Source organism: Aegilops tauschii, chromosome 7, assembly GCF_002575655.3.
Source record: "Aegilops tauschii subsp. strangulata cultivar AL8/78 chromosome 7, Aet v6.0, whole genome shotgun sequence".
NCBI classification, from domain to species: domain Eukaryota; kingdom Viridiplantae; phylum Streptophyta; class Magnoliopsida; order Poales; family Poaceae; genus Aegilops; species Aegilops tauschii.
Genome location: NC_053041.3, coordinates 468,742,047 through 468,812,687, shown reverse-complemented (window position 1 = coordinate 468,812,687; position 70,641 = coordinate 468,742,047). Strand labels below are relative to the sequence as shown.

General features: G+C 48.0%; 5 protein-coding genes and 1 long non-coding RNA gene across 8 annotated transcripts; 3 read left to right on the top strand and 3 right to left on the bottom strand.

Annotated features, from left to right (window-relative positions):
- Positions 1–12,238: 12,238 nt before the first annotated feature.
- On the top strand, positions 12,239–15,387 carry LOC109771018 (uncharacterized). The gene has a single exon (XM_045231767.2). The coding sequence runs from the start codon at positions 13,697–13,699 to the stop codon at positions 14,837–14,839; it is 1,143 nt and encodes a 380-aa protein (XP_045087702.1). The 5' UTR covers positions 12,239–13,696; the 3' UTR covers positions 14,840–15,387.
- A 2,229-nt stretch (positions 15,388–17,616) lies between these two features.
- Positions 17,617–21,110, top strand: LOC109771017 ((S)-coclaurine N-methyltransferase). Its single transcript, XM_020329733.3, has 8 exons — positions 17,617–17,974; positions 18,298–18,406; positions 18,588–18,812; positions 19,138–19,237; positions 19,328–19,438; positions 19,779–19,862; positions 20,215–20,273; positions 20,581–21,110. The coding sequence occupies exons 1-8, from the start codon at positions 17,782–17,784 to the stop codon at positions 20,771–20,773; spliced, it is 1,074 nt and encodes a 357-aa protein (XP_020185322.1). The 5' UTR covers positions 17,617–17,781; the 3' UTR covers positions 20,774–21,110.
- Positions 21,111–25,837, bottom strand: LOC109771016 (U-box domain-containing protein 34). Its single transcript, XM_020329732.4, has 9 exons — positions 25,411–25,837; positions 25,197–25,318; positions 24,949–25,064; positions 23,958–24,079; positions 23,531–23,859; positions 23,303–23,404; positions 22,556–22,984; positions 21,640–22,392; positions 21,111–21,567 (listed from the first exon to the last, which is right to left on the bottom strand). Exons 1-9 carry the CDS (start codon positions 25,559–25,561, stop codon positions 21,385–21,387), a joined length of 2,307 nt encoding a protein of 768 aa, XP_020185321.1. The 5' UTR covers positions 25,562–25,837; the 3' UTR covers positions 21,111–21,384.
- A 1,247-nt stretch (positions 25,838–27,084) lies between these two features.
- LOC141027640 (uncharacterized) lies at positions 27,085–32,243 on the bottom strand. 3 transcript variants are annotated; one of them, XR_012189284.1, is made up of 10 exons: positions 31,554–32,243; positions 31,237–31,382; positions 30,824–30,890; positions 30,662–30,713; positions 30,421–30,455; positions 30,292–30,347; positions 30,080–30,217; positions 29,781–29,939; positions 27,543–27,682; positions 27,085–27,405 (listed from the first exon to the last, which is right to left on the bottom strand). It is a non-coding gene; the product is annotated as an uncharacterized lncRNA (long non-coding RNA). The 3 variants fall into 3 exon arrangements; XR_012189283.1 differs by having other exon boundaries at positions 27,560–27,682; XR_012189285.1 differs by having other exon boundaries at positions 27,560–27,682; positions 30,692–30,713; positions 31,554–32,205.
- A 9,680-nt stretch (positions 32,244–41,923) lies between these two features.
- On the top strand, positions 41,924–44,838 carry LOC120961834 (protein FAR1-RELATED SEQUENCE 5-like). Its single transcript, XM_073504781.1, has 3 exons — positions 41,924–42,036; positions 42,222–44,424; positions 44,523–44,838. The coding sequence occupies exon 2, from the start codon at positions 42,231–42,233 to the stop codon at positions 44,397–44,399; it is 2,169 nt and encodes a 722-aa protein (XP_073360882.1). The 5' UTR covers positions 41,924–42,036; positions 42,222–42,230; the 3' UTR covers positions 44,400–44,424; positions 44,523–44,838.
- A 6,114-nt stretch (positions 44,839–50,952) lies between these two features.
- LOC120967882 (uncharacterized) lies at positions 50,953–52,966 on the bottom strand. The gene is made up of 2 exons (XM_040394152.3): positions 52,388–52,966; positions 50,953–52,310 (listed from the first exon to the last, which is right to left on the bottom strand). Exon 2 carries the CDS (start codon positions 52,269–52,271, stop codon positions 51,489–51,491), a length of 783 nt encoding a protein of 260 aa, XP_040250086.1. The 5' UTR covers positions 52,272–52,310; positions 52,388–52,966; the 3' UTR covers positions 50,953–51,488.
- Between the last annotated feature and the right edge of the window lie 17,675 nt (positions 52,967–70,641).

Here is a 70,641-nt window from a genome sequence, read left to right as displayed (position 1 = left end):
TGGCACAACAGCAACAGCATCATAGCGGCAGTAGCATGAGCAAGCAACATAGCGGCAGTAGCATCAGCAAAGCAGCAGCATGAGCGCGTACGCGGACGCCGAGATTCGGCCATGATGGAGGGTGGCGTGCACGGGTACAAATCGAAGCGGAGACATGGGGGAATCGAAGGGGATGCTCACCCTGGTGTTTGTGGTTGAGGTCAGCGAGCGCGGGGTGACCGGGATGCGTCGAATTTGACGACGAGAGATGGCGGTCGTGGCGAGGAGACGACGGCGATGCAGAGCGTATGGGCCGCCCCGACTCGGTTTGGTGCTCAGGACGGATAAAGCAGGCCACACCGGACCTCCTTGATGTGCTGCCGAGCAACGGAAACGACGGTGGCCGCGATGATGACGGCGACGGCGAGGTGGGGCGGAGGAGGCCGACGAGGCCGAGCGTGAGGGAGGGAGATGGGGGCGAGAAGAGGAGGGTGCTAGGGTTTCGAGGGGGCGCCCGGGGGGGCTTTGTAGGAAGGGGCAGGGGACGGATGGCCGCCACGCATGGCCATCGCCGGCGGATGGCCGCCACGGCCCCCCTTGTCCCCTGTAGCGAGAGGAACAGGACAAGCGGGGTGGGCTGGGTCTTTTGTGTAGCTAGTTGGCCAAATGCCCAGCAGCACCCCTCTCTCTTTTCTGCTTCCTATTTTTTATAACTCTGTTTTGCATATTAATTTGTTAGCAAAAGAGTTTTGTAAAAAGTGTAGATGGCCACATAATTAGTATTGCAATATTTTGAGACCACACACAATGTTTCGCATCATTTGGAAAATTATAAATATTTGCTTATTTTGAAAAAGCCAATTTAAATGCTTTGGGCCACTTATTAATTTCCTAGGAATTTATTTGTGAGTCAAACCATGTTGGTTTCAACATGGCATTCATCAGGGAAATTGTATAGAACTATTCGAACATTTTAGTTTTATAGCTTGAGGAGAAATAATTTTGACTTTTTTTAATTTTGAATTTGAGGTAGGTTTGGGACAAAGTGATGATTAGCAAAATTTAATTATGATGATGTGGCACCATTAATAGGAGTTTACTGTAGCATGACACTTGAGGTGTTAAAAAATAGATCTGAAAATAAATGCAAAAGAAAAGTAGATCGCAAAGGCAAATATATGAGAAAGAGACCCGGGGGCCGTATGTTTCACTAGTGGCTTCTCTCGAGAAAAATAGCAAACGTTGGGTGAACAAATTACTGTTGGGCAATTGATAGAACTTCAAATAATCATGACGATATCCAGGCAATGATCATTACATAGGCATCACGTCCAAGATTAGTAGACCGACTCCTACCTGCATCTACTACTATTACTCCACACATCGACCGCTATCCAGCATGCATCTACTGTATTAAGTTCGTGGAAAACGGAGTAATGCAATAAGAATGATGACATGATGTAGACAAGATCTATCTATGTAGAGATAGACCCCATCGTTTTATCTTTAGTAGCAACGATACATACGTGTCGGATCCCCTTCTGTCACTGGGATCAAGCACCGTAAGATCGAACCCACTACAAAGCACCTCTTCCCATTGCAAGATAAGTAGATCAAGTTGTCCAAACAAAACCCAAATGTCAAAGAATAAATACGAGGCTATAAGCAATCGTGCATATAAGAGATCAAAGAAACTCAAATAACTTTCATGGATCTAAAAAGATAGATCTGATCATAAACTCAAAGTTCATTCGATCCCAACACACACACCGCAAAAAGAGTTACATCATATGGAAATCCAAGAGATCATTGTATTGAGAATGCAGCGAGAGAGAGGAACCATCTAGCTACTAACTATGGACCCGAAGGTCTACAAAGAACTACTCATGCATCATCGGAGAGGCACCAATGGTGGTGGTGAACCCCATCCGAGATGGTGTCTAGATTGGATCTGGTGGTTCTGGACTCTGCGACGGCTGGATGAATATTTCATCGACTCCCCCAGGGTTTTGGGAATATTGGGGTATCTATAGAGCAAAGAGGCGGTCCGGGGGCACCCGAGGTGGGCACAACCCACCAGGGCGCGCCTGGGCCTCCTGGCGCGCCCTGGTGGGTTGTGCCCTCCTCGGGGCACCTCCCCGGCGCAACCAGGGCCCATTATGTTCCTTCTGGTCCAAAAAAATCTTTGTGAAGTGTCGTTGCATTTGGACTCCTTCTGATATTGATTTCCTGCGATGTAAAAAACATGCAGAAAACAACAACTGGCACTTGGCACTATGTCAATAGGTTAGTACAAAAAAATGATATAAAATGACTATAAAATGATTATAAAACATCCAAGATTGATAATATAATAGCATGGAACAATCAAAAATTATAGATACATTGGAGACGTATCAGCATCCCCAAGCTTAACTCCTACTCGTCCTCGAGTAGGTAAGTGATAAAAACAGAATTTTTGATGTGGAATGCTGCCTAACATGTCATATCATATTCTTTTCTTTATAGCATGGACATTTGGACTTTTATGTGATTCAAAGCAATAGTCTAGTTTTGACATGATAATTTAGATACTCAAGGATATCAACAAGCAACCATGTCTTTCAAAATATCAACGCTAAATAAGTTATCCCTAGACCATCATGCTCAACCATTGATCCATTCACAAAACACACTCGCATATTAGCTACACCCAATACTCAACTACGATCATATTGCCTCCCAGTTGGTGCTTTTATAAGAGAAGGTGGAGACTCAAATTCAAAAATAAAAATTGCCTAAAGTAAAAAGAAAGGTACTTCGCAGAGGGAAGTAGGGATTTGTAGAGGTACCAGAGCTCAAAGCGAACAATTTAGAGATAAAAACATTTTGGGAGGTGTATCCATCCCACCAACGAAAATGACTTAGAGTTCCCAACACTTTCCATGCTAGATATATCATAGGCGGTTCCCAAATAGAAAATAAAGTTTATTCCTGTTTTCACCATACTTTCACTTTCCATGGCTAGCCGTATCCGCGGTTGCCCCCCATACCAACACTTTCCAAGGAATTTATTATTTGACAACATAAAGTAAATTCATTTTTTCATTTCAGGTCTGGGCATCCCTAAAACCTTTGCCTTACTCTTGTGCAATGACAAGTGAATAAAAACTCATCGTGAGAATAACACATCCAGCATGGAAAATATTAGCCACCCCTCACCGCTCCGCGAGCGAAACGAACACACAAAAGAGAAGTTTATTTTGAAAATTATAGATGGCACATGCAAATTTGCTTAGAACGGCAAAAGAATACCGCATATAGGTAGATATAGTGGACTCATATGGCAAAACTGGTTTAAAGAATTTTGGATGCACAAGTAGAGATCATACTTAGTGCAAAATGAAGGCTAGCAAAAGATTGAGAAGCTACCAACCAAGAAATTCGCTGGCTCTCTTCTGCCGCCTCCGACCACTGTCCTCTGCTCTTAGACTGCTCCATGCGCGCCCCGGGCACGCGCCGCTTTCAGTTCGAGCGTTTCTGGCCGCAGCTAGAGGGCTTCCAGGATGTCGTTTCTCAAGCCTGGCACTCCTCTCTGCCCGATCCTGATCCCTTTCGTCGGATCGTCGCGCGTATGCAAGCCACTGCCCGTCGGCTCCAAAGCTGGAGTGCGCGCAAGGTGGGCCACATTGCGCTGCAGCTTCAGGTGGCCCGCGAGCTGATCGCCCGCCTTGACGTGGCCCAGGATCTGCGCCCCTTGTCTGCGCCCGAGACTTGGCTTCGCCGCAAGCTGAAGGCGGCTTATCTTGGCCTCGCTAGCCTCGACCGCTCCATCGCTCGCCAGTGCACGCGGTTCTCCTGGCTCAAGAATGGCGAGGCCAGCTCCGCATCCACGCCTCCCACAGGAAGCAACGAAACCACATCTTCTCTCTGCAAGTGGAGGGCAGCACCATCTCCGACCCCGATGCCATGGCTTCGCCCGCTTTCGAGCACTTCTCCCGCATCCTTGGCACCGCTGACGCGCGCACCACCTCGATCAAGGGCGACTTCTACGCCGCCTTTGACAAGCTCTACCTGCTCAACGACTGCGGTTTTTAGAAGCTCAACGAGGCCTTCATCACTCTCCTTTCGAAGAGACCCGACGCTGCCACGCTCAACGATTTCCATCCGATCAGCTTGATCCACCTCTTCGCCAAGCTGTTCGCCAAGGTGCTCTCCCTTCGGCTCGCGCCGAAGCTCTGCACGATGGTCTCCACCAACCAAAGCGCCTTCATCGCCGGACGATGCATCCACGACAACTTTCTGCTCATTCAGCAGACCGCCCGGCTCCTGCACAACTTGAAGATGCCGCGCCTTCTCCTCAAGCTCGACATTGTGTGTGCCTTCGACTCGGTCTCGTGGGCCTTCTTGCTTGACACCCTCTCCAACCTTGGCTTCAGGTGGCGGTGGCGTGAATGGATCTCGATCCTCCTCTCCACGATGTCGACCCGTGTGTTCATCAACGGGAGGCCCGGTAATCCTATCGGCCACGTGTGCGGACTCCGCCAAGGTGACCCTGTCTCTCCGATCCTCTTCGTCCTCGTCATCAACGTGCTCAACTCGCTGATCACCCAGGCCGCGGCTCGCGACGTTCTCCAGAGGCTCACCATACGGTATGCGGCCTCCAGCATCTCGCTCTACGCGGATGACGTGGTGGTCTTTTGCCGTCCGGACAGCACCGACCTCAGCGCCATTCGCGAGATTCTGCGGGTCTTTGGCGAAGCCTCCGGGATGCATACCAACTTCTCCAAGTGCGCCGCACTCCCGATTTGTAGCTCCCCCGAGCAACTGGCCGCCACCTCGCAGACTTTACGCTGCCCGGTATTGCAATTCCCTACCACCTACCTCAGCATTCCACTCTCGGTGAGGAAGATCCCCACTTCTGCGCTTCTGCCCCTGATCGACAAGATGGCGCGCAAGCTTTCCACTTGGCGTGGCTCCATGCTCTCGCGTGGTGAGCGGCTTGCCTTGGTTAGACACGTCCTCTGCGCCATGCCCATGCACCTCCTCATGGCCATGGCCTTGAACAAGAGCATCCTTGGCCAGGCCAACAAGATCATCCGCAGCTTTCTATGGATTGGCCGCAAGGATGCCCGTGGTGGACACTGCCTCGTCGCCTGGCCAAGGGTGTGCCGGTCGCTCTCTTATGGCGGCTTGGGCGTCCGTGACCTTCACCGTGTCGGCATCGCGCTTCGCATCCGCTGGCTCTGGCTCCAGCGCACGGACGAGGCGAGGCCCTGGCAGCACCTTCACCTCCCCTCCGATCCCGAGGTGGCCGCCGTGTTCCGGGCCTCCACCGTTTGGGCCGTGGGGGACGGTTCGTCCTGCAGATTCTGGCTGGACCACTAGATCAATGGGCGCACGGCGGCGGAGATCGCCCCCTCGTCTTCGACCTTGTCCCGCGCGGACGCCGCAAGAACCGCTTGGTGCGTGATGGCCTTCACCAGAGGACCTGGGTCCAGGACATCCAGGGCGCTCTTGGCCCTTTGGCGCTGCTGCAGTATGTGGAGCTGTGGAGTCAAGTGCGGCTCGTCCAGCTCTCTGACGCTCCCAATGCGATCCGCTGGCGCTGGACGGAGTCTGGCCATTACTCGGCCAAGTCATGCTATGAGTAGCTGTTTGTCGGCTCCATCCGCGACCCCCACTGGCGCCCCATCTGGAGGTCTTGGGCGCCCACCTGCGTGAAGATTTTTCTCTGGCTCGCCGCCCTCGATCGCTGCTGGATGGCTGCTAAGCTGGCACGCCACAACCTCCCGCACGCCGACTCATGCCTTTTCTGTGATCAGGGCACCGAATGCATCCAGCACATCCTCGCTCGCTGCCCCTTCTCGCGACAAGTTTGGTTCGATACCCTCTCCTGGTGCCGACTACCCATCCCCCCACCGGACCCTGGAGCAGATTTTCTCTCTTGGTGGGAGCACTCCCGCAATTCCCTTCCCACGAGCGCGCATAAAGGCTTCAACTCCCTTGTGATGCTCACGTCTTGGGAGCTATGGAAGCATAGGAACGGTTGCGTCTTCGACGGTCTTCGTCCCTCCACCACCAGCCTTTTCGAGACGATTCGCCAGGAGGCATTGCTTCGGGCTACCGCCGGAGCCAACGGTTTGCACAAGATTGTAGGCATAGGCTAATTCCTTTTGTTTTGGGTCGAGCAGCCCCGGCTCCTGCTGCTCTGGCATTGCGCTTAGCGCCGTTCTCTCATGTACGCCTCATAGTGTAATGCCCTACCTTGTGTTCTATCATATCTATCAATGAAAGATACGCAAGCTTTGCGTATTCACGAAAAGAAACGAATAATCTCATAAGCAAGCATTAAGCATAATTAACACCGAATAATGCACCACAAGTAGGATGTAATTTCATTGCATGACTATTGACTTTCGTGCTTGCATAGGGAATCACAAACCTTAACACCGATATTCTTACTAAAGCATAATGACTCATCAACATAACTCACATATCACATCATCATATCTCAAAACTATTACTAAGAATCAAGTTCATTTTGTCCAATGATCTTCATGAAAGTTTTTATTATATCCTTCTTGGATATCTATCACTTTGGGACTAATTTTCATGTGTTGCTTTTTACAAGCTCAAACAAATATAAGTGAAGATCATGAGCATAAATTTTTTTATTTCTCTCAAAATAATTTAAGTGAAGCAAGAGAGAATTTCTTGAAATTTTTACTAACTCTCAAATAAATCTAAGTGAATCAGGAGAGCATTTCTTCAAAAATACTAAAGCACAACGTGCTCAAAAAGATATAAGTGAAGCACTAGAGTAAGTCCATAGCTCATAAAAATTGAAGTGAAGCATAGAGAGCAATTCTAACAAGTCATGACATAAATTTTGGCTCTCTCAAATAGGTGTGTCCAAAAAGGGGTCAAGATTTAAAACACAAAATAAAACAAGCAAAGACTCATATCATACAAGACGCTCCAAGCAAAACACATAGTATGTGACGAATAAAAATGTAGCTTCGAGTAAAATACCGATGGTCGTTAGAAGAAAGAGGGGATGCCACTCGGGGCATCCTCAAGCTTAGTTGGTTGCTCATTTTTGGATTATAGCTTGGGATGCCGGGGCATCCCCAAGCTTAGGCTCTTCTATCCTTCCTTCATCCGTCGTAAGATAACCCAAAACTTGAAAACTTCAATCACACAAAACTCAACAAAACCTTCGTGAGATCCGTTAGTATAAGAAAGCAAACCACTACTATAAGTACTGTATCAAACCAATTCATGTTTTGTTTTGCATTATATCTACTGTATTCCAACTTTTCTATGGCAAAAACTCATCAAAGAAAACCATAGAGCCATTAAAATAAGCACACAACACAAAGAAAACAGAATCTGTCAAAACAGAACAGTCTGTAGCAATCTGACTATTTCGAATACTTCTGTAACTCCAAAAATTCTGAAAAATTAGGACGACCAGGGTAATTTGTATATTAATCTTCTGGAAAAAGAATTGGCATTTTATCACGTTCTGGTGATTTTTAACAATTGTTTTCGTGAGCGCGTAAGTTTATGCTTTTCAGCAAGATCAAACAACTATCACCCAAGAAGATCCTAAAGGCTTTACTTGGCACAAACACTAATTAAAACACAATCATAACAGTAGAATAATTGTGCAAACACACAAGAACAGAAAGCAAAAATAAATTTTATTCATTGGGTTGCCTCCCAACAAGCGCTATAGTTTTACGCCCTTAGCTAGGCATAAAGCAAGGATCTAAGTTTTGTCATCCTTGGTTCGAGATCCATAAGATGCCCTCATGATTGATTCATATGGTGGCCTAATTCTTGTTCTAGGAAAATGTTCCATACCTTTCCTCAAAGGAAATTGGAACTTGAAATTGCCTTCTTTCATATCAATCACGGTACCGATAGTGCGTAAAAACGGTCTACCAAGAATAATTGGACAAGACGGATTGCAATCAATATCTAGAACAATAAAATCTATGGGCATATAATTCCTATTTGCAAGAATAAGAACATCATTAATTCTTCCCATAGGCTTTTTAATAGTAGAATCCGCCAAGTGCAAATTCAAAGAACACGATTCAATGTCGGTAAGACCAAGCACATCACATAAAGATTTCGGAATTGTTGAAACACTAGCACCCAAGTCACACAAAGCAAAACACTCATAATTTTTAATCTTGACTTTGATAGTAGGTTCCCATTCATCATGCAATTTTCTAGGAATTGAAACTTCCAATTCCAATTTTTCTTCAAAAGCTTTCATCATGGCATCAACAATATGTTTAGTAAAAGCTTTATTTTGTTCATAAGCATGGGGTGAATTTATCATGGATTGCAACAAAGAAATACAATCAATCAAAGAGAAACTATCATAATTAAAGTCTTTGTAATCCAAAAGAGCGGGCACATCACTAGTTAAAGTTTTGACCTCTCCAAACCCACTTTTATCAATTTTCTCAACAAGATTTTCACCGCCGAATCATCGGGACGCCTTCTAGCTAAAGTTGACTCTTCTCCAGTCCCTTTATCATCAATATTAACTTTACTAAACAAGGAATCAATAGAAGAAACACCAGTCATTTTAAGATCTTCACCACTTTTGCGAAAGTAATCACTAGAAAACGCTTTTTCTAAAAATTCTCTTTTAGCTCTAAGCATAGCGGTTCTTTTCTTACTTTCATCCATAGAAACATAAAGAGCTTTAATTGATTCATCAACCTTAGGCGCAAAAATTTTCATCTTGAGATTTTCCACATCATGAGCAATTCTATCAACACTTCTAGACAAATCATCAATCTTACTCAACTTTTCTTCTACGGAAGTGTTGAAAACTTTTTGCGTGTTGATAAATTATTTAATATTATTCTCAAGATCAGAGGTGTTCCTATTATTATTATAAGATTGATTTCCATAGGAATTACCATAATTATTAGAGGAATTACTAGGAAAAGGCCTAGGATTAAAATTACCTCTATAAGCATTGTTGTTGAAATTATTTCGAGAGATAAAATTCACATCTATGGCATCATTATTTTGCTCAATCAAAGTAGACAAAGGCATATCATTAAAATCAATAGGAGCACTTTTACTAGCAACCAATTTCGTAAGGGCATCAACTTTTTCACTCAAAGAAGAAATTTCTTCAACAGAATTAACTTTTTTACTAGTAGGAGCTCTTTCGGTATGCCATTGTTAATAATTTGCCATGATATTATCAAGAAATTTGGTGGCTTCACCCAAAGTAATTTCCATAAAAGTACCACCCACGGCGGAATCAAAAAGATTACGAGAAACAAAATTCAACCGCGCATAAATTTTTTGTATGATCATCCAAAGATTTAACCCATGAGTTGGGCAATTCCTTAGCATCATTTTCATCCTTTCCCAAGATTGTGCAACATGCTCATGTTCAGGTTGCTTGAAATTCATGATCTGGGTTCTAAGGGAAATAATTTTTGCGGCCGGAAAATACTTAGTGATAAAAGCATCTTTGCACTTATTCCAAGAATCGATACTATTGCGAGGCAAAGAAGAGAACCAAATTTTTGCAGAATCATGCACAGAAAACCGAAATAATTTCATCTTCACAACATCATTGTCCACATATTTTTTCTTTTGCATATCGCATAAATCCACGAAGGTATTAAGATGGGACGCGGCATCCTCATTAGGATTACCGGAAAATTGATCTTTCATATGAAGATTCAGCAAAGCAGTATTAATAGGTGGGAGGGAGGGAGGAGCAGCCAAAGGGGGCACCCAAGTAGGAGGAATCCTACTTGGGGTCTCTCCCAAGCCGCGCCCTCCCCCTGCCTTGTATAAGTGCGAGGGAAAGGCAGGGGAGGGTGGCGCCCCCCCCCCCTTTCCTTTCTCACTTGAGGAGGGGGGAAAAGGAGGGGCCATCCTCCCCTTTCCTTCCCCTAGGGCCTGCTGTCCATGGAAGGGGCACACCAGGGGCTGGTATGTCCCCCCTTTGTCCCATTAGGCCCATACACTTACCGGGGGTGTCCGGAACCCCTTCCGATGACCCGATGTCTACCCGGTGCACTCCGAAACTCTCCCGGTGTCTGAATACCATCGTACTATATATCAATCTTTACCTCTCGACCATTTCAAGACTCCTCATCATGTCCATGATCTCATCCGGGACTCCGAACAACATTCGGTCACCAAATCATATAACTCATATAACACTATCGTCAACGAACATTAAGCGTGCGGACCCTACAAGTTTGAGAACTATGTAGACATGACCGATACGCCTCTCCGGTCAATAACCAATAGCGAAACCTGGATGCCCATATTGGCTCCTACATATTCTACGAAGATCTTTATCGGTCAAACTGTTAAGACAACATACGTAATTCCCTTTGTCCATCGGTATGTTACTTGTCCGAGATTCGATCGTCGGTATCTTCATACCTAGTTCAATCTCGTTACCGGCAAGTATCTTTACTCGTTTCATAATACATCACCTCGTGACTAAACTCCTTAGTCATTTGCTTGCAAGCTTATGATGTGTATTACCGAGAGGGCCCAGAGATACCTCTCCGATACTCGGAGTGACAAATCCTAATCTTAATCTATGCCAACTCAACAAACACCTTCGGAGATACCTGTAGAGCATCTTTATGATCACCCAGTTATGTTGTGATGTTTGATAGCACACAGGGTATTCTTCCGATATCCGGGAGTTGCATAATCTCATAGTCGAAGGAATATGTATTTGACATGAAGAAAGCAATAGCAATAAACTGAACGATCAATATGCTAAGCTAACAGATGGGTCTTGTCCATCACATCATTCTCCTAATGATGTGATCCCGTTATCAAATGACAACACATGTCTATGGTTAGGAAACCTTAACCATCTTTGATCAACGAGCTAGTCTAGTAGAGGCTTACTAGGGACATGATCACACATGTATTTAAGTTTTCGATCAATACAATTCTAGCATGAATAATAAACCTTTATCATGATTTAGGAAATATAATAATAACCATTTTATTATTGCCTCTAGGGCATATTTCCATCACATATCACTCTCATCGCCCGAGTGATCACTATCATATTCAACCATATTCATCTTAGGACGATCGGTTTTATACCTATGCACCCTTGAGATCTTTGCTTCGGCTTTCTCGAGCGAAAGATTTGTGCAAGACCTCGTTGACACTTAAAAACTCATAGCCTTCTAGTTTTTCTTTAATGTGAGTTCTCAAACCATTAAGCACAAGGTCTGCAAAGTCCCTCTTGGTTATCACCAAGCTATAATGCCGATATTTTGTATATCTAAATCCCTTGACTCAATCGGAGACGGATTCATCATTTTTCTGCTTAACCGATGTAAGATGTGACAATTTAAGTTCATGTCGCCGCTATAAAAGAGATCACGAAATTTCTGCTCTAGCTGCGCCCATACACGAATAGAATCATGCGGTAACGAAGCAAACCATGCAAAAGCACTACCAGTAAAAGATAAAGAAAGAGTGTGTTGACACACGAACACGTCACGTGTACCTTTGACGCTGGGGGTTATGCACCGCAGCTCACGTCGAAGGAGACCCGACCGACAACGCGATACGCAACACAGTCGGCAGATGCTTTTGAAGACCCGAAACCCCGCACGCCCGGGAGGGACCCCGTCAGGGAGTGCGGCGGCTATGGGCTACCCTCGGTCGATTCGGTCGCCCTAGAGCCTCGGGATTTGCAGCTCTCAAACACGAAGAGCGAGAGAGAAAACGGTGGAGAGATAAAACATAGATGAAAAAGTAGTATATTGATATGTCGACTGTGTTGTTTCAATTGACTGTCACCCCCAACATATATAAGGGGCGGTTGGACTCCCCGTACAAGAAAAGGACTCCAAATCCCGTCCATATCTTTCCAAAATTACCCGAACTCGGATTTAGGTAAGTCTGAGACAACAGTTCGGTTTTGAGTCTCACAAGTCACAAACGACCTTGGATGAAGATGGGCCCAAAATAAAATTTAACCGTTTCTAGGAGTAGAACAACTTTTATGTTGAACATTTTTCGAATAGAGGCCATCTTCAATACCCTACGGGGCCATCTTTAACTTCTAGTTGGACTCGGTCATGTAGTTTTCTTAGTTGTCCGAGTTTTGTAGCAATCTTACAGGGCATATATAGAACACTTTTTCGACGATGGCTCCAAAAGCAAAGTTGACCATTTCGACCATATGCACAACTTCCATGTAGAACACTTTTTCATCCGAGGCCATCTAGATAATTCTTTGAGCCCTTATTGAACTTCTGGTCGGATTAGCCTTGACAGTTTCCACTTGGCCGGCAAGGTTTTCACGTCTGCAAGCTTTTCACGCCGGTAAGCTTTCCACGTCGGCAAGCTTTTCACTTGGACGGCAAGCTTCCACGCCGGCAAGTTTTTCATGCCGGCAAACTTTCCACTTCAGCAAACTTTCCACGCCGGCAAGTTTTTCACTCGACCGACAACTTTTTTGCCGACAAGCTTCATTCAGCCGACAAAGGCCGAATAACTCATGCGACCCATCAGACACCACCTAGGTGGGTGTCTGGTCCCTCGCGTCATTTTTTCACTCAAGACAGGTCCGCAGAGTGTTGTCTCTAACTTTTGCATACGAACTCGGATTGAGATGTTTTTATATCAAAATCAACCGATTCGACGGGACGAAGACAATTGATGTAGAATATTTTTCATATGAGGCCGTCTTGGGGGTGTAATCAACCAAAAGGTGATCTGAAAATAAAATTTGAAAAACTTTGAACACAGTTTTGGCTCCTAAGATGAGGTCGGATGGTGATGACGCGAACATCAAAGTTGCTCAATTTGATGATATGAAACTTTTCATGTTGAAACACTTTTATTTGAGGCCATCTTAACTGCATCTCGTACCATGCCAAAATCTGGTGTCAACACATCCTCCCTGTTTTTGGGCAAAGCTTGAATGCCGAAAAACAATTTGCACCGTGTTTATTCTAAGGATGATGTCAACACTCCATCAACCATTTGTATTTCTCAGGGCGATAATTATGTATCGGCCATGTGTTATACTAAGGGTGATAATCATATATCGGCCATTGCCTATCCAGGCTTCTTGCCATACACTCATGTTGAAAATACACATAAAGAAAAAAACTCAACTAAAAAATTAAAAAATGAAAGCATACACATGCGGAAAATAAAAACAAACACATGAAAATAAGCATGCACACACCAAAATCCAGTCTAAGGAAATCGAATGACCCAAAACAAGGGTCGGTCGAATCCAAACAGCCCAATACGACCAGCAAAACTTGACAGAAAAAAGAAAAACTACACAAATCTTAAAGCACAATCTAAGGGCCAGAAAATCGACTGACTACAGAACTAAATTCAGCTGACTGAAATATAGCTAAAGTGATTAAATATGAATAGAAGGGGAGTTTTCTCGGAAAAAAAAAACAAATGGACATGGTGAACCACTAAGCCGCCACGAATTAGGAGGAGTAGCGTGCATGCACCAGAGCATGCCGCCCCTAAGCCACTTCATGCTCTCCACTACGACGATACCAAGCGCGCACCACCCAAAGTCAAATACTAGTTGATTCATTCCCCTTTCTTTTAAGCGTCCCGCGCGTATGTATTGCGCCAGCTCGCCAGTTCAGTTCGTGCAGGCACCGCAGCCGGAGTAGTTAGCCCATCCTAGGAGCGCACAACAACGCCCACCATGCAGTCCGCCGACGAGCCCGTGTCCGGTCCGGCCGTGAGCAGTACGGCGGCAACACGACCGGGAGAGGCCGCAGCTGAGGACGGCGGCAAGAGCCCGGTGTCGCCGTCGATGGAGGACGAGCGCCAGATCCCCGTGGACCCAGTCTCGCTGCGGCACCTGGGCATGGTGGCCGACCCGGACTCGCCGCTCTCCGCGCCGTCCGTGCTCACAGAGGTGGTCGCGCAGTCGTCCCCGCTCCTGCCGCCGCTGCGCCGGCCCACGTTCGTCGGCGCCAGCCTGCCGTGCTCCGCGACCTCCTCCCCCGTCCACAGCGCCACGGCCAAGCGGGACGAGCCCGCCGCGCCCAGCCTCGCCACGGTCATCGCCCTGCGCTCCCTCGCGCGGCAGCACTCCGCCGCGCTGGCCAGCTACGCCGGCTCGCCGTCCGCGGCTCCCACCACGCTCTCGAGGAGCGCGTCCCGCGCCGAGGGGAGGTCCATGGCGCCGCACGACGACGAGGTCCCCTACGTCGAGGCCGCCGACGAGGCCGAGCAAAGCTTCACGTGCGGCGTGCTGTGCATGTTCATCCCGGGCTTCGCCAAGAAGAAGCCTGGATCGCCCTCCGCGGCGGCCGTCGTGTCGAGCATACAGAGGCAGCATTCGGGGGCGAGGCGGCGGAGCAGCGTGTCGCGGATGGCGGAGCTGGAGAGGTTCGAGTGCGGGTCGTGGAGCCCGCCACCGCCGCCGCATCCGGTGAGGGTCGTGCCGACGCACGTCGACATGGACTTCGCGATGGAGGTGCCCAAGATCAGCTGCGCGGACGACACGGACCTGCCGGTCAAGATGGCGTTCGTGTTCGAGGGCGAGGCGAGGGGGGTCCTGAAGAAGTCGGCATCGGAGTCGCGCCGGCAGGAGCCAGCTACGCCCACCAAGACGGCGTCCGCGTTCGACGGCGAGCCGAGGGGGATCCTGAAGAAGTCGGCGTCGGCGTCGCAGCGGCAGGACTCGGCCCCCAGGACGTCGTCCGCGTCGCAGCGGCACGTGAGGTTCTCGACGGCCGCGGCGCCTCCGGCGTCGTGCCCGACGTCGCCGTGCATCACGCCGCGGCTGGCGATGGCCAGGGCCGAGTTCAACGCCTTCTTGGAGGCGCAGAGCGCGTAGATAATTCGTCATGCACGGTGCATGCCTGTTCTTTTTTCTTGGATTTGCTTCGTGCTTGTTCGCGAGTGGCAGCGCTGCCGCTGCGCGCGCGGGATTGCTAGATGCCTAGGTTTTGTTTTTCGGGCGTGTTCGATTGTCCGTATCTCTGGGGTTTTACGATGGATTGAGGAGACCAATTCCCGAACCGGGGGCTAGACGAGGAGAACCTTATTTTATCTTTTAGGAGCCCCGCCGCATCGCCTTCCTAAGCAGGACAAAAACATTGATCATACTAGAAAAACACCTAAAATTGAAGCATGAGTCCATGCACCAAAATTGCTTTTCTCAAATGTCAAAAAATCCGGAATCTTTTTAGATTTGTTCATGGTCACATTCAAATCTACTTCCAAATTTTTAGGTGAAAAGCTTTTACCATTTTCATCTGTGCAAAAAATACAAGTTGAACTCCAAATGTCACACCTAAATTGTTGTTTTACCGGTGAAGGAGTGTTATCCTGTTTCACATGAAAATTATCAAGCACACTTGTTACACTAAGGAGAACATCTACAAAAACATTCGCTTTTTAGTATTTATTTTGAATTTACTGTTCATTCAGGAGCACATGCCTCCGAGAGCCAAAACGTCCCTCCCCAAACCGCAGACTGTATCTTACTGTCATATCATCTACAATCAATTTAATAGCCAACATATAAAGTAGTTAGCTATAAATATATACTACTTTAGAATAAGTATAATAAGATAACATAAGAGAGTTATAAGAGTTGTCACATCGGATTTGTGATGAATTGGAGGAGAGAGGAGAAGAGAGAGAAGAGGAGTGGATGCAAACTTACAACCAGCTGCAACACGTGCTCTCACACACACTTTGTGAAATGACAAGGTGAGTCAGACAATGATGATGTAGTATGTAAAGCAACCATCCTTTACATGGATGAGATTTTCTGTTGACTATAAATGATGTGACACTGAGATAGAGCTAGTAGCATGCTCTCTTAGGGAATGAGCTATGGTGGAGCACCTAGTGCTGCCCCAAGACCTCCACATTAGCACAATAAAAACGAGACTATCATTTTGTTTTTTCATTCAATCTACACAGTGGCCTTGTGACATGAGCCAGTTGGTACTCTTGATGGCGCGTAGCTGAATAGAGCTAGGGTTAGGGAAAGCACACTAAGGATCCCACATTTTACCACCGCTCGAGATGGTGGCTACATGCGTCTTCCCAAAAAAGGACGACTTCCATCAAGATAGAGATCAACCAAGACGGCGTGGCGACCAAGCACACACAAGGGGAAGACGGGCGAAGCATTGTAGGGAATAAGGAGGGAAAGAATGTCAAATGGGCGGAGGACTTTCATTGGATGGACCTAGCTAGCCTTGCGAGGGAGGGGTGTGAAGAAGGGTAGACCGCCTTCACGGAGCGGCAATAAAATGGATGAGTGGGGGGAGGGGAGGGGGGGTTGGCGGTGGCAAGTTGGTTGCACAAATAGACGAGGTCAGCAATATTGAGGGTGTGTGAAAACCTCTTACGTTGATTTTTCTATATATTTTTGCCATTACCTTTTCTGTCTTTTAATGCTTACTACTGTTTTGAAGTGTTTATGTCTTACTTCCAAGAGACTAGTAGTTTCCGCTATACAGTGAATTGCTAGGTTATATTCATAATATTGTGTTTGGTTTGAACTATTGAGTGTTTGTGATACCGGCCACAAATGATTCTCTTGTTGTGTATGTGGTCTCTGAGTTTGTTATCTCTAAAGCTTCCGTGATATACCGTGTAGAAAGAGTGCAACGTTTTGTGATCGGGCTATATGGAGCCCTTTATTTAAAACATTAAAAAACATATTACAAAGTTTCAAGAAATTCTGAAAAATAATCCACATTGGTAGTTGGATGTATAATACATAAGTGTAAAATTTCATGAGAAAATACATTGATTTGCGAGCTACATGTTGGTTTTGTATAGTGAACAATGTATATACTGTTTACCGAGTTCAAAAGACACCAAGTTGCCTTTTTCTTGTATAGATCGCGTGTTAATGTATTTCATCCTGAAAATTTGCACAAATGAAGTATACATATGTATGACCGTATGGGTTTATTTTTCAGAATTTTTGAATCATTTAAACATTTTATTTAATGTTTTTTATATAAAAAAGCTTCAGTAACCCGAGCACCAAAAGGCATTTATGGAAGGATAAAATTGCATGGCAAGCCCGATTTTCCTTGGAATCTGATAATGCCAGAACGTCAGATACAAGCACATGACAAATCGAACATTTGCCTTATGTGTAATTACTTCGGAACTTGAGTCTGATTCTATTTTTCTAACTAATTGGTGTACTTGAGATGCATTTCCTCTGGCTCCTGAAAAAGACGCGAGAATGACGGCTTTAGTTAGCAGACATGACAAATTTGTGCTTCAGTTTATTTTCTGACAGATATGAATTACCGTGTGTGTCAACTAACTTGCCATCATTGCGTCTCTAGAATTTTTTTTTTTTGAGAACATTTGATTTGTCATGTGCTCATACCTGACTTATCATTTCTGTTTTCCTTCCCGTCCAAGGCGTATTTTCGGATAGAACAACTCTTTTCTTGAAAAATCAGAACACCCCTCTCTGATTTGAATTTGCATCTCGTTTGGACATCACCGTGGTCTTCTTGTTTCGCGAACGTCGCCACCGTGGTCTGAACCTCGAAGATGCCGCACCCATCCGCTGTCACGTTTTTTTTTATCTGAGACAAATCCACGGTCACGTGCCCCTTTGCCTCGTTATCGAGGCGACGTGTCCGTTTCACGTTCACTCGAGCCGCGCCACTGACCACCCCCAGCCGATTAGGCTGCCACCAACCCAAGCACGTCAATCACGGGAAGCAAACGGCAGCCCAGCCCAAATTCCTAGCGGCAGCCGGCAGCCGGGCGCCGGGAGCGGGCAAGATGGCGGCGGCGGCTGTGGCAGCGCGGGCGTACGAGGCGGCGTCGCGGTCCGCGCTGGCGGCGCTGGAGCGCAACCTCCTGCCCGACGCGGTCACCCGGCGGCTCACGCGCCTCCTGCTCGCGCAGCGCCTCCGCCTCGGCTACCTCCCCTCCGCGCCGCTCCAGCTGCAGGACCTCCTCCTCTTCGCCCACTGTACGCACCGCCCCGCCCAAATGCAGTCTCCTTCACCCTCGCCGGTCGCTGCGCTGCCATTCTAATCTCCGCAAATAGTGTCCGAATGTCTGGGCGAACACCCGGTAGCAGCATTTTTTCCTTTTTATCTCATTTTTGCGAGGGAAACGCCTGGTAGCAGTCTAGCAGTTGCCTGTAGATCTGGCCAGTTCGCGCGCGTACAGATTTCAGTCGTCTGTTCATAACCGCTACTTTCCGTGATTTCCCTGAGAATTCGTATTCAAAATTTCGTCAAAACTGTTCTGTCCGACTTAACCGCGCGCTACGTTTGGTTTGTGATGCAGCACTTGAAGGCATGCCCATTGCCATTGAAACGGACACAGCTAAAACCCAGCACTACGAGCTGCCGACCACATTCTTCAAGCTAGTGCTCGGAAAAAACCTCAAATACAGGTTTGTGCTTCATGATGCACACCAGTATCAGGAATGGTTACATGCCTAGTTTTTGAGTGGTAGAAAAGATGTTAGCCGAGATATTTGAATCTATAATGTTATACACGAGTAAAAGCTACTGGTTTAACATGCATCTTGTGCTTCGTTTGTTAACTCACATACACGCTCCGTAATTTTCCAGCTCATGTTACTTCCCCGATGATTCAAGCACCCTAGAAGATGCCGAGGTTGCAATGTTGGAGTTGTACTGTGAGAGGGCGCAGCTGCAAGATGGCCAAAGCATTCTCGATGTTGGATGTGGATGGGGATCCCTCTCTGTATACATAGCAAAGAAATATAGGAACTGCAATATCACAGGGATATGCAACTCAACAACTCAAAAGGCTTTTATAGAAGAGCAGTGTAGGTAAGTGCAACAGTTTTATTGCTGAGAGGACCTGATGAGTGCATTCTTTTGCCATGTAGTGGCCATTTTATATTCCTCGTGGTCATTTTTGAAGTTTGCAACAGAGCATATTGATGACAGCTCAGTTTGATTTCATTTTGATCATGTTCATATGTCAGTTACTAGTTTCATAATTTTCTAGTTATTTCAAATACTAATGGAAATGATCTTTCACATGCATCAACCATTCAACCTTCAATTTGCTAGACATGCTGACAGAATTGTTACCACCATTTGGCCCCATGATTTCGATGGTCCTGCAGTAAAGAATTCGTTTCTGTTACAGGGAAAATGAGCTATCCAATGTTGAGATAATTGTAGCAGACATCAGCAAGTTTGAGATGGAGCGTTCTTTTGACAGGATCATATCCATAGAGATGTTTGAGGTATAACTTAACTTGGAATTTTTCTGTGGTTTCGACCCCTTCTGTAGTTCCTCATGGTAAAGGAGTGTTTATAATGGGCCTGTCATGCAGCACATGAAAAACTACAAGGCACTTCTTAAGAAGATATCTAGATGGATGAAAGAGGATTCCTTATTGTTTGTTCACTACTTCTGCCACAAGACATTTGCGTATCACTTCGAGGTACTTTAACAATCCTGCATTTCACAAGTCGTTTGGTCTTGGCTACATCTGAAATAGCTTTCCCATCACACGGATCATGGTGCTACCTCTTATATTTGTAGCTCTATTTGTAATCGTTGACATATATGCGAAGTTCACTACTTAACAATCTCATTCCTAGTGATAGTGATACAAGTTCCTTGCGGTAAAAATAAAATCATTCATTACTAAGACTCACGAGTGAAATAAGTTTGCCTCTGGTACTGAAGTAGACTCATTAAGTTATTGTTGAGAACTGTATTACTGTAAGTATATCTGTAGTGTAATTCTCATGTGAACTGAGACATCACATTTTCAACAGGACAAGAATGACGATGATTGGATCACAAGGTATTTCTTCACTGGAGGAACAATGCCATCAGCAAACCTCCTTCTCTACTTTCAGGTTAGTACCTAACGGATTGTTCCTCTTCAGTAGGTTACTTGTCCCTGCCCTAGCCACATATGAATGTTACTCCCTCCGTTCGTAAATATAAGTCTTTTTAGAGATTCCACTACAAACTACATACGGATGTATATAGACCTATTTTTTTTTGAAACGGAGGCAAAAGCTTGGTGGGGCCCTTGCGGCAACGATGACGCGAGGCATACACGCTCTCTAATTTTCCAGCTCATTTTTCTCTGTATGTAGTCCATCGTGGAATCTTTAAAAAGACTTATATTTAGGAACGGAGGGAGTAGTTGGTTTGCCATTGATCAAACATGAATATTGATATTCACTTATTGTAATTTTGCAGGAAGATGTATCTGTGGTCAATCATTGGCTTGTCAGTGGCACACATTATGCTAGAACCAGGTATGCCTTTCCTAAGTTCCAAGATATCATACCCCTTTTACTCAGTGTGCTTCGACATGATTCCAGATGAGCTTAATTGATTAGGTAGGAAATGCAAAATAACATTGCAAACCTTGATATCAAAGTAAAAATGATATGCGATGAACTGTGAATTAATTGTTGGAGAATTTCCTGCTTTGCATTTCGCTACTGATGCAAAGCAAAACTTCATTGGTTTCTAGAGTTTTTTTTAAATGACATTGGTGTCTAGAGTTTATACAATACAATGACACGGCATGCTAATTTTGTATGCGATGTCTGCCTGTAGCGAGGAGTGGCTGAAATCCATGGACAAGAACATCGCTACCATAAGGCCAATCTTTGAGAAGACTTATGGGAGGGAATCAGCTACCAAATGGATAGCTTATTGGAGGACATTCTTCATCTCAGTAGCTGAACTTTTTGGATATAACAATGGTGATGAATGGATGGTTGCACATCACCTGTTCCGAAAGAATTAGGAGGTACCGCTGGACATTTCTGGAGCAAAGTAGAATTGTATGTTGAGAATCATCCATCACACAGGCTGTACCTAGTATTATACTCCCTCTGTTTGTTTCTATAAGACGTTTCAGACAGCCTGCTCTATACTGTTTTGAACAGTGTCTGAATGTCTAAAACGTCTTGTAAAAATGAGCAGAGGTAGTATATTTTTTCTGCGTTGAGCGGTTATCCTCCTTGAATAAAATTGTACCTCGGTGTTCTGGTACTTCAGCATTGACGCTGGCAATGTAAAATGTTTTCTTATCTAAATGGTTTATAAAAGATTTGCAGTTTCCAAGCGCGAGAAACAACAAATTTGTATCCTGAAAGATTTATGTGATCTTGGAGAGTATTCAAGGTCAAGAGTTCAGGTAGTCAGCAGCAACGTCCAAACCATACAGACACACACTAGCACTTGGGTGCATTGGATTCAGTAGTTATTTCAGGAAGCCATTTAGGCTGTACCTGCTCTGAATGAAAGACAAGATGAATCACTTAAGGACCAAATCTTCTTGCTACTATGATATACAACTATCTCCTAATTACAAAGTGGAACCAAAAATCATCTAGATTTGACAGGAAACAACAGTCATCTAGATGACTGCTTCCATTGCTGGATCGCTTCGTGCAAGGAATGGCTGGGAATTATGGTCAGACTCGGAAGCATGTGCTTCGTAATTGGGGAGATCTTGTGTTCCTCGAGCCAAGCTTCGATCGCCCTGCGCTCGTAGGTATGACCGTCAGCAGCAACACAAGGATCGTCCATTACTTCCTGCATCGAGAAATTATCTCTTAAGCCAGAGTGACAGTTGAACTGACAGCTATCTTACGTAGAGAATTTTACCTGCGATATAGGGCAGATGAAGTGGCTTGGCACAACTGCTTTTGGACTTTCAAACTTCCAGGAACTGGTAACCCTGCTTAGAACATTTTCGAGCTCTGGAAGCACCTCTTGCTCGAGATCAGGCCGGTCCCTGCATCTTAGCGCCGTACAATGAAGCCCCAGTTTTGCCAGCATCTCCGCCTCAGCGATTGGCCAATCATTCAGAGATACGTCGAGGATCTCAGGAAATGTGCCCTTTCGGATGGCCTCTTCTGTGCTAAGTATTAGCCCCTGCGGACGCTTGCCAGTTAGCAGCTGGAGAATGATAATCCCCAGAGCGAAAAGATCTGATTTCGGACGAACTGTCCCAGTTAACTGGTACTCAGGGTCCATGTAATACATTGTGCCGGCAATGACGGTGTCGTCTCTGTATTCCGTGAAACCATCTGGCGCTAGATCTGATATGAGCTTCGCAAAACCTACGTCGCCTATTTTGCTTACATAGTTCTTGTCCAGCAAGATATTCCCAGGCTTCAGATCACGATGCACAATGGGCTCTGGCTTCGTTCCATGCAAGAATGCAAGCCCACGAGCTACCTCAAAAATAATTTGGAAGCGCAGAAACCAATGGAGTGGTTGGCGCCCTTCGTTGTCAATAAGTTGATCTTCCAGACTTCCATTCTCCATGTATTCATATACAAGACATCCAATTTCAGGACAAAACCCAAGCAACAAAACCAGGTGGGGATGGTGAAGTCGGCTGAGAATATCAATCTGCATCATGTGGAAAAAATCATAGCATTTAATAAATACCCCATCGATGATAAAATATGTTAAATCAAATTACGTTCACCTCCTGTTTACGGGTATTAACAACACAGTAGAAATGTTATGAGATTTACAAGGAGACACATAAAAGAAATATAAATCAGAGTACCTCTTTAAAGAACTCATCAATCTTGCCACGGGAATCTTGTTGGATAACCTTGACAGCTACTTCAGTGTGATCAAGGATGCACCTGTATACAATCCCATAGCCTCCCTCACCGATCTTTTTTGCATCAGAGAAGTTCTCGGTGGCGAGCTCTATTTCATGTCTCGAGTAGCGCCTGCAACTTTTGCCTGTCGACAGAAGAGCATCCAGAACCTTTGCCTTCTCGGTGGTCGCCATGTTGGTTACAGTTTCAGCATTGTGCTTGGAATAAGCCTCACGAGTGAATGCCTCTTTCACCATCTCAGCTTCTTCAATAGCTCTGAAATGTTTGTTATTCTCCGGTGCAGCTTTCTGTTTGAAAAAATTCTCCCACTGTAGTGCATCTTGCACTTTATGCAAATCTTCACTACACCCATTAGAAAGCACCTGGATCTGAAACATCATAATGTAATGGATAAGGACTGAGTAAAACCTTCCCTCGGAATGGAAAATGACCAAATGCAAAGCGTAGTGTATGCACAGTAGCAACTAACTTAGGGGATTAGTGTCAACCTTCTAAGTAGGAGATGGGGCAAATGTGAATAAAATGTCACTCGATGAAGCACATGGCAGCCAACTTTATTTATTAATTAGCCAAATAACATTTTAAGGCACTAGATAGTAACAGTAACTAAGATATACAACAACCATCACAAGAATTTAACCTTGGCTTGGAATGAGATATTTGCAGGTTTATCATATATCACTAACCTTTTTCTTAGCTTGAACGTGATTTTCACAAGCTTTGACACACATCATCGGTTTATCCTGCAACTCCTTCCTCGGTTTTGCTACTTCATCTATACGTTGAGACTGTAAATCATGACAGCAACAAAAATCAGGCATTCTCAAAAATACATGCCAACTCACAATTACCGATATCAATGTCAGAAAATCTGGAAGCCAACATCAATCATAGTAATTGGAAACAGCTCTGACCTCTTCAGTAGAACTTAAGGAGACATAAGGAAATTCCTTCAACTGGCCAGTGGCGTCAAAATCTGTGTCCCCTGTTCGCCCTGGTGTCTTTCGACATAAGCTTCCAAACAGACGTCTTCTATGACTTTCTGAACTTTGAGCAGCACTCGTAGAATTGCTAAGAGAACTACGGGCTTGAGAGCACGAATCAGAACTAGAAACTCCAGAAGATTTTGGTGTGTTGACATCAGGAAGGTCGTGCAATGATTGCTTGTCTTGCAACTGGCTCCTCAGTTGTAGGGCAAATGCTCTATGACTAACTGACTGGATCTTTGAGCAAGTATTTGAGTCTGTAAAAACGCATGTGTTTAAGAACAGAATGCCATTCCATTGGTAAAAATGAACAGATTGAGACGTAACGAAGAAAGAGAAATAGAGCAAAACATACTGTCTGTTTGAGTCTGATTCGCAAGTTTTATAGTTAATCTGTGCCGGGACACGATAAATACATTGCAAGAACATGGCATGGCTTTTAAGACAGCATGGGGCAAATCTTGGAGCCATAATATCCTGAAAAGATAACAGTGCTAGCATTTATAACATCTTGGAGATTTGGCACAACTGGCTTAAACGTGCTAAAAAAATTCCATATATAAACAGAGATGCTCATAAGTGTTGGTAATGCATCTGAAGTTGATAAAATGATAATTTATGGAACTAAGAAATATGTACTAACTTTGATCCACCCCTGAAATAATAATATACTAGTGTAGTTATGGAACTGCATGCAGGAATTCTAGACTCAGGAAACACTGCGCATAGCATGGCAGGTATGACCTTTTTAAATGGAGGAGTCTAGAGAGCTATAAGCCCTTTTATAAATATTTCATGAGAGCAGAGGTAGAGAGTAAGAATGTATGAGTTATCATTTTGAGCTACTCACAACCTTGTAAAAGAGAATAATTAAGGATGGCCCTTTCAGTTAGCTAGACTCCCCCCACCAACTCTTCCTAAGAGACGAGACCATTGGGACTAAATAGGGCAAAAAATTCAATTTAAAACAAAACCAGATGCATATGCTGACAATCAACACATGAACAGGACTGTCGTTGCTGCTACAAATCTTAAAAACACACACTTTGCAAGCTATCCTACAGTATTTTCTTCCGAACATAGTTCAGTCTCTAAACAGAAACTAATTTTGTATGTACGTGGATCAGTGGATGCATCTATCTACCTTTCTGATGCCAAATGCGTAACATGAGATAGTGAGAAAAGTCACGATCCACAAAAGGGACTCACCCCTTTCTGCTCCCTACACTATCTTACATTCCTGGTTCCTCTTTTGGGGAAAAGCGAAGCAAGTAACAACAACTATCCAGATTCGTTGGGTCCTCAAAAGCGAAACTCCGACCTTTTCTGAAGTCGAAAATATATACCTCCGGAAGCAGCTCAAGGTTGCGGATCCGAGCACCATGTTGTGGACACCGGACTCCGCCGCGTACCTGGCCAGCGCCTCCGCCACGCTGTGCCCCTCCAGAACCACCGTCTCCACCTGCACGCACGCACGCACGCACGCACGCTCGAATTCAGAGTTTCAGACACGAGCAGATCGATCGATCAAAGCCACTGATCTAGGCGGCTAGCAGGTGGTGCCCCGAAGAAGGGAAGACGGTCGAGGACTGACGGTTTTGCTGCCGAAGAGGCGGCGGAAGGGGAGGAAGACGTCCTGCGCGCGCGCCCTCCGGTCCTGCGAGAATATCTCCACCACCCCCGCCGCCATCCTCTCCACCGGCACCTGCTCCCCCGCTGCACCGCACGGCCACAACAAGAAGGACCTCAGCTCGCCGTTGACGTCCCGAACCGAACCGAGGGCGAGAGGGGCGGCGAGATCAACTTACTGGGGGTGGGGACGAAGGCGAGGGGCGGGATGACGTGGACGAGCGCGACGCGGCCGGGGGCGGCGGCGGCCCACCTGGCGGCCCGGCGGCTGGCGCGGCCGTCCCCGCGCACGGCCACCGCCACCGCCAGGGGGTCACCGGAGGACGCCATGCCGCGCGGGGGGCGACGGCGGCGATGATTGACTAACCTTCTTCAAGAGCGACGTCGGCGGAGGAGGAGTCGAGGTCTTGTGGCGGCTGCGGCCGGGTCAACTAACCAATCAAGTCAGCAACAACCACTCGGCAGCGGTGGCATCGGCGGGGAAGCGTGATGACCAGCAGCTTTCTCTGTCCTGTGAGAGGTGAGAGGCGAGAGCGAGCACGGGGGCGACTTCGCTTCGGTTGAACGCTGCCGAATGAAAATGATTTGAGAATCAAAGCTGTGCTTACGTTCCATGGCTCCGATTATTTGGATGCGTTGGCGCGACGACGAGGCAACCTGCGCGACCGCGACGTGGAGGTAGGGCCCGACTGCTACCCAAGAAGAATGCTCTGCGTCTATTATTTTTTTGTTTTTTTGACGAGAATGTTCTGTATTTACGTTGTACTCCCTCCGTTCCAAAATATTTGTCTTTCTAGAGATTTCAACAAGTGACTACATACAGAGCAAAATGAGTGAATCTACACTTTAAAATATGTCTATATACATCCGTATGTGGTAGTCCATTTGAAATCTCAAAAAACAAATATTTAGGAACGGAGGGAGTACTATATAGGGTATAGTCTACTACAGTACTAGGTTGTTGTCCTGTCTTCGTTATGTACTACCGAGTCAAGAAGATTCAAACTTCTTCCTTTTTGCGACCTAGAAAATTTAAACTTCAGAGCAAATGCGAGGAGGCATCTTGGATGCCACGGCCCGCGCTTATATGAATATCTCGCTATGATTGCTGTCGAAGCAGTTCCAGAAACCTGTTTACTACCGTCGGATGAATTTGCAATATCTTGTTTGAGAAATGGAAATCAAGTTATACTTGTACCATATATTCACATGAGCATGGGGTATTTGTAGCTAGGTGAAAAATCATGTCTACAAGTTTAAATAATAAAATACAAAAGAAATCATGTAGAGGACAGTAGAAAGACCTACATGTCAAATTTGGAAAGAATGATCTTTTTGCTATGCAAATTAAAGAGCTGTTTTACATCAAGTTACCTTAACTTGGTATATCGAGTACTAACTTAATATGTGATTTTCCTCTGGCTTGTAGATTATCATATTATTTATTTATTTATTTTTCAAACCATGCGGAAGGGTTGCATTGAATAAATAGATAGAAATAAAGGGAAGGAGACAGCATACAAAATATGAAACAACTCAAACAAAAACAACCACATGAAACTAACTACTACTACTACTACTACTACTACTAGATGACCAGTTGCGCCAAATGGCGCAGAGACCCGTTTAAAACCATGTTCGTGTTGAAAATATTTGCATTTTTTCAATAACCATATAGTTAAAAGTACATTTGGTAAGAACTTATATCCTCTATATACAAAGGAAATTAAATGCAAATATTTTCTTAAGGTAATAATGCCACAAATTAGATTATTGGTAGGTCAAGATAGTTGAGTCTGCAATTAGGAACTCCGAGTAGCTGTAAACATGCATTAAAAAATAATAAACACAAGTGACACAATAAAATGTACTTAATACATGAACTCACGAACATTGTGGACAGGAGAAGTTAATAGAAATAGTGGTCAATTACATCATATAATTTGGTTCTACTCTTTTGTGTATATATCCTGAATGCTACCCCGTCGTGATCAACTCTTTGTCCTTCGAATCGAATGGCACAGCTACTGCCCCTTGTGGAAAAAGAAAGCACTCTGTAATACCCATAAATGTAAGAGGAAAATATCATGTGATGCATCTCAACCTGCACAAAACAATGTAAAAACCATACATTCTATCTACATACTCTCATTGTGTAGCAAAGCATAAGGACCCTGTACAAAAGAATTGACAATTAGCAAGAAAGAAGCATGACATCAGCTGTCTAGGCAACCATAAAACAATAAGTGGCAAAAGCCCCATCAGAATTAGCATTTGCCATCCAGTTTATGAGCTAAAGTTGAGCATTCACCTATATCACAACTGTACCTTGAAGCACGATCAACATGCAGGACCTAGCTCGTACTTCTATTTAGGAATCATCATCTTCATAAAGTAATCAGTAAACTTGGTCATCCATGGACCGACTGTAGCTTGCTTGCTAATTTCCACCTGTCACAAATAAGACAATCATGTTCAAACTGAAGGTGAAAGCATTACACATTCAGTCTCTTATGTAATTTAGTATACTGATAAAATCTCTATGAAGAAGCAGACGAACTGCTGGAAATAAACTGGCATGGAACGAAATCAGTGCCACAAAACCATATAGACATGCATGCTCATCAAGCATGTCATACATTTTACCCTTAGCTAGTGCTGGTGCCCTACCTCAAGAACCTCCAGCCCACACAATAGAAATTTGTCCATCTCAACCATGAATTCACTTAAATAGGAAACAAAATAAATGTTTTCCTCAGACATAGTACACTGAAGAAACAAAACTATGCAGGCTGAACCGATAAAGCTCTTATGACTGAACAACGCCCATCTGCAAACATCATCATTCTAGTCAAGAAAATAACTGAATAAAGCCCATCTGCAGCAGTACACTGTTGGAAGATTAAAAGATAGTTCAGATGTATTTTCCAGAATTTTCTCTAGGATGAACACAGGAGCTTGAAAGGAGGGCCAATACTGGGTTTACCATGCAATAGACCTGTGCACCATCAACAATGGCAAAATTCGGCCTTGCAGATGATCACTGGGATATGAAAAAAAAGATAGAAAAATGCATTTAAAGCTTGGACCTGAAATGTAGAAGATTACCCCCTTGATCTACCGATGGGAAATACACCTAAGGGTCAACCAAATGCAATCACAGTCAAGTATGATTTCTTTAATCTATTTAGGGTGTTTTTCACGTACTGTGCAAGTACCAAGGGGTTGTTCTTCAGTAACAACATCTTATTAGCTTCAGATGACGGCCTTTGACACTATACTGCTAATTTAAGTTAAGTTGTGATCCTAATATTTGGGTAAAAAATCACATGGAAGAAACATGAGACGGGTGCCATTGAACCCCTAAGATGCAAGAAACATATATCGATAACTATACATACAGTTCTTTTTCAATAGCTATATATACAGTTCTTACTCCATACAAATAATTGTTTAAAGACACGCATAATTGTTTAAAGACCCACACGATAATTCAAACACATTTTTCTTTCCTTCATCTGATCATTCTACTATAACGAAGGAAAAAGGGGACAGGTCCCCAGGGAAATAGCAATACAGCTACAGGAAATAAAGTAACACATGTACACATGACTATGGAGAAAGCAAGCTTTGTGAGAGAATTTACCCTAACATCTTAATACTTCAAGGTTTTAACCAAAGAAAAACATATAGTCTAGGAATAAATGGACTAAAGGAGTATAGGAGGGGAGTGAAGTGATCATATCAATTAACCGCTTCAGAATCACCGGTATAAGAAAATATTGATGCCCATTACTACATACTGATCGCGGACAGCTCCTTGCCTTCTCTTATCAGATCGACAACATGTAGATTTATGTAGATTTGAGCTGCAACATCATATACAGGGCGCGGGCAGAAGCAAAAAAAAGGGGATATGCTTCTTCTTCTGATCTTTTCTAACACTTTCAAGCCCTCGGTAAAAAGAGGGCGCAATCTTGCAGACCCGGCTAGGATATTTTACGATAGTAAAGCAGTATTGCAAGGATTCACTTACATATTATTATCATTCACGGATAGTTTTTGTATAACCCTATTTCACCGACAGGCTTTATGCGATAATCTTTGCCAAACTAATTGCAAAACTAATTGATCACCCGGTGCGGAGTAAAAAAACACATAGTAAGCAAGTGATCACACATACAAACATTCCCAGGGAAAATGCGTAAACCCACAACTCAAAAAACTACTAATAAGACCATATATGACTTCACAGCTAATTAGGCATCTATACAAAACAGAACAATGTAGGTAATCTCCTCACGGAACCATGTATGCCTATGAAACCAACAAAGTATCTATAGCAAACAGCGACTGAAAACATCTGTGTAGAACAGATCATAAAAATTAGTTTCGTCTTTGTAGTCTGCATTGGAATCTCTAAAAAGGCTTATATTTAGGAACGGAGGGAGTACATGACAGTCATTGTCAAACAATCAGTCCATAGAGATCATCGATACTGAAGCAGGAGCAAGAGACATTAGATAGAACAAAAATATACACTCCTCACCTTAATGTCAAAGGCCGAACCCACGAGGAAAGCACTATGACCTTGATGTTGCTGGAAGCCATCGAACCTGAGAAGCACCTGCCAGGCTAAAGTTGCTCCTCCTGTTCCCCTAACCACTTCCATAAATTTATCTTCATTAGGAACAAGTTTCATAGCCACCTGCAGTATCCCCACATATGGGTAATTCATCAAAGATGCTTTCAAAAAAATCATCAAAGAAAAACAAAAATGAAAGGCAAGCTTACCAAAATGTTGTCCCAGTTCCGTCAAGCAATCTAACAATAAGATAGCAAGCTTACCTGAATGGGGATGGCCAGTGACCTGGACCTCAGCAAGATTTTTCAGCTAATTCTCGCGGCGCCCAGGATGGCCACAGCTAAGTGATGCTGACCTCCACTGCAACCGGACGGTGGTCGAGCCCTTCAGAGGGACTCGCGCTTACATCAACACAAATCATATTATCAAATTGAAGTGCAAACTTGATTGGGTTTGCAAGACGGTTAAAATTCACCTTGGTCTTCTTCAACTCTTCAGCTAACATTGTTCTTCATCTCTTCGTTCTCCGATCTGCACACATCATGTTTAGAAAATCCACATGTTAGGGAACTAAAATGTGAATGAGAGGGAGATAGAGGAGCACCTAATTTTCTTGGCCCTATTTCTTCTTTCTTAGATCTGCACACGTTAAGTCAACAATCCAATTAGATATGCATATATATGCAGCTATGTATATTTAGTAATCAATAATTTCCTTTCATCATATACACATTTGCTAGATAGTACATTAAACTCTGGTAACGTTGAAGTATGAACAGCAAGCGGATCTCTACAAAAAGAAATCAAAGGAAAAAGGAGTTGGGACATCGAACAGTTCTTGGTACCTGACACCTGTGTAGGTTTCAGGAGGGTACCATTCAATCCATATGTCCATCCCTGCAAAATTGTACCCAAAAAAAAGATCCAAATTAAGCAACTATATCTCATTGGCTAATCTCCAGATCTGCACCTCTCCTCAAAGAGAGGGGGAGAAGGAGCTATCATACCTGTAGATAGCCTGGTGATGGCAAGGTCGCCGGCAAGGAGACTCAGCTCCAATGGAGTGAACATCAGCTACATACACCATAGGTAAATGTTAGCAACAAAACATATGACATATCCTCCGTTACTTCTTAAATATGAAAACTGAAAATAAAACTTCTCATTGGCTCAGACCCTTCTTGTCAATCCTTGCCTCTCACAGGAGTTTTCAGTTTCACAAATAAACGGATATTAAATCAACCAGCACAGGTAGTAGTAGAACCAGCAGCACCCAACAACATTGAACACATATACAACCAACATCACACATCTAGCAGCAGCACAAGTAGTAGCCGTACCCCTCAAACAAACAACACAAGCACACAGTACAGTAGTAGTACTAAATCAAGGGAAGATCGAGGAGGAAGCAGAAGCTCACCAGCCTGACGGAGACGAGAGCGAGCGGAGGAGGGGCGTGGGCGAGCTTCCTCGTGCGCCGCGCCACGCGCAACACCTTCTTCTGGCTCGCCGTGCCGGTCACCGTCACCTTGTCCCGCGCTCCGTCCACGTCCACGTAGTGCACGCCTGCACAAGACGAATGACAAAATTATCTAGACATGTCTCCATGCGTGCTGTATGGCAAGTAAGTCTAGTAGTACCACAATCACGATGAGAAAATCCTTTGGTGGTGCTGTATGGCAAGTAAGTCTGATAGTACCACAATCACGATGAGAAAAATCCTTTGGTGGTGCGTACCTTGAAGCCTGAGCACCACGAGCCTCGCCTAACCTAAGCCCGATCTGCTGCTGCTCCTCTCCTCCTGCCGAGTCCAGGCCGCGCTCTTCCTTCCCCCCACCGCCGTCCTCCTCTGCTCCTGGATCTGCGGCCGGTCAAGAACCATGGCGCACCACAGCGGCTGATGGAGGATGGGGATGCGTCGTCCTGCAGGAGCTGCGTGAAGAAAGAGACGAGCGGCGGCAGCGACGGCGGCCATGCGGTGGCGGAGAGAAGTGGAGAGGGGGAGGCGGCGCAGAGGAGACGAGGCTGAGGCGGCGCGGCGGCAGGAGAGGAGGCGGCTGCGGGGGTGACGCGGAGAGGGGGGCGGAGGCCATGGCAGAGGCAAGGACGCTGGGGAGGGGCAAGGAAAAGGGGGGCGCGAGAGAGGCGGCGGGGGGCGAGCCACGACCTCCGTTGCGCCACCATGACCACGGCCTCCTCCTCCTCACGCATCTGCCCCCTGCCACCACGACTCTCTCTGTACCCGGATCTCGGGGGGGACGCATCTGGAGAGCAGCTAGTGGGCGTCGCTCGGGGGAGCGGCCGGCGAGGCTCTGGCCCTGGTCGGAGAGGGAAGCAGACAGGGGAGCGAGGAGCCAGCGTCGAGGGAAGAGGAGAGGAGGAGACGAGCGGGGAGAGAGGAGCCGGCTGCGTTGCTTTTTTTTCCCTTCGTCGGTCTAGGGCTCGATCTTTTTTTACACAGAATTGGGCAAACGGCACGCCATTCTCTCGACCCCACACATAACAAGGCCCATTTGTCATCCACTCTCGAAGCAGCCATGACCGTGAAAAACAACAGACGGCTGACCAAGTGCCAGCAGTCAAAATAGAGCACAGTAAAAAGATCGCACGGCCCAACCAGCGTTGCGCGCGGGGAGGCCTCAGGTTGGCGGGTAGGCTAGGAGCGTTTATATGTTCAATTTTTTTACACAGAATTGGGCAAACGGCACGCCATTCTCTCGACCCCACACATAACAAGGCCCACTTGTCATCCACTCTCGAAGCAGCCATGAACGTGAAAAACAACAGACGGCTGACCAAGTGCCAGCGGTCAAAATAGAGCACAATAAAAAGATCGCACGGCCCAACCAGCGTTGCGCGCGGGGAGGCCTCAGGTTGGCGGGTAGGCTAGGAGCGTTTATATGTTCAACTACTAGGGATAAAAATGAAGTGAAGACTTCCCACTTTTCCGGCAAAAAATGGAAATGAAAGTGGAAATTTGCAAAACAGAATCTTTTTTATGTGAAAACGGAAACAAAAGTGAAACGATGTTTTCCGATGGAACGGGCACGAAAATGAAACCTCCCGTTTTCTTGAATATGGAATTTTCTGTTTTTACCATGGGCCTATGGCTGCTTTGTAGCGCAACCATCAAACAAATGAACAATGAGCAGAATGGCCCATGTGTGGCCCAACTTCTATTACAGCAAGAAAGCTAGCCCTGATTGTAATCACAATGGAGGCTAAGCCTGAAACTCTTCTTCACAGATTGTGATGTTACAATGTGTTTTACTTGTACGTGGGTGAACTGATACACTGGGTTTTGCTTATATATGGAGTCCTTCTGATTACCGCAAATGTGTTTGTTTGCCATAGTTGAAAAAAAAAACATAAATGCATATCTTATGATATAACCATTATAATTTTTTGTAGTCATGTTAATAATTGATTAAATATGTTGGTTTGCTTGTGTTTTTCCCTTTGGTTCAAGGGGTTTTTATGTTCGGGTGAACACCTGCTTTCGTTGTCATTTCCACGTTGTATTCTCTCCGTGTTCGTTTTCGATAATATCTATTTTGGTACTCATTCCGGCATATTTTTGTATTCGTTTTTGCTTCTGCAAAAAAAAATGAAAACAAATGTGAAAACACCCATTTCTGTCCGTTTTCAATATGTTTTCATTCATATTAGCAACAATCGAAGCAGAAGAGCAGTTTCATAGCAAGGCATATGAAGGTGTAGTCCCCCACCAAAACAACCTTGATGAAAGATTGACTAAGCAGTAGGAGGGACGACAGTCAACCGAAACGACCCTGAAGAAATAGTGATTGGGACCAAAACAGCATGGAGCTGGCTCCACTCGATCAAGACCCACAATCCAACATCTACCGGCGCCAAGAATCTGTGAATACTCGTTGAAGCCCGTAGCAAGAGTCCACACTGAATTTCTACAGATCTATAGTTGGAAAAGACTGGTCTGCAGCTCCACCTCCCCACGAGCAAGATCGCTAGCAAAGCAAAAGCCCATCTCATAACCTCTAGCACCCTGGGCTGATCAAGATTTTCCTCCGCCTAGCGAATGATCATATTATTTTTATCAAGTTTCACATAGTTGTGCCTACTTATACTTTGTATGCCTGGACGGTGAAGATAAGGGGTGTATCGTGGGTGCACCCAATCTGGGTATAGCCACTACTTTCCCACCATAGTATCCTCTAACTAATTTTTCATTTAATTTAAATGGCGGGGATTTATTTACGCATGTTTTCTTTTAAAAGTGAGCAATGCCCCCCACTTTACAGAAGAAAGAAGAACATCGATGTGAGAGGAGTCAGATTTGTAACAATCACAGTCGGGTGCCGGTGCCTTCTTTTTTTTTAGAACGAAGACGCCAGATGCGTCCAGCTTTAAATTAATAAAGCCCACAATAGGCAGCGTACACCACACCAAGTCTTAATACATCACCACAAGCCGTCCCGGCCTACGCAAAAGGATCATCATAGAAGTTCAAGCGCGACTTAACAAACCACTAGCGGATTACAGGGCATAGCCCGTACAGAGCGCGCAGGCTCGTCAAGCACCAAAAGGGACCATAGTCAAGGCTCCCTAGCCAGCACGTACACTTGCATCAGACGTTGTTGGGCGGTCTTGATCAGCTCAGCATCCCTGCGCCTCCCCAACGGACTCCACTGCTGCAAAAGGAGGTTGCATTTGAAGATAATGTTAGCCGGATGCGTAGGAAAGCAACCCTCAATAGTGAATTTGTTCCTAGTTAACCACATAGCCCAGAGTAGTGCCCCTACACAACTCCACATAACCCGTTTAGTACGACCGTGGATCGCATCTAGAAGGTGGGTAAGCTCCGCAGCCGATCGAGGGTCCCATTGGACACCAGCCGCGGTCCGGACCGCGCTCCATGCAAACCTTGCAAGCGAGCAATTGAAGAACACATGGTTGGCATCCTCTGGAGCCCCACACAACGCACACGGGCCGGTGGCCGGTCTGTTGCGTTTGGCCACATTTAAGGAGGTGGGTAGCTTATCGCAGAACAATTGCCACAAGAAGAGTTTGATCTTCAGGGGCAGCCTCGCTTTCCACAAGCCTGCAATCGCCTGATGCACCGTCCCTCGACATAGCTTGCGATATAAGGAGTTAACCGTAAACCTCCCGGAGCTGGTGAGCGCCCAGCTCACCGTGTCTGGTTCGTCCACAAGGTTGGTTGATTCGATGAGCTGCAGCAAAGCCGCAAGACTAGCCTGCTCATGCCCATTGAGTTCCCGTTTAAAGTAAATCGCAGGTGGTGTCGACGCGAGCGCTTCCGCCACCGTAATTGCTGGGTCCACAGCTATCTCGTACAAATCCCGGAATTCAGCCCATAGAGGTTGGGCCCCTATCCAAAGATCAGTCCAGAAGCGGGCCGAGCGGCCATTTCCAATGGCAAACCCATGGCAAATGCCAGTTTGACTGCCTGCAAGTCATTCCAGAAGGGGGAGCCCCTTGCCCTCCCTTCAAAGAAATTCCCATCGGGAAAATATTTGGCTTTTAGGAGATCAACCCACAGCCCAGTTGCCCCTTGGGCAATTTTCCAGATCCATTTACACATCAACGCGATGTTTAAAAGTCTGGAATTGGTGATCCCGAGACCCCCCAAGGCCTTGGGTCGGCACACACAGGCCCATTTAACCATATGATACTTACGGTTCGGACCAGTTCCTTCCCAAAAGAACTTGGCGCGGGGCGTGTCAAACTTTGCATGGACCCCTTCTGCGAGCAGAAACAGGCCCATAGCAAACATTGGCAAGGAGGAAAGGCTGGAATTCGTAAGAATGAGCCTAGCCGCCTTGGAAAGGAATTTCCCCCGCCAGGGGCAAACCCTACCCCTCACCTTGACGCATAGAGGATCTCAATCCTCTATCGTGGGCCGTTTGGTGTCTATCGGAAGGCCGAGGTACGTAAACGGGAATTTGCTGACTTTGCAGTTAAACAATCCGCTATGCGCCTTCCCTCCTCCGGATCTACCCCCATCGATAGAACCTCACACTTGTGGAAGTTAATTTTGAGGCCCGACATGAGCTCAAAACTAAGGAGAATCGCCTTGACCGCAGCTATACTATGCAAATCCGGGCGAAACATCAAAAGCGTGTCATCCGCATATTGTAGATGTGTCACTCCCCCTGGAATGAGGTGGCCTACCAGACCTTGGATATGGCCAACCACAGCCGCTTTCGACAACATCGCGAACAACACATCAACGACGAAGTTGAAGAGCAGAGGGGACATCGGGTCACCCTGCCTGAGTCCGCGCTTGTTCCTGAAGAAATGCCCTACTTCTCCGTTCACCGAAACTGCCGTTTGGCCTCCCAAGACCAGTTGCATAACGCGATGAACCCATACCGCAGAGAAACCACGACCCAAGAGCACCTGACGCAGGAAATCCCAATTTACCCGGTCATAAGCCTTCTCGAAGTCTAGTTTTAGCATTACAGCCGGTTCCTTTGTGCGTTTGAGCTCGTGCACAATCTCCTGGAGAGCGAGCGGACCCTGAAGGATATTGCGGTCACGAATAAAAGCGGATTGGTTACGATGGATCGAGCGCTGGGCTATCGGGCCTACCCGTGTGGCACACGCTTTAGCACAAATCTTAAAGGGAACGTTGATGAGCGCAATAGGACGGAACTGTCTAATGTTATCGGCCCCCTGAACCTTCGGAATGAGCGAAAGAACTCCAAAATTAAGGCGGGCTATATCTATCGTCCCTCGCATAAAACCATTACAAATCTCAAACAAAGGGCCTCTAAGGATGGGCCAAAACCTCTTGAACATCGCCACCGGCCACCCGTCCGGGCCCGGCGCCGTGTCCGCTTTCATCCCCATTAGAGCGGCGTCAATTTCTTTGGGTAAAAAGGCGAGCCCCAGCTCGTCGTTCTCCCACGCCAGGACGCGTTGAGAGCTCTCCCACACATCCGCGCGAAGGCCAGCCCCCTGGGCCTCGCAAGATCCCATCAAGTTGATGTAGAACTCATAAATGTGTCGCGAGATGTCCTCTTGGCGCAACAAAAGCCCCTGCTCCGATTGCAACCTGAGGATAGCGCATTTACGACGACGGCCGTTAGCGTAGGTGTGGAAATACTTGGTATTGGCATCACCCTTTAGGGTCCACTTGAGCCCACTACGACGGCGCCAATACTCTTCCTCTGCTCGGAGTAGCGCCTCGACCTGCCCCTCCAGAGCATATCGATGGGCCCACTCCTGCTCCAAGAACACCCGGGCATCAGCCTGCGCATCAATCCTGGCAATCTCCTCCAGGATCGCTACTCTGTGCTCTTTGTTATCCCTCCCTAAGTTGGCGCCCCACCCCTTAAGGCTAGCCCTGAGTCGCCCCCCGACCGCCTTCCAAAATTTCATCGGGCCCCGCTGGGGCCCAGCCTGATGAACGCACGCCTGCCATTTTTCTTTGAAGATTTCCTCAAAGCCTGGCACTGCAAACCAGGCCGTTTCAAAGAAAAACCACGGGCTACGACGCAGCCTATCCTCCCCCGAGGAATAAACTAACGGGACATGGTCAGATCCAATGCGTGTCTCCGCGACCAACGTGCATAGAGGGTAGCCAATTTCCCAATCCGGCGACATAAACACCCTGTCCAGCACCGAGCGGACCGGATCAAGCTGCTTATTTGTCCATGTGAATCGCGCGCCCGTCCTAGCCACTTCCCTTAGGGCCATGGAGGCAATAGCAGTGTTGAACATGGGCACCCGCGGCGAGTTTATGTTACTGTTGTTTTTGTCAGCTCCCGACCTGGTCAGGTTAAATCCCCCCCCCCCCACGAGGACCGGGAGCGCCGCGGCAGTCACCGCAGTGACTTTCTGTTGGAGTTCTCCCAAGAAATCCGCCGATCGAGAGTGATCAGCTGGTCCGTAGACCTGAATGACAACTAGTTCGCGCAACAAAGCACGAATGCGAAAATGTGCAGCAATGAAGAAAGTACCGACATCCCAAGCGATAATTTCATAAACGGCCCAACTTAAACCCAGCAACATGCCACCCGAGTGCCCAACCGCGGGTACAAACTGCCATTCGAAGCGTTCCAATGGGTCTAGAGCAAGCAATTCATGAAAACGGAAATCTATCTTAATCGTTTCCTGAAGACCTACGATGTCCACGTCCTCTTTGCACATGTACTCCTTAAGCTGGGTACGCCGCCCCGCGTGGCCGAAACCACGGATATTCCAAAATAAGGCTCGCATCTAAATGACACGATTGCGTAGCCGGACACCCCTCGAGGTGACCGCTTTTGCCACGCGCCTCACCTTGCCCCCGCAAGGCGAGGGGGAGGTGGCAACCCCCGTTGCCTGACCCCCCTCCTCGGGCATAGAAGGAACAGCGACAACCCCTCCCTCGGGGCCCCCGGTCCTCTGTTCAGCACGCGCTGCAACCGCAGCCGCAAGTGCTGCCTGCGCCATCTCCTTGGTGCGCACGAGCGAAATCAGCTCGTGAGCCCCTCCCACACAGGAAGGATCCACTCCACTCGCATCCAAAACCTCTAACAAATGATCATCCGAAAAGGAGTCTAAAACCGTAAAGCGAGGAGGTGGATTACCTGAGATCTCCATGTTATTCTGAGCTTGTAGAAGTTGCGCCCGCTGCAGGGATGGCATGTTGCCCTTGGCCCCCTTGGAGCGCGAGCTTGTATGCACCGGCGCCGCCGGCACCGTCTTGGTGCGCTTGGCCTTGGAGATCAGCGCCGTCTTGGAGGCCTCCTGCAGCAGCGGGTCGACGGAGGGGGGAGCAGTCGGAGCCGCCAGCGCCATGACGGACTGACGCGGAGTGGGGGGGGCGCACCGAGCGACTCCATTGCGCGAACCGCCTCCACGCTGACCTTGCGCACCGTCGTCTTCTTCATCATCTTCACCGAGCCGCTCAGGGTGGCACCACGTCCTACAGACGCAGGAGACCGCTCGGAAGGAGACACGAGGGGCTGGGGGAGAGCGCGAGCGGGGAGCGACCACCACCCGCACCCGCAGGGGCCGCACCCATGGGGGGTGAAGACACCTAGCCCAGGTTGGACCCGTATTGGTTGGGCACCGAGAGCGCCATCCCCGCAGATCCCATCCCCACAGAAACCCGAGGCGCCTCCGCCCCTTCCGCCGGCGCAGCAGGGCCAGGCACAGAGATCCCGAGCTTGTCCCAAGCCGCCGTGTCGATGGAGTCATCCTCCTGCATGCTTGCGTTGGGATCTTGATCCTTATCCTTGAACTTGTCTTTGTCCTGGTTGCCCGGGCCCCCACCGCTGGGAGGAGGTGGAGGAGGGAGTGCAGGGGCCGCCTGGTGAGGAAGGTCAATCTCCGGCTTGAGCTTGACGTTGTACCCCGCCCCGTTGAACTAGATCTGCACAGATCCACGCAGCTTGGCCGGAGCCCGACATGCAAAACGCATGCGCACCGGACCTGAGCGGATCAAGGACAACTCGTCCACCACCAGCGGCCGACCGATCATGGTCGTGGCCGCCATCAGCCTCTCCATGCGCCGTTGCTTCGGCGGTATGCCCCACATCTTCACCCACACCTCCGGCATGGTCAGCGCCTTGGGCTCGGCAAGGGCCGCGTCCCGGATATCAGCCGTAATGTTGTTGATGGAGAGGAATAATTTGCCGCTGCGCGTCGCCATTCTCAACATGACTGGATCAGGAAAGGCCACCGAGAAGCAGTCCATGTCGAAGGGGGTCACCATCCAGTCCCACTCGCCCTCGAAGAGATGTGGGAGCTCCTTCTCCAGAATCTCCTTGGTCAGCACACGGGGCGCCGCCGAGACCAGGGCCGCGTTGGCCCCCAGCATGCCCGTCGTCGCCGCGTCCGCCTCCTCGGGGTACTGAAGGCAGAAGAAGCCCCCGCCGGCGAACGCATGGCCCATGGACTGGAGCACCAAGGGCTTGCCGCGCGTGGGGCAGTAGGCCGAAGCGTGGCCCTCCTGGCTGCATAGCACACAGAACTGCTGGAAAGAGCAGTCATTCTGGTAGTGGCCCGTGCGCCCGCACCGGAAGCACTCCGGCCCGTCCGCCTCTTCGACGGGAATGGGCTCCACCGCCGTGCCCTTGGAGGAGGAAGGCTTAGAGGCCGCCTTCATCGCTGGCTTGTGCTTCTTCTGCTTCTGCTTGGTGAAGGGATCGCCGACGCGGTCGCCGCAGTGGGGGTGGAGCGACTCCTTGCGCTTGAGCTCCAACCCCCGCTTCTTGTACTCCTCCTCCTTCTTCTTCTTACGCTCCTGCTCCTTGTGCCACCAGGGAGGGGGAGGCCCCCAGCCACCTTCGTCTCCAGCCCGCTCCTCCGCACGCACCTTGGCCTGGTCATGCAGATCCCGCTCACGCCGCCGCTCCGCCTCCGGATCTGGCTCCGCCCGCTTCTCCGCACGGCGGTCCGCCTTCGATCCCATAGCGACGACCTCGGCGAAGGATCGAACGAGAGGAGGGGGAGGGGCATGTGTGGAGAACGAGCGCGCGGAGCCGCCGTAGCGCCGCACCTCAGCAGGGGTGGCTGGAAACCCTAGAGAACAATCCAGAGCGCCCCGGCGGATCCACATCCACTTATATACTGGGCGCCCCTCCAGCGGGCCAGGGGTACCAGGCCTGGGCTGCACAGTGCAGCCCACATCCGCCCGCACCGCTTCCACCGCAGGGAAAGCGACCTGGGCCGAACTCGACACGCACGGGTCCGTGCGCAGCCCATCCGAGTCCAGGCCCACCAGCCCATCCCGGCCGCCCGAGCCAACCCTAGGCCAGGGCTTGGGCATCTCCGCCGCCGCCCCCTGCGACCTGACCGGCGCCGCCACCGCAGGCACCGCCACCGTTGCCGGCGCTGGCCCCTGGACTTGCCGGAGAGGAGCCACCGCCGTCGCTGCCTCCGCAACGCCCGCGACCTCCCGCACCGACCGCGGCCACGACGCCGCCTCCGCGGGCCGCTGCGATGCCCGCCCCAATACCCCTGGTCGGCGAGCACCGCGGCCACCGGGCACGAACGCACGCTGCTGCCCAGCTTTGAGCGAGCCCCCAAGCTCCTCAGCACGAGCCACAAACTCGTCGACCGACGGCAACGCGCCGTCACCACGCCTAGCGCCGTCCTCCACCTCCGAATCCTCACCTTCGCTTACCTCGGCCAGAGCCTAGAAACGGCTCCCGCCCTAGCTCAGAGATGCCGTCGCGCCCGAGGCCGACGTCAGGGACGCGCGCGCCAGCCGCCCCGACACCCTCACCTCCGACCAGGCCTCCGCCTCGCCGGGGCCAGCGGCTCCCGCCGCCTCGCCAGCCCCATCGCCGCCCGAGTCGTCTGTCCGTACCAGAGCCGTTGGAGCCATCCGAACCGACCTCCTTGCTGCGTACTCGGTCAAGGTGCGTGGGGCATTGCGGAGGCAGCGATGGCCATGAGGGTGCCGGTGCCCTCATGGTTGGAAGTTGAGAGTTGAGACCCATTCTCTTTTACGGTACCCTGGTACTCCCAAACGACACCCAGGAGTACCATGCAGATCTGGCCGTCTGCACGGAGGGGCAAGGAAGTCATTTCCCAAAGTGCAGTCCGCTTGGCAGTTTTGACTTTTGCACGCACAGTCAGTCGAAAGCCCAGCACGGTCGATATGTGAAGGAAAAAAACACTCGATCTAAATCCATTTCAGTCGCGATAAGGCCGCGCAGCGTCGAGGTGCCGCCATCCACACCCCCGCTTGGGGCCGACGTGCGCCGGTCCACACCCCGAGCGCCGCCGTCCGACATCACCGCGCGCCACCGCCGTTCGCCGTCCGTCCAGCCGTCGGACCCCGAGCGCCGCCGTCCGACACCACCGCGCGCCACCGCCGTTCGCCGTCCAGCCGTCGGACCCCGAGCGCCGCCGTCCGACACCACCGCGCGCCACCGCCGTTCGCCGTCCAGATCGACGTTTTTCGACCCCGCCATCCGAGTCCTGCCTCGACGTTCTTCGACCCCGCTTCCTGAGTCCTGCCCTCGCCATCCCTCCAGCGGTTCCTGCTGCCGCCACCTGCCGACGCGCCCGCACGTCGACAATCGCCCGCCGGATAATTAGAGAACATGTTCGTCGCCCGTTTTTCTCCAGCCATATCTTGCAATCTGTATGGATACATGACCAATAAATTGCTCTTTATCAGAGTATACAGTTATACAGTGTCACTCGTACTAGTTGAAATCATGGATCACCTTCAATTTGCGTCAGATCAACTAGAATGTCATAAAGGGTGACACTGGTACAGCACAACCTATCCTTCAGATTTTGTATATAATGAATGTTGCAATGTATATAGAAGACAGGTTATAATTCCTCTAGAATTTGTGTTAGTTTTCTGTTTATCTGAAGAATCACCTAAATTCAGACAGTTTGTATGACATTGATAGAATAAATGCGCTAAGTATGATGCTTTAATAATGGCAGGTTTGGAGGATGGATGGTCATAGTGCTAGCTTGGAGGAGATAGAAGAATATCACATGATGGTTAGTCAGATGTTTGCAAGCGAGAACCAAGGTTACGAGCACCACAACAGATATGCAAGAGCAAAAGGTTTTAGTGTCAGATTGGATGACAAGGAGTACGTGAAGGGCACCAGAGAGGTGAAAGCAAGACGTTTCTGCTGCTCTAAAGAAGGGCACCGATTGGAGAAGTACTTTCAAGCAACTGACCAAAAAAGGGAGCCACGGGCGCTGACCCGTTGTGGTTGCAAAGCTATGCTTGAGATCCAACATGATGCAGGCAGGGGTCAGTGGTTTGTTAAGAAGTTTGTTGATGTCCATAACCACCCGCTAGCCGACCCGGACCAATCTGCTTTTCTACGGTCTCACCGTCGGATGAACGATGCTCACAAGGCTGATGCAGTGGAATACGGACTTGGTGGTCTCCGTACGTTCCAAATCATGAATGTGGCTGAGAAACAGCATGGTGGCTATCCTCATGTTGGGTATATTTCCCGAGACCTGTACAATTTCTTCGCCAGGTACAAGAAAAAAAGAATCTTAGGCAGGGATGCTGACTTTGTGCTGAACCATATGAGAGTACAGGAAGAACGAGATGCTGAGTTTTTCTTCAAATACACCACGGATGATGAAGGACATCTTCGAAATTTATTCTGGGCAGATTCACAGTCTCAGATTGATTATGAAGCATTCGGAGATGTAGTTGTGTTTGACAGCACTTATCGGGTCAACCGCTACAATCTCCCTTTTGTTGCATTTGTTGGACTGAACCATCATCGTAGTACTGTTGTTTTCGGGATTGGTGTTGTTTCAGATGAGACCCACAAGTCATACGAGTGGCTACTTCAGACCTTTGTAGAGGCGATGGGTCATAAGGAGCCCATAACTGTTATCACATATGGAGATTCGGCAATGAGAAAAGCAATTAGGAAGATTTTGCCAAGGACAGACCATCGGCTATGCAGTTGGCACATTGAGCAGAACATGATACGCCACCTGCGTAATCCAATGCTTGATGACTTCAGAAAACTCATATACTGTCGAATGGGAGTTTACCAGTTTGAGAAATCATGGGCTGAGTTCAAGGCGAACTATGAGATCGAAGAGGAGAACGAATGGATGTCCAGAATGTACAAACTTAGGAAAAAGTGGGCCGCAGCTTATACCAAGGGAAGATATTTCTTGGGTATGCAGAGCAACCAGCGTAGTGAGAGTCTGAACTCTAGGCTCCACAATCATCTGGACCGGAAAATGTCGTTGGTTGATGTGGTGGAGCACACTGAGCACTGCATATCACGTATGCGGAGGAACGAGGCCGAGTTGGATGCAATATGTTCGCAGTCAGTTCCTTTCACTAGAATAGATGCTTGCCTGTTGGAGATAAATGCTGCTCGTATTTATACACCAAAAATTTTCAAGATGGTAAGAGATTGTATCCGGAGATCATGTGCATGGGTGATTCAAGAGCAAACAGCAGTAAATGACTTGGTCAGGTATGAAGTTGTGTTAAAAGATGGAGCGGAAGGAGGGAGCAGACGTCTGTTCTCTGTAAAGTGTTCTTTTGATGGCTCGTTGATGAATGGTGCCTTCTGTCCTTGCCGTAAGATGGAGTGCGAAGCCATCCCTTGCGCGCACATTTTCGCTGTTCTGGTTTTCGTACGGGCAGCGACCATTCCTCCATGTTGTGTTAGCAAAAGGTGGACAATGGAAGCCAAGGCTACATTCGTGTCAGTGAGAAATGCAAATACACATGTGTGGTCAGAAGAGATGAGTCGTTACCGTGAACTGAGAAACATAGCTAGTATTGCTCTATTCAAAGTATCAAAAAGCGGGGAGCGTTCGCAGGAGGTGAAAGATTATCTCCAAAGTATCATCGATGGGCCCATCGAGAATGATGATAACAACGAGGAGACAACATTTGGTCCTATACCCTCTCACTACTCTGCCGCAAGCCATGCTTCAGCGGATAGAGTCCTTGATCCAAAAATAGTCGACACAAAAGGTGCTCCATGCAAGAAGAGAATGAAGCCATTTCACGAGACGTTGAGGGAAACGAACGGGCGGAAGAAGAGAACTAGAAGATGCGGCCAATGTAAAAGTTCCGAACATGACAGGCGCAGATGTCCAGATTTAGGGAAATAAAATTGATAGAAGCACAGTACCAAATGTAAGTTGATGTTCATGGCCTATTTATGGATTTGGGTTTGAAGTATGTTTTTTTCTTTTTTATATATCATACAATATCAAATTTTAACTTATATGCAGATGGTATACACGCCTGCACCGAAGTTATTTCAGGTGGCACAAGTGTTGTCACAGCAACCAACTGAGCCCCAAGAAGATCGAGAACTATGTTGCCAGTAGACATTTTTATGGACCTGTTAAATCTGTTGGCGTGACAGAGTTTATGAACGTTGTTTTTGTTTGCTTGCAGACTCTTATCACTTTGGTCGTGATACTTGACGACTATTGATTTTTTTTCATATCTGCTCGGTTTGTTTTGCTATGTATTGGCTCCAGCTTATTTAATGAATTGTAAGCACAAATTTGTGTTCAGTCTAAAAATCAGCTTCGTAGATCCGATTACGAGATATCCGACGAACTGTTTCGTAGATCCGATTTTTACGAGGAGGCGGCCATGTTGGTGGTCCTCGTATGTTTATACCTGAGATTTATTTGGGAGAGAATATAGAACGAATTTTATTTTGGCAGCGGGTGGGCATGCATGTCGTAGGCCCCGCTGCAAGATATGAAAGAATTTTGACTCCAAACGCACGTTGCGTCACGATCGGTCAGTATTTTTGGGGGTTTTCGCCGAAGAAATCCTAGAAAATGCATAGAATGTCAGATATCACCGAAACTTGGCATGCGTGCTTGCCATGATGACTCGAGTGTCTTGGAAAATTTGGGTCAGGTTGATGGATGTGGGCAAAAGTGCTTCTAGAATTGCCGTAGCTGCCCACCCAAACGGTCCCGGTTGAACATGGTGTACTTGTTGGCATGCACGAAACGAAACGTAATTTTGGCAGCGGGTGGGCATGCACGTCGTAGGCCCCGCTGCAAGATATGAACGAATTCTGACTCCAAACGCACGTTGCGTCACGACCGGTCAGTATTTTTGGGGGTTTTCACCGGAGAAATCCTAAAAAATGCATAGATTGTCAGATATCACCGAAACTTGGCATGCGTGCTTGCCATGATGACTCCAGTGTCTGGGAAAATTTGGGTCAGGTTGATGGATGTGGGCAAAAGTGCTTCTAGAATTGCCGTAGCTGCCCACCCAAACGGTCCCGGTTGAACATGGTGTACTTGTTGGCATGCACGAAACGAAACGTAATTTTGGCAGCGGGTGGGCATGCACGTCGTAGGCCCCGCTGTAAGATATGAACGAATTCTGACACCAAACGCACGTTGTGTCACGACCGGTCAATATTTTTGGGGTTTTCACCGGAGAAATCCCATTTTTATTAATTCTGTGTTCTTCATATTGTCGTGCCATGCTGAATACATCCAAAGTTTGTCACGATAAACGGTGTCAATTTTAATAGAATTATAGCGAGTTTCCTTTAGAAATAGATTATTTTTTTTTACGATGGTTGCAGATTGGGTTCTTAAAAAAAAAATCATTCATAACAACAAGAAGATATATATGGTTGCAGATTGTGTACATGATCGTGCCACATAATTGAGTTTTACTTTCTTTACTATCATGTACTAACTATTCATCTTATATTATTCAAAATAGATTATTGAGCACCTCATGAGTGACGTGGAGTACGTTCTACACAGACCTGTCTATGCTAGCAATGAAGTACGCGCAATCAGAACCATATTTACTGCATTTTCATACTACAAAACGTATTCTAACTATATTCATCCTTGTATATGCAGGGCCGGACGTTGCAACAAATTCATAGAACTGTGCAAGTAATAGAGAATAAAGTCATTGAGAAAGAATACACGGACGAATACAAGTACTTCAAGCCACTTGTTGACGGTCTAACTGACGTTGAACACAATACAAGCCTGACCAACAGAACCCTGCTTCGTGTTGTCAAGTGTTTGGAGGTAAAGTCTTATTCACTAATGCACAATTTTATGTTGCAAAAATGATGTGTGATAGCAAGCACCACTTATTTCCCATGCAGGCTAATAAGTTCGTTCTCCCCGATATATCAGATGAAGAAATTGAGGTAATTTAAAAGATAGTTTACGTATCTATTTGTGTGTCTTATTGCGTGTTAAACTCTCATTCTCCTTTATGTACAAGCCTTTTTGTAAGAAGGGCAACAAGTGCACATGGCACAAGGGACAACACAAAAGACATGAGGAAGGAGAATCTGAACATGATGAAGACGAAGGAGAATCTGAACATGATGAAGAGCAAAGAGAATCTCGTGAACATGACAGCGAGACACCTGCCAAGCGGCAGCAAGGGCTTTCAGGCACTAATCTAGGTGATGAGGATGATACAAACAGTAAAGCCAACGGGACGGTGCGTCGGTCAAACAGGAAATCAAAGACCAATAAAGAAGACGAGTATTCATACTATGACCACGAAAAGAGGCAACTTCGTGGTATGTCGCAGAAATCGTTGCCTGTCATGTAGTTGTATACCATTGTGCTTTCTTTATAACATAGATAAATCCACCTACTAATTGCAGGTCTGAAAGAAACACTACAATGGGTAAACAGACAAGATGATAAAACGCCTTTGGCCCAAATTGCTGAAATAACACTAAAGAAATCATCCCTGCATTCCCTAACAGCCAATAAGTTGCCGGACAACGATGCCAGATATGTGGATTCCTTGGTAAGTATTTCATGCTTCACTTATTACATCTGCACTGAAATATGCACTAATTAGTGCTCACTTGCAATACTAGGCCATTGATGCTGGCATATATATCAATCGCCCACCAGAGGGAGAGTTTGACATAAGAGATGGCAAAAAAATCTTTGTTGAGAGCACAATTAATGTGCAAAAGCTCGTTGCAGATATAGAAAATCACTGTATAGCAAGGAGTTCAAAAATTGACAAGGCTCGTTCGATCGAAAGGATCATTGCGTATCTTGATCATGACATGGTACAACACAATAACTACCTGCTGAATTTTGTTTACTAATTGTTTGGTCCTTGCTCTAACATATATGTTTATGCAGATTTTTTTACCCTTGAACTCTGGACTACACTGGTATCGGGCAGCCCTAGATGCGGCAGAAAGAGAAGTTCAGATTCTCAATTCAGCCCCTGGTGTTGGTCCAACAGATGAACTGGATCATGCGGTGAGAATATCCTTTTGTCCTCCTAGTACTAGTGCAACTTGTAGGTTATATGCATTACTGAATACCAACAAACACTCTTCAGTTGGAAGCGATAACGGCGTGGTTCCAGAAGGCTGAAGAAAGAATTAAACAACTTCCAAACCCAACAAACTGGCTAGACTTCAACGTGGCCTCATGGAACAAGACGACAATCAAAGGGTTGCCAACCCAGAAAGACGGGTACACACGTTCATCACTATGTTCTTAATTTGTAAACTCGACCAAGGCAATTCAATCCTAATTCATACTTGCAGGAGCGCTTGTGGACTCTACCTTCTCAAGTACATAATGCTTTGGACGGGATCCAAACTATCGAAAACATTTTCAAAGGTGCGCATATTTAGACTATTTCATGGGTGCACTGTACATTACTTCCTTGGTTAAGGAAGTACTTTACATACAGATGGCGTACATTCCAGGATTATTTAACTGTTCACCATTTGTATGCAGAAAGATATAGATTGTACAGGAGACAACTTGCACATGACATACTCAACAGTGACAGAAATTCACTCCGGAAAAAACAGCAGCCAGACCAGACAAAGGCAATTCCTGAAGATGGAGTTTCTAGCAAAAAAAGAAAGAGGTCCAGGACGAGCACCAGGAATATATCTACACAGTAGATATGGCTTTCGCATAGACATTCGTCTTAAATCAAACGTTTTCCCATTTGCTCAATAATTCGGTTTGTAAGCAACAATTTGATGTTATTTATCCGGCACTTGGTGTGCGACAATTTGCTCAATAATTCAGTTTGTAAGCAACAATTTCATGTTATTTATCCGGCACTTGGTGTGCGACTTCATTATTTGTATTCATGAGTCTCTTTATGTTAACACGGTATCTTGTATTACTACTCATGTTTGGACACTGACCAAATATGCTACCAACATATCCAATACGTCAAGAAATGAAGGATTGTTTTCTGGCCTTGCAGTGAGCTACAAAATAATGGAGAAAACATATTTTCTAACATTGCAAGTTCTTATTTGTTAGAGACATTGAGCTACAAAAAAATGGACAAAACATGGTGTCTATCATGTACTCAACATCATAATCTATTATCTGATTTCATCCATGCTAAAGCAATTACCAAAGATAATGAGAAGGGCTGGGTGATCTTACGAAAAAGCCATCATCTTGACAGAAAAATCCCCTTTCTACACGCTCCGGCGCCCCTAGATGGAGCAGCTGCTGGACGAGCGGAGGTTGAGGGGTGGAGCCAACTCCGGCGCACCTCGATGGAGCAGCTGCACGACGAGCGGAGGTTGAGGGGTGGAGGGCAGCCGGTCGGCGCAGCCACGTGGTTGAGGGAGAGGACAGCGCCTGAGGTGGAGAAGGAGGAGGCGTGCGCCTCGCCAAATACGGCCGCAGTGGCTGCCGCATCCGCCGCCGGAGAGGCTCTCGCCGGAGCCGTACGCCGGAGATGGATAAGGCGGAGGCGCCTCGCCAAATACGTCCGCCGTGGCTCTCGCCGGATTTGGAGAAGGCGCCTCCGCCGGAGTTGGAGAAGACGGAGGCGTCCGCCGCCCTCCGCCGGAGATGGAGAAGGGGTGGAGATGAGGGGCCGCCGGAGACGAGGGGAGATGGAGAACCTCGCCAAATACGTCCGCCGTGGCTCTCGCCGGATTTGGAGAAGGCGCCTCCGCCGGAGTTGGAGAAGACGGAGGCGTCCGCCGCCCTCCGCCGGAGATGGAGAAGGGATGGAGACGAGGGGCCGCCAGAGATGGAGAAGCGGTGGAGACGAGGGGAGATGGAGAAGGGGTGGAGACGAGGGGCGAGCGGGGTGGAGACGAGGGGCGAGCGTACGAATGGATTAGGGCGAAAGTTTAGGTTCGGTCCTACTAAAAATAATAATTATAACAGGTGGTGATTACCTTTTTACCCCTGTCATGGAGGTACTCCATCTGTTTCCCGGTTAGTACTCCGTGGGACTGCTGCTGGAATACCAGATCGCACAGTCCGTTGGATTAAGTAAAATGAACGGTGCCTAATCATTTCGGGGTACAGTAAAGGAGCTCTTCTTTCCACCTATTGCCATCGTCCTCACGCACCTAACTAATTGAACCAGACATGTGGAAGCTGTAACTCGAGTGAGTTGGGAAACTTCCTTCGTCCTCTCCGCAGTTGCAGGCAAGACATTGCTAGGATTGTTCCATGTCTTTGCCAAGATAGAGATCTCTGCCGGAGGACGAGCGAATGAAGCGGATCTGCTCTCGGGTCTTCGGTGTTCACACGCCGCGCCCGCACAGAACACTGGACAGCAGTCATAGTCAAACGAACTGGTGAACTCGCAGAGAAAGATGCTCTCGAGCCTTGACAGGTCGGTCGGTGCCACTGCCAGTCCCCTCTGTCTACGACTACGAGGTCAACGCCTCGTCCACGCTGGGGTATCAAGAGTTTTTTTTTTTGCGGGTATCAAGAGTTGCCACACAATCATGGCGGGACTACTGTCTACTGCATCACGACAACACTGCTATGTGACAGCACACCAAAACTTAACTTGGTGCAACTCTCACCGAGAACAACTTTATTATACGGAAAACAACTGACGGGTTCAGCCACGATTTGGTGTGTACGAAACCGAATCAACCGACACGCCTAAAGTAAATGCGAAAGTAAAACGTTTCACGCCTACAAGCTCGCCGAAGCTTCGACTGGTCGTGTCCACGCGCACAGCCTCCTAACCATTCAGATCGCAACACGTAAGGTACGAGGGCCCACCCCAACGCTCGTCCTCCTTCTCCCCTCATCTACTTCGCGCTCACGCTGGCCTGCAACTTCTTCTCCGTCATGCATCGGACGGAGGAGAAGACCCCGAGGAAGGGCGCTGCCGCGTCCAGGTGGAGCGCGCGGTGGCGGCAGAGGAAGCACGGGGAGGAGACGAGGAGGAGGAAGCGCGAGGAGGGACATGGCAGGCGGAGCAAGATCTCGTCCACTACGTCGTCGGACGCCTCCCGGGACGGCGACAATGGTCATGGGCGGGTGTGGGAGCTCGGCGAAGCAGCAACAACAGCTGTGAAAATGGCTATATCAAATTCCATCGCTGGTTGTAGCAAAATCGACTATGGTTGCAGCAAAACAGCGTCATCGTCGTCGCGGGTCGCTGCTAATACAAGTTTTGAAGCTTTTTTCAATGCCGGTTGTAGCTTTTGTAACAGCCGGTTGCAATTTGTGTTTGTCGTTTGCTTCCGTCTGTATGGTCGAAAACTTTTTTCATCGCCGGATGAAGCTTTTTTCGTCACGAGTTTAAGCTTTTATCGTCACCGGTTGTAACTTTTCTTGGTCGTCCATAGCTTCCGCCGTATACAGGTTGAAGTTTTTTTCATCACCGGTTCTAGTTTCTTTGGTCATCGGTTGCAGTACTGGGCATCTACTAGGAAGGGGACAGACGAATGCATAACAAAACCAAGAGTTCTTAGATGACTGTCATCTAGTACTAGGAAGGGGACAGGCGAATGCATAACAAAACTAAGAGTTCTTACATCACTGTCATCTAGTAGTGATCTATACGCTTTTATATTAGTTTACAGAGGGAGTACTATGAAGGGGACAGACGAATGCATAACGAAACCAAGAGTGCCAAGTCAAAGTACCCAGTAGATCACGTCCTTGACAAAAGAGTAACATGTGGACTTGTGCTTGATCATGCGGAGGCCATTGACATCACCGCGCAAAATCTGTACGCCAGTGAGCACCGCAAACTCCTCACCTGCAAATCCAAATGTGTCACCGACCTCAATGGTCTTGGCAACACAAAATTTGCCATCGCCAAGGTATACCAGTTCGAAAGACGTCGCACACCAGTCCTCTTCCTTGGGCGGGTTCAGATCCTCAAAGTGCTGCAGAACGGGCGGTTGTTGTCTGTCCTCCTCCATGGCAGAAAGGTCCAGAGCGCACAGGCGCTTATGTACTTGGCTTCCCCATGAAAGGGCAGAGCCCACTCCCCGACGCGCCTCCATTGCTCCACGTTCCTCGACGTGTCAAAGCAATAGGTGCCAATGCGCCTGTCCTCGCATGACATGTAGATGGTGGAGCACCTGTTGGCCTTGTTAACCATGCTAGTGTAGGAGGCGATACAGAGGGTTGGTAGTCTGGTTCGAGGACGAATGGAGGCGGCCGGAGAACCCGCCAGCGCCAGCCTCTATGCATTTCGCGCACCTCATGGCCGCCGGTCCTGGGCCCGTGCTCGAGGACCTCGAAGCAGGAAACGGTGTAGTCCTCACTGGAGCCATATGCATCCATGGACTCCCCGAGGCACCTCTCCATGACGTAGAGGCTGTTCTCGGCGGCGCCGGGTATGGGGATGGAGAGGCACACGGGGTTCCACCCCTTGGGCTCGTTGATCCAGGGCAGATGAAGGAAGAGACGCTCGTCGGCATCGTACAGCATGCTTTCGCCGGCCACGTTGGCGCCTACGATCCTGCCTTCGCCGCCGCCCATGGGCGCGAACAAATCAATGCCGCCCATGAGCGGCAGAGTGGTCGGGGATGGAGAGAAGCTCACCGCTGGCTCGGGCAGAGAAAGGGCCTGCATTTCCAGAGCACAATCCTTGGCCTTGTTTGCGATCGACGCTGCTGGCTCACCTGCTGATTCGTAGAAGAGATGCTTGTACGGGTCGATTCGCCGCACCGAGTGGACGCCTGTGGAAGTATTCTTCACCACCACATTGAGAAGCCGCCGTATCATCTTCGATCGTCTGCGCCCCAATAGTCAATCGCAGCCTTGCTGATAAAAGAGAAAAAAGTGATCAATAATTTGGTGAGACGTTTAGAAAGGCAGAGGCTTTCGCCGAATAATAATACCTGAAAACCAAATGATCAACGAACAAGGTCCTTTGCCAAGAGAAGTAGGAGGGGATTGGTGCGGCGGCGGAGACTGGGAAGGGGGAGCTTAGGTGTTTCCGGTTTGCCCTGGTTCCGTCCTTTTTTTGAGGCAGTTCTGGCCGTGAGTTGGAATTTTTTTTTAATCAACCTTGCCCTGAGTATTTTTTTAGAATTCTCCTCAACTTTCTTTCTTTTTTGAACATCATTACAGACACAAGCGCTCATATACACGCGCATACCCTCACCCCTATGAACACACACACGCACACCCTACCCCTATGAGCACCTCCGAAAGACTGAGCCGGCATCGTAGGCGCCTCGTCATCGTAGGCGCCTCTTTCTTTTTTGAGATTTATGAAGTCATCGTAGGCGCCTCATCATCGACGGAAACATCTTCTCCCATTAAATGCGCATCGCCGGAAACCCTGAAATAAATTCAGGAGTAAATGCGAGCATCAGGATTTAAACCCTGATGGGCTGGGGATACCACAGTCCCTCTAACCATCCAACCACAGGTTGGTTCGTGCCAACGTTATTGATTTGTAGCCATGTTCATAGATACAAAATTCTGGTTGTGGGGAGCAACCAACCAAACATGGCGCCCTATACCTAGACTACAATCGAATTTAAAGAGATTATGTGCTTTGAAATTAAAAAATTATAAGCTCATGAATAAAATTATATATGAAATAGAAGTATCTTTCCTAGCGTTAACTTCTTGACGAGAGCTCCACGAAGACCAGCCGACCACGCCCTCCCAATCCGACGCCACGTGGATCTTGTGAACTCCCAAGTCTCCTGACACGCAAATGTTTCTAGCAATGTGGAGTCAGTAATACTTGCGTTGACAACCAAGGAAGGGCCCATGTGATGGCCATCGTTGTCTCTACATATCAACGCAACAACACCAGCATATCTGTGACGCTCAACTGCTCCATCCACATTCATTTTCACAAACGCCTCAGGTGGGGGTAACCAGCGGTGCACCTCCCATGCCCTTGGAGCGGAGCCGCCACTCGGGGCTCTGTCTACTGCAGCGATCTCAGGTCCATCAAATATGAATTTATGAAAGAATATCTTTGGCCAAGAATCAGAAAAATTGCCTCATGCACTGCTTTACGTCTTGCATACCATATAGACCAGAGTGTGACTACCGTCATTGTGAACTGATCCTGAGACAAGCTTTCTTGCATTTCAAAGATGAAATTCTTAGCATTTGGCTCCTTATTTTCCGCCATACGATCTACTAACTCCTCATCTGACGGGGCCCATATGCATCGTGCCATCGTACAGCTTATCAACGCATGTCTCCAGTAATCTTCCCCACCGCACAACGGGCATGTGTTGATGGTTGACATATTTCTATTATGGAGCACATCCGTTGTCGGCAAAGAGTGACGAGCTAGCCTCCACAGAAAAACCTTCACTTTGGATGGGACCAAAAAATTTCAAAGCAAGGACCAAACTTTCTCTTGCCTTGCATTGTCCGAACCTTCACTTCTTCCCTCGAGCCATTCTTCTCTCTGTGTTTTAATTCTGATGATGTGCTTATAGGCCAAACTCACCGAGAAGAGGCCTTTTCTATCCGGATGCCATGCCCAAAAATATTCCATGTTGTTGGTGCACACTAAAATTTTCAATATAGCTTCCACATCGACTGACAAGAAGACAATACGTAACAATTCCTCGTTCCATTGTGCGGTTGCTGGCACCAGTAGCTCTGAACTTTTGATAGCGGGTCGGCTACCAATGAAAGGATTGGACTAAGTGATGATTTCCTAGGTATCCAATTTTTCATACCAAACGACCATTGACTGCCCGTTACCAATCCTCCTATGGTCCCTTGCTTCATAATTTCCCTACCATCCATAATAGCACGCCACAGTTGAGAGGGGCGAGATCCAAGTTCGGCTGTAAGAATTTATCCCTTCGGGTAGTAGGATGCTTTTAGAATTATTGCACTCAGTGAAGAGGGTCCTGAAGTAATCTCCACGCCTGCCGTGCTAATAAAGCGAAGTTAAAAAGTTCCTAATCCCAAAAGCCGAGACTTCCCAAATATTTTGGTCTAGTCATCACTTCCCAGGGCACCCAGGCCGGTTTCCTTCCTCCTTGTTTACAGCCCCACCAAAAAAATATGATGATAGAATTTATATGTTTGCATAGCCCTCGTGCTAACTTGAAGCAAGACATGGAATAGACAAGTATAACCTGCGCCACTGACTTGATCAAAACATTGCTACGTCCTGCAGATAAAAGTTTTCCCATCCATCCTTTAACTTTGTCCCAAATGCGATCACTAATATATTTGAAAGTTCCTCTTTGATTGACCAACATCTATCGGCATACCCAAATACCTATTTGTCGGATATTCATTAGGGACATGTAAGTAGCCTTTGATTGCATCTCAAATAATCTGAGGGCAGCCCTTGCTAAAGAAAATTGAAGATTTATCCCTGTTAATCCTCTGACCAGAGGCCAAACAGTCTGTATCAAGTAGATTTGATACCTCCTCTGCTCCATTAACACTTGCCTAAAAAACAGCAGGCTATCATCCGCGAATAAAAGATGGTTCACTGGCGGAGCCAATGGGGCCACCTTTCTTCCACTGAGTTGTGATGACTGATTTTGAGATTTCAAGAGGCACGAAAGGCCCTCTGCTGCTAACAAGAAAAGATATGGAGAGATTGGATCTCCCTGTCATATACCTCAAGATGGCTTAAACTCCTCCAATTTAGTTCCATTAAACATTACTGAAAAAGAAACATGGCTCACCAGATTCATAACAACAGAAATCCATTATGATGCAAAGTCAATTTTCTCCATGATTGCCTTCAAGTAGCTCCATTCGACCTTGGTGTATGCCTTCGTCAGATCCAACTTGAGTGCACAAAACCTGTTATTTTTTTATCTACTCCTCTTCATAAAATGTAAGCATTCATAAGCTGAGATAATATTGTCCGTGATGAGCCTGCCCGGGACAAACATCGACTGCTCCTCATAAATAGTCTAAGGAAGGATCATCTTTAACCGATTGGCCACCACCTTTGATGTTGTTTTACAAAAGACATTACATAGACTAATTGGCCGAAACTTGGATAAGAGTGTTGGATTGGATACCTTCGGGATTAGAACCAGTAAGGTGTCATTAGTACAAGTTGCACTTTCCTCTCCCCGTAGAATCCCCAAAATTGCATCTGTAACAGAAGGTCCACAAATGTCCCAATGCCCTTGGAAAAAGTCCGTCGGAAACACATCGGGTCCCGTGACTTAGTCAAAAACATTTGGAATAGTGCTTTTTTGACTTCCTCCCTCTCATACGGAGCTGTCAACATCTCATTCATTGTCGGTGACACTTTTGCAGGCACAACATTCAGAACATCTTGACTCCCTAAACTCCCTTAGATGTATACAATGTTTTATAGAAATCAAGAGCGTGGCTTGCATCTCTGTTGGGTTTTCGGTGAGCTTCCCATCTGGTCGCTGCAATGCCATTATAAGATTCTCCCTTCTCCTCAAAGACACCCGAAGATGGAAAAATGTGTGTTCCTATAGCCTATCGAGAGCCACTCAACCTGCAACCTTTGCCTCCACATAAGCTCCTTGCATAGGTACAACTCTATAAGTCGATCATTCAATTCTATTTCAGCATGGTTTGGCCCCAACCTCGCCGGGTCATTCCTCAATCTATCCAAGTCCGCCTTTAGTTACTTTATTTCACCTCGAACACTTCTGAACGTGCACTTACTCCATGCTCCCAGATCATTGGCCAGGAAGATAGTTTGGCCCGAACTTTACTGGTCGTTGGATTGTAACCATTCGCATTCCATAAAGAATCAATGGCTTGATTCAAGTTTGGGTGAGAGTCCCACATCACCTCATACTGGAATCTCTTTATTGTTCCCTTTCTTCTAACAGTAGAATCCAGCTTCAGCAGTAGCAGCAAGTGATCTGACATCACCGTCGTTAAGTGTTCCACCATAGCCAGTGGGAATTGCACACACCATTCCGCCGACCCTAGTCCCTGTCAAGATGAACCCTAATGTAGGATCCGCCTACAACCTTCTTCTCGAATGTCCATGTCCTCCCCTGGAAATTGAGATCGACCAAACGACATATGTAACAGCATCACAGAAGCCTTGTATTTGAGTCTAGCTCTAGTGTCCAATAACATCATGTTCATCATGTCTCAAAACCTCATTAAAATCTCCTAGGCAAAGCCAAGGCAGATCATTCATATTTTCCAAGTTCTTCATGGTATCGCATGTTTTATATCTTTGCTGTGTTTGAGCTTCACCGCAGAAAAAGGACACTCTCCATGGAACTCCACCAAGGTCAGAAAAATTGATATCTATATCATACTTTGAGTAACTCAAATTCTCGATCTTTATTTCATTGTTCCGGAATATAGCAAGACCGTCACTCCTTTTGGTGGCATCAATAGCATAAGAGCAATCATAACCTAAGGTGCTAGCAAAATTTTCTTCCCTAACTCTACCAATCTGAGTTTTGACTATTAGCACTTTAGGGGTAAACTTTAGCGCTATCTTGCAAACCTCCTAAACCGTTGGGGCGTTGCCTATACCCCGACAGTTCCAGCAAATGAGATTCATTCGCCCGGCGGTCCTCCATCGGGGAGGCCGCTGATCTTGCTTCATTAGTTTTGCCACCGCTTGATGACTTTCGCCCTCCATTTGTACTGTTTTTGTCGACCATCGTAGTAGTCCTTGATCGCTTTGGGTCTTGATTTGGCGACAGGCTTGGCAGGACATCCTCGGTGCCTCCACTTCCCTTACCAACAATGACTAGATCCATACTTGTTGCTGTCGGCAGGGTCACAGAATCAACTCCCTAGTCAGACGAGCGCTTGCGGCTCGAGTCCTCCTCCTCCATATCTGCATCACTGTGCTCCCCTTTCTCATGCTACTCTTGCATATTTTTGTCATCCCGAGCCTCCCCCGAACCCCTCGGCTGTTGCTTATTGTTGCTCCTCCTCCGAGTAGCCCAGCGAGTAGCTGTTGGAGCTCTGAAATTTTTTAAAACCAAAGCCGAGGGGGGTGAACCCCGTCGTCGTCTCTTTAAACTCGTTTCCCATCATGCCGCAGACCTGGCACCAGTCAGGCAGCCTCTCGTTGTCGGTGTCAAAACCGGTGGATCTCGGGTAGGGGGTTCCGAGCTATGGATTTTGGATCAATGGGGAACAAGGGACGAAGGACATGGTGTTTACCTAGGTTCGGGCCCTCTCTAGGAGGTAAAACCCTACATCCTGCTTGATTATATTGATGTGTATAGGATGATTACAGAGTCGATCTACCATGAAATCAGATGAACTAAACCCTAGACTAGTAGGATGATGGTTGTTGTTCTAGCCTCTACGGGCTAAACCCTCCGGTTTATATAGACACTAGGGGTACTAGGGTTACACATGGTCGGTTACAAGGAAATGATAAACATGTCGATTCTTCTCATCTTGACTTGGAGGACACACCAAGGCACCGAAAAGCTTCCTGTCCGGATACGGGGTCTCCACATAGTTCGGCCTCCTAGCATTGGCAACGCGGCCCAACAGTCTAGCCCACAAGGGATAGGCCAACAGGCTGAAGACCCCCTAATCCAGGACTCCCTCACTCGTATTTTACTGCAAAGATCTCACGCTTGCCACCATGAACAATCGAGGTAGATTTTCTCAGAGGGTTTCGCACGTCAAGCCTGACTCTTACTATGTAAAAAAATTGCCCTTGAAGTCGAAGGAGGAGGGTTCAGAATCCACAAATTTGCAAAACTTGGAGGCCAACGCTTTCACCTTGCCATGGAAAGCTAATGGGAGATCTATGACGCGAGCCCATATGTCAAATTTAAACAACTCAACGGAAGATGGCTTGGAGTGGCCATCTGAAAGCACAAGTGCTCCCTGGGTGGTTTTGGTAATTAATGTCAACATATCTCCTGTTGGACTAATGTTTTTATCTAGAATATTTCAGACAAGTTCAACAGATGGAGTGGCGTGGACAAGAGGATGTGGAACCCCTTCAAGGTGCTAAGGACAAAGGATTGGCTCAAGCTCAAAAGCTCAAGACTCTACATTTTACTTTTAGTGATCCAAGATCACATTGAGTCCATAGGAAAGCCAATACTATTAAAAGGGGATGAGGTGTTGCTTAATGGCTTGCTTGCTCAAAGTGCTTAGTGAGATGCTCCAAAACCCTCAACCACTTTCTCGTATCCACATATGTCCCAAACCAAAAGTCAAACTCGGCTCCACCGAAACATTCTATCTGGCGCCACCGAGTTCTCTTGTCATAGCCACTGCCACAAACCCTAGTCACTTCGGTCTCACCGATAGGGATCTCGGTCTCACCGAGATGGGATTGCATACTCTCTGTTTCCCTTTTGTAACGTCTCGGTCTCACCGAGATGAGCGAATCGATCCCACCGAGGTTGCCTGACCAACTCTCTAGTTAGCTTATTACCAAAATCGGTCCCACCGAGTTTGTGTAATTGGTCTCACCAAGATTACGTTATGACCTAACCCTAATGAAATCGGTCCCACCGAGTTGACATGTCGGTCCCACCGAATATCCTAACGTTCACATTTTGAACTAAATCGGTCTGACCGAGTTTCATTATTCGGTCCCACCGAGTTTGGTGATTTGTGTGTAACGGTTAGATTTTGTGTGGAGGCTATATATACCCCTCCACCCACTCTTCATTCGTGGAGAGAGCCATCAGAACATGCCTACACTTCCAGCATACATTTTCTGAGAGAGAGAACCACCTACTCATGTGTTGAGGTCAAGATATTCCATTCCAACCACATGAATCTTGATCTCTAGCCTTCTCCAACTTGCTTTCCACTCAAATCATCTTTCCATCAAATCCAAATCTGTGAGAGAGAGTTGAGTGTTGGGGAGACTACCATTTGAAGCACAAGAGCAATAAGTTCATCATCAACACACCATCTATTACCTTTTGGAGAGTGGTGTCTCCTAGATTGGTTAGGTGTCACTTGGGAGTCTCCGTCAAGATTGTGGAGTTGAACCAAGGAGTTTGTACGGGCAAGGAGATCGCCTACTTCGTGAAGATCTACCCTAGTGAGGCAAGTCCTTCGTGAGCGATGGCCATGGTGGGATAAACAAGGTTGCTTCTTCGTGGACCCTTCGTGGGTGGAGCCCTCCGTGGACTCGCGCAACCGTTACCCTTCGTGGGTTAAAGTCTCCATCAACGTGGATGTACGATAGCACCACCTATCGGAACCACGCCAAAAATCTTTGTGTCTCCAATTGCGTTTGCACACTCCAATCCTATCCCTTTACATTCTCGCAAGTTGCATGCTTTACTTTCCGCTGCTCATACACTCTTGTCATGCGTGCTTGATATGTATTGTGAATGTTTAAACTTGTGCTAAAACTCCACCTCAACTTAAAGAAATTAAAAATTGTCACTTTTCTTGCTAAGAGTCTATTCACCCCCCTCTAGACACCTCTTCTCGATCCTTTCACCATCATACGGAGTAATGATCACTGGATTACCCCTAAAGTGTCATGGACCCCAGAGTGACTGTCTCCCAATCACCGAGACAATTAAATTGCATGTTGAACAGATTCTTCTGTAGGGTTTTGGTCTTCACATCCCTAGCCAAGTCCCAAGCCATGCGCATTTTGCGGAAAAACCAATAATTGATGAAGCCTTTGTCCATATGCACCAGAACAAGAATCATCCAGCGGAGATCCTCCTTTGCCGGGTCATCTTCTTCATCAAAAGACACATCGTCCAAATCCTCCTCGTTCAGAGCAAACTCCTTCATCAGATCCTCTAGCTTTCCCTTCGCTTTGCTGCCAGACGAAGATGCTTCACCATGATTCTCCATGACCTGCTGACAGATCGATCTCTTTTCCTCGCCGCCGAAGACACATCAACCCCTCAGACCCCGCCCCCTCCCCCCCCGGCGCGGTGATCGAGGAAACCACAACCAAGGCGGGACAGCGGTCTCTGACCGCCCCTTGATCGGCCCGAGTATGTGGATCGGGATCGAATGAGAAAGGAGGAAAGATTTTCTCAACGTCGCCGCTGGCGAGAGGAGATAAAAACCCTAGCTAGAGGGAAAACGGCACACCCAAAATATATATCTCGCTTAGTGAGATGCTCCAAAACCCTCAACCACTTTCTCATATCCACATATGTCCCAAACCAAAAGTCAAACTCGGCTCCACCGAAACATTCTATCCGGCGCCACCGAGTTCTCTTGTCATAGCCACTACCACAAACTCTAGTCACTTTGGTCTCACCGATAGGGATCTCAGTCTCACCGAGATAGGATTGCAAACTCTCTGTTTCCCCTTCGTAACATCTCGGTTTCACCGAGATGAGCGAATCGGTCCCACACCGAGTTTGCCTGACCAACTCTCTGGTTAGCTTATTACCAAAATCGGCCCCACCGAGTTTGTGTAATCGGTCTCACCGAGATTACGTTATGCCCTAACCCTAATGAAATCGGTCCCACCGAGTTGACATGTCGGTCCCAGCGAATATCCTAATGTTCACATTTTGAACTAAATCGGTCTGACCGAGTTTCATTATTCGGTCCCACCGAATTTGGTGATTTGTGTGTAGCGGTTAGATTTTGTGTGGAAGCTATATATACCCCTCCACCCACTCTTCATTCATGGAGAGAGCCATCAGAACATGCCTACACTTCCAGCATACATTTTCTGAGAGAGAGAACCACCTACTCATGTGTTGAGGTCAAGATATTCCATTCCAACCACATGAATCTTGATCTCTAGCCTTCTCCAACTTGCTTTCCACTCAAATCATCTTTCCATCAAATCCAAATCTGTGAGAGAGAGTTGAGTGTTGGGGAGACTATCATTTGAAGCACAAGAGCAAGGAGTTCATCATCAACACACCATCTATTACCTTTTGGAGAGTGGTGTCTCCTAGATTGGTTAGGTGTCACTTGGGAGCCTCCGTCAAGATTGTGGAGTTGAACCAAGAAGTTTGTACGGGCAAGGTGTCGGTGTCAAAACCGGCGGATCTCGGGTAGGGGGTCCCGAACTGCGCGTCTAAGGTCGATGGTAACAGGAGACAAGGGACATGATGTTTACCTAGGTTCGGGCCATCTCTATGGAGGTAATACCCTACCTCCTGCTTGATTGATCTTGATGAATATGAGTATTACAAGAGTTGATCTACCACGAGATCGTAATGGCTAAACCCTATAAGTCTAGCCTGTATGACTATGGTAATGAGTATGTCTCCTCTCCGGACTAAGTCCTCCGGTTTATATAGACACCGGGAGGATCTAGGGTTACACAGGGTCGGTTACAAAGGAAAAGAATCTACATATTTGGTTGCCAAGCTTGCCTTCCATGCCAAGGAGAGTCCCATCCGAACACGGGTGCAGTCTTCGGTCTTCATGCCTTCACAGCCCATCAGTCCGGCCCATGGCTAACAGGCCGGACGCCCGAGGACTCCTTAGTCCAGGACTCCCTCAGTAGCCCCTGAATCTGGCTTTAATGACGAGGAGTCCGGCGCGCAGATTTGTTTCGGCATTGCAAGGCGGGTTCCCTTCTTTCCGAACTCCAAGATAGTCTCCGGACGTGATGATTGTATCTGGAACTGTAACACACACCACACACAACCGCAGAGACGATATGATATTCCACGGGTCCAATCCGCTGACAACTTTTTACAATGTGACATCACGCCTGCTCGGTCACAATTTCGGACCGTTTTGTTCTGCCGTTCCACGTTTCGAGACGCGGTTGTCATTGGCACGTCTTGTCAAAGCAGAGATCGTGTCCCCTTATTGTGGGATTCTCATCAATACAGATGTGGGTAACCCAACCGTGCCGTTCACACAGCCCTTGGGAATAGGCAAGTTTTAGGGCGAGTGGGGAGGCGTTTGACATTCGCGGCCTTCATAAGGGGATAAGGATTCGTCCTCATTCACCTACGCCTTCTCCTTCCTCTACCCATCCATTCTTGAGCTCTAGCGCCCAAGCTCTAGCTTTCCCCGCCCGAGAAAGTGCTCCAACCATGTCCGGATCCGGAGCTGGAGGCAAGTGGATGGCCTCCTCCCTTAAGAAGAGAGATATCAAGGAACTCCGAGAGGCCGGATACCTGGCCAAGGAGATCGTTCATCGACTCCCGGCCAAAGGGCAGATCATCCCTACCCCCGAGCCTCATGAGAGGGTGGTGTTCCTCGCGCATTTCGTCCGCGGGCTGGGATTCCCTCTCCACCCGTTTGTCCGCGGACTGATGTTTTACTATGGGCTAGACTTCCATGATCTAGCCCCCAACTTTATCATCAACATCTCGGCATTTATAGTCGTGTGCGAGGCCTTTCTCCGCATCCCACCTCACTTCAGCCTGTGGCTGAAGACCTTCAATGTGAAGCCAAAGGTGGTGAGTAGTCAACAAGCAGAGTGCGGAGGTGCCATGGTGGGCAAGATGCCCAATGTCACCTAGCTCGAAGGCTCCTTTGTGGAGACGGCGAAGGGGTGGCAGTCGAGGTGGTTCTACATCACCGAGCCGCGCGATACCAACTGGGCGACGGCCCCCGAATTCCGATCCGGAGTTCCGATGCGGCTCACCTCCTGGCAAGAGAAGGGCCTAACCTGGGGTTCTGCGAACGAGCTGACTGGGCTCCAGACGTGCGTCCAGAACATGATAACTAAGAAGATCAAACTTCATGATCCAGGTCATGCTCATTCGCCGGATCCTTCCGTGCCAACGCCGGACCTGCTATTTGTGGGAGTTCGATCCGGCCAAGCACCAGACGCTGCTAGAGCTCTTCAGCACGATGCACGAAGACATCTGGAAAGTGCTCTACAAGGCCGGCGAGACACCACCGTCTACGACCGAGGATCGTGGGCTTAGCTTAAAGCGCCAGGATAATTCGGTAAGCTCTTTCATGTTTTCAAGCTATAGCCCCTACTGGCATACTTTGAGGGAGGAGTCTAAGCCTTCCTATCAATTTCTTTTAGGCCTGGACCGACATAGCGGGGCAGATTAATTGTCCAGCTCCGCCACCCGAAGATGAAGAAACCCCACTCCTAACGAAGATGTTGTTTCCAGCGCCTTATGATGTGCCGGAGAAGAAGGCCAAGAAGATGGCCAAAGGGACCAGGAGTGGCCTTCGCCGAAAGGGTGCTTCGGACATGTTGTCCGAAGACGAGACTGACTCTTTAGACACCAAAGACGATGGTGAGGAGGAGGAAGAAAGCGGCTCCCCCCTGAGGGGGGGAGGAAGAAAATGGGGCCGCCACAAATCTGGAGGCGAAGGTGCCCAAGAGGAGGAAGGGCTCCCTTGCGTATAACTCCGCGTGGGATGTCGCTAGCAGTCCGGAGCGAATGCCCCGGACCAAGCCTCGGGCCGCCTCGTAAGTACCCCAAATCTTATGCACATCGGATGCCTGGCCTTTCCGCTTTGTAATATTAATATGTTTAAATTGTGCCATTGCAGTCCGGCCCGCGATAGCTCCCGCGATCCTCAACAGAGGGTTCGCTAGACTCAAAGGAGATGGCTAGCATGTCACCGCCGCCCGCTCACTCTGTCTCGCCCAAGGGTGATGACGAGGTGGTGTCCCAAAGGACCGTCCCAGGCCGGGGGGAGGTTCCAGAGATCGTCAGGGTGGCGCCCAAGGATGACTCCTCGGCCGCCGGACACATGGGGGAAAAAGCCCCCCTAGGGACTGGTGATGGGAGCCAAGTTCCATTCGGCCCCCAGCCGGATGTCATTCCGGAGACCTACACGGTTCCGGAGTCCAGCGAACGGCCTTCCCCGAAAGGAGGAGGTGTGCCTGTTCCGCCGATGACCCCAGAAGTACCGGATAATCTGCTGGAAGCGCTGCGAGGTGCTTCCATTGTGGATGAACACCACGTCCTTATGGGCACGGTGATCGAAAAGGCTCAATCCGCCAAAAACGGACTGACCGAAGTGTTGGGGATATAACTATTAGTATGACCCACCAGGAGGTGCCGGATTATACTTAAGACGACTCATGAAGCCCAAGACGACTCCTGGAGATGGCGGGTTAGTTAAGGGCCCAAGGCCCAAAGGGCGACTTAAGGCCCGTAGAGATAAACCGCCATATGTGTGTAACTTGTATTATAAGGCAGGAATAGAGAGAAACCGAGCCGGACACTGTTTATGAGCCGGTCGGGACTCTATGAGCCGCTGGGCATCGGCCTCTGTATATAACGGGACGACCCGACGGCGGTTCAGGGCAAGTAACATCAAATCGAGAGCTAGGTCAAGCGGATTCGCTCCCTGGTTATCGAGACATAAGCAATCCCACTCAAAACCGGATCGTAGGCTTTTACCTTCACCGTAAGGGGCCGAACCAGTATAAACCCCGTGTCCTTTGTCCCGATTAACCCCTTCTTGCTTCCTAGTTGCGATGGCTCGACGACTAAGTCCTTTCGCTAGGACATTTGCCGTGACAATTCCATGACAGTTGGCGCCCACCGTGGGGCCAGCGCACGGTGGATTTGAGTTCTTGAAGGGCAGCTTCAAAGGGCTCAAGGGATACGCTGTGGGCCGGATGACCAAGAGTCATCGCGGCAAGCTCTACATCAACGACGCAGGCTGAGGCCCCGACGCCGGCTCAATTGAGTACGGGTACTGGGTCCCCTTCGGCGGAATTCATGTCTTCATCGGCCGGATCAGCGAGCTGGGCCCTGAGCCGGACATCTGCACGGACATCATCGAGATGGCTCAGCGTGCGAGACCCGCCCGGGCTCCGCCCGCCATGAAGCGTGCCTTCGTGGGATGCATCCATTGAGGGGAACTCCCTGAAGGATCCATGTCTGGCAGTGAGACGGCCATCTATTCTGACGGTGAGTCGTCCGTGGGTGAGACGGATTCGTTGTATCAACTACAAGACAGCGGGCTTGGGGGCTGTTTCGATGGCAGCAGTATTCCGGACCCCTTTGAGTCGCCGAGCAGAGTAGGGATCTTCATGGCTGGCACTCAACCCGATCAAAACTCTACAGTTGTGGCAGCAATAACCTCCGGGTCAGCGGCAGCCGGGGCAGGAGGCCCTGTGCACCCGCCGGCTCAGGTGCTGATAGATCTCATGGATAGGCTGACAACCCTGTTAACCGCCGCGGTTAATCCGGCGGATCAGGCTGAACATGATGCAGAAGTGGCGCGGTTACGTGAGGAGATAGCACAAGCCAAGGAAAACCTAGCAGCTGAGGACACCAGACTGGCCACAGAACGGGCGGCTTTGGATGCTCGAGCTCAGCAGCTTCAATCAGAAGCGTTCCAGCTTACGATGGATTTAAATGCATCAAATGAGGTCATGAGGAGAAGGCACCAGAAGTCCCAATCCCATCTGCCTTCGATTTATGATCCTAGAAACCTCTTCCGCACACCCGGTGCAGGCCCCAGTAATCCGCCAGAGGTAAACCCGGCTGCGACGCCCGGAGCTGGGACGCCGGTTCAACCACGGGTGATGGAACCTCCTCGAGTGAACACTGCTCCACCTCAGTATGTACCAACACCACCGGGTCATTATTCTAACCCGTTGGAGAACATGATCGATGTGGCAGCACGATTGGCGGCTCTCCCGGTGGAGGGCGACTCTCCGATGGTGATCGAAACACGAAGGGTCAGAGAACTTCTTCAGACGGCTCTGGCACAGCAGGAGGCATACTCTTATAGTTGAGACATGATTCATTCGACCCCTCGCCCAAGCCGGAGCCCGAGTTATAGCAGGCGTATGGATTCGGCAGTTGTTTCAAGCAACGCCCGGCGCCGTGACCAGCCATGCGGGCGAGACCCGGCGCGTGATGGGGCTCCTAACTTGGTTGATCAGGACAGGATAAGCCAAGAGGCTGAGCGGGCGGCTCAGCAGGCGATTGAGCAGGCGGCTCAGCGGGCGGCTTACCAGTCTTTTCCGGTTTATTTGACGACTTCTGTTGAGGCAGGCGCGACCACGAGAACAAGAGGTGTACCTTGCTTAGTACCATCACTGCGTAATGAGCGTTTGCCCAAGGATTTTAAGGGGCCTCGAAAGGTGCCTAATTACACGGCCGACTTATAGCCCGGGGCATGGATTGAAAGTTATGAGATGGCCATGGAACTGCTGGAGGTCAGTGACGCGGCAATGGCCAAGTACTTCACTATGATGCTGGATGGAACGGCCCGCACTTGGTTAAAGGGACTGCCACCTAATTCCATTGGTTCCTGGGCCGAGTTAAAAGCCCGGTTTATTCAGAACTTCAAAGACACATGCAAGCAGCCCATGTCAATTGTGGACTTGACTAATTGCAAGCAAGAGGAAGGTGAGTCCACGACCCATTGGGTGCGCCAGGTGAAGGCCATAATACATTCATCTGATAAAATGGATGCCGGCTCTGCGGTCTTAATGTTGGAGAAAAATTGCCGCTTTGAACCTCTAAAACATAAGCTGGGGCGGCTCAAGCGCGATTGTAATGACATGGGCCAGCTGATGGCGGCTCTAGTCAAATACGCCGACTCTGATAGTACCAAGGATCCCGCGTCTGATGAAGAGAAGACAGGGAAGGGAAAGAAGAACGGCAACGCTAAGGGTCTTCAGCATAACCCGGCGAATCAAGGAGGCAATAATAAACGTAAGGCTGGCGGTAGCTCGGAGTTTGTGGCTAATGCGCAGGGAAACAATCAATGACATAAGGGGAGGCCACCTCCTCGGTCTGGTGGGTCAGGTCCCACCCTTGAGCAGTTGCTGAATGAGCCTTGTCCAAGACACGGCACCCGAGGGAAGCCGGCCACGCACCTATGGAAAGACTGCACGATCTTGAGGGCTTTCAAGAATTCTAACATGTTCGACAGCAGTCATGGACCCAGCGGCGGTTCAGGCGGTGGCGGTTTTCATGGCCCGGGTGGCATCTCAAATTCCAACTTTCAAGGCCCTCAAGGTAACCAAGGTGGTTATAATCAGCAATCCGGCCAAGGAGGCCAGCAGGAGCAATCAGGGTATAAGAGTAACCCAAAGCAGCTGAATAGTGGGCAGTATCATGTGTTCACCACCAGTTTATGCAAAAGGGACCAGAAACTTCATAAGAGGGTTGTGAACGCTGTTGAACCGGCGGTTCCTCGTTATCTGAGATGGTCTGAGCAGCCTATTCTATGGAGTAGGGAGGATCACCCTCCACGGGTTGATAATCCAGGTCACTTGGCCTTAGTGGTGGCACCTCAAGTTGGTGGATACAAATTCACAAAGGTGCTCATGGATGGAGGTAGCAGCATCAACATCCTCTATTATGAGACCTTTCGTCGCATGGGGTTGACTGATAAAAATCTGAAGACGTCCAACACTGTTTTTCATGGAGTAGTGCCCGGTAAGTCGGCGTACCCAATGGGTAAGATTGAGCTGGAAGTAGCCTTTGGGGATGAGCATGATTCCAGGGCTGAGAAGTTAACTTTTGAGGTGATCAAAATCCGGAGCCCATATCACACACTGTTTGGACGGCCGGCTTATGCAAAGTTCATGGCACGGCCATGTTATGTTTACCTGCAGCTCAAGATGCCGGGTCACAAAGGCACCATCACAGTGCATGGGAGTCGGAAGATAGCCTTGGATTGTGAGGAAGGCGACGCTGCTTATGCTGAATCCGTTTGTGCAACAGAGGAGTTGAAGTTCTACAAGGACAATGTTGACCCGGCGGATATGACGTCTTTGAAGAAGCCAACCACGAAACACGAGCCGGTGATGAAATTTAAGTCGGCCGATGACACCAAGCTTGTTGATTTTGTTCTAGGCGACTCATCTAAGCAGTTCAGTATCAGTGCCAATCTGGATCCCAAATAGGAAAGCGCGCTCATCGAGTTTATCCGTGAGAACCGGGACATCTTTGCATGGAAACCTTCTGACATGCCGGGTGTACCGAGAGAGCTCGCTGAGCACACTCTTAATATTGATCCAAAAATTAAGCCGGTCAGGCAGTTTCTTCGGCGGTTTAATGAGGAGAGGCATAAAGCTATTGGTGAGGAGGTGGCCCGGCTCTTGGCGGCCGGGTTTATTGTTGAAGTTTTTCACCCAGAGTGGTTGGCTAACCCGGTGCTTGTACTCAAAAAGAATGGCACCTGGCGTATGTGTGTGGATTACACGGATTTAAACAAAGCGTGCTCGGCTGATCCTTTCGCTCTCCCGCGTATTGATCAAATCATTGATGCTACGGCAGGTTGTGAGCGTTTGAGCTTTTTGGATGCTTATTCTGGTTATCATCAGATCAAGATGGCAGTTAAGGACCAGGAGAAGACGGCTTTCATTACTCCGTTTGGAGCCTTCTGCTATGTGTCTATGCCTTTTGGGCTTAAGAGTGCCCAGGCGACTTATCAACGATGTGTGCAGAACTGTCTCCACAGTCAGATTGGGCGCAATGTTCATGCTTATGTGGACGATATTGTGGTGAAGTCCAGAGAGAAGGAGACCTTGATAGATGATCTGAAGGAAACCTTTGATAATCTCCGGGTCTACAAGATGATCTTAACCCGGCCAAGTGCATTTTTGGAGTGCCAACAGGCAAGCTTTTGGGTTTTCTGGTTTCTAATAGAGGCATTGAGGCTAACCCGGAGAAGATCAAGGCAATCACCTCTTTGGCTAAGCCGGCATGTATCAATGATGTTCAGCGTCTGGTGGGTCGTATTGCTGCCTTAAGCCGGTTCATAAGCCGGTTAGGTGAGAAAGCCATACCACTGTATCAGATGATGAAGAAGACGGACGACTATGTCTGGAGTGATGCTGCTAACGCTGCTTTTGAAGATTTGAAGAGACGGTTATCTGAGCCGCCGGTCCTTGCTGCTCCCATTTATAAGGAGCCTTTATTGCTATATGTGGCTGCTAACACACGTGCTGTCAGTATTGCCATTGTGGTGGAGCGCAAGGAGGCTGGCAAGGAACATCCGGTTCAACGGCCAGTTTACTACATCAGTGAGGTGCTTATTGAGTCCAAGCAAAGATATCCACATTGGCAGAAGCTCGTTTATGGGGTGTTCATGGAAAGCCGGAAGCTTAAGCAATACTTCCAGGGTCACCCCATCACTGTGCTTAGTTCTGCTCCTTTGGGAGATATCATTCAAAATAGAGAAGCCACAGGATGAGTCGCCAAGTGGGCCATTGAACTTGGGCCTCATGGCTTAAAGTATGTGCCACACACCGCTATTAAGTCTCAAGCACTGGTGGACTTCATCAACGATTGGACAGAGCTGCAGATGCCTGAAGAAAAGCCGGACAACACATATTGGACTATTCATTTTGATGGGTCCAGGCAATTGGAAGGCTCGGGGGCTGGAGTTGTCTTAGCTTCCCCTCGAGGTGACAAATTTTGTTATGTACTCTGGTTGATGTTTCCCTGTACTAACAATGCAGCTGAGTATGAGGCCTTGCTCCATGGTCTTCGGATGGCTAAGGAGATGAACTTAAGCCGGGTAAGGTGCATTGGTGACTCAGATTTGGTGGCTCAACAAGTATCAGGCAAGTGGGATTCCAAGGATCCTCTCATGGCGGCTTATCGCCGTGAAGTTGATGCCATTGCTGGACACTTCAAGGGTTACCAAGTGGAGCACATTGATCGAAGAAAGAATGAGGCGGCTGATGCTTTAAGCCGGCTGGGGTCCCAGCGTAAGCCGGTGCCACCTAACACTTTTTTTGGATGTTCTGCAAAACCCCTCTGTCAAGTTGCCCACAGAAGAAGACTTAGTTGTTCCTGACCCAGAAGCACAATTGGTGGCGGCTCTTCACGTCATCCCAGATTGGACAGTGCCATATTTGGCTTACATGACCCGGGGCGAGTTGCCTAAGGACGAAACCTTGGCTAGGCAGATAACCCGGCGGTCTAAGTCAATGACGATTGCCAATGGGGAGTTACATCATCGCAGTGTCACTAGGCATTTCAATGTTGTGTCTCTCCTGAGGAGGGTCAAGAAATTCTTCGTGAGATTCATGAAGGAGATTGTGGCCATCATGCCGGTTCAAAATCCCTTGTGGCCAAGGCTTTTCATCATGGATTTATTGGCTGACGGCTCATGCTGACGTGGAAGATCTGGTCAGTAAATGTGACGGTTGTCAGAAATTCTCACGACGGGCTCACGTACCGGCTCAAGAATTGAGGATGATTCCAATTACTTGGCCGTTTGCAGTCTGGGGACTCGACATGGTTGGGCCTTTCAAAAGGTCCAAAGATAAAAAGACCCACCTCTTGGTGGCGGTTGACAAATTCACAAAGTGGGTTGAGGCAGAGCC

What these genes read in the sequence shown, in the direction of transcription:
- LOC120967882 (XM_040394152.3), bottom strand. Translation starts at nt 52,271, where the DNA reads ATGATACGGCGGCTTCTCAATGTGGTGGTGAAGAATACTTCCACAGGC.
- LOC109771017 (XM_020329733.3), top strand. Translation starts at nt 17,782, where the DNA reads ATGGCGGCGGCGGCTGTGGCAGCGCGGGCGTACGAGGCGGCGTCGCGG. An exon ending in CATTTGCGTATCACTTCGAG is followed by an intron (nt 19,439 to 19,778) that starts GTACTTTAACAA and finishes CATTTTCAACAG; the next exon opens with GACAAGAATGACGATGATTG. An exon ending in ACACATTATGCTAGAACCAG is followed by an intron (nt 20,274 to 20,580) that starts GTATGCCTTTCC and finishes GTCTGCCTGTAG; the next exon opens with CGAGGAGTGGCTGAAATCCA.
- LOC109771018 (XM_045231767.2), top strand. Translation starts at nt 13,697, where the DNA reads ATGCAGTCCGCCGACGAGCCCGTGTCCGGTCCGGCCGTGAGCAGTACG.
- LOC109771016 (XM_020329732.4), bottom strand. Translation starts at nt 25,561, where the DNA reads ATGGCGTCCTCCGGTGACCCCCTGGCGGTGGCGGTGGCCGTGCGCGGG. An exon ending in GCCTCTTCGGCAGCAAAACC is followed by an intron (nt 25,065 to 25,196) that starts GTCAGTCCTCGA and finishes GCGTGCGTGCAG; the next exon opens with GTGGAGACGGTGGTTCTGGA. An exon ending in CCTTAAGTTCTACTGAAGAG is followed by an intron (nt 23,405 to 23,530) that starts GTCAGAGCTGTT and finishes CATGATTTACAG; the next exon opens with TCTCAACGTATAGATGAAGT.
- LOC120961834 (XM_073504781.1), top strand. Translation starts at nt 42,231, where the DNA reads ATGGATGGTCATAGTGCTAGCTTGGAGGAGATAGAAGAATATCACATG.